Below are 72,089 nucleotides of genomic sequence, written 5' to 3' on the forward strand. Positions count from 1 at the left end.
CGAATGATCGAACGAACGAACGATCGGAATTTCGACAGCATAACGACAGCAAAAAGATTATTTGACGAACGAACGGACGAATGGATGAACGAACCATGAACGATCGGACGAACGAACGAACAAACTAAGAACAGGGGGACGAACGATCGAAGAACGACCGAACGATCCTTGTGCTAGTGGGTGCTTGTGTGGGAGGTGGAGTGGGAGTGGGCGTGGGGGGGAGGGAGTTGCCATGAAATGGCTTGGGGTGGGATGAGAGGAGGCCCTTGCCCCTCTATTTATAGCCATGGTGGGGGGATTAGGGGGAGGGATGAGAGGATTAGTGGGAGGATGAGAGGATTAGTGGGAGATTAGCATGAATTTGTCTTATATGAGTGCAATTAGCTTGTAGAGCTCACCGTATGACACCGGAGGCATACGTATACGTATGAGCATGAGGTAAGTTATGAAGAAAATATTTGTAGGGACTTCAAAAATGATTCTGAAGGTATTTCTGAGGAAGAAAATATTTGGAGATATATCGGTGCAATATTTGGACAGTATTTCTGGAAAGAACTTGAAGGAGATCACTGGTGAAATATTTGTAGGATATTTGAGGAGGATTTTGGAGAGAATATAGACCACTATATTTTATTTGCTGATATCAACTCGCAAACAAACATTTTGAAATGAAATTTGAAATTCATTTTGAATTTAGAGCGAGTTTGAGAAAATTTCAGGATTCGAATTTTTGGGATGCTACAAATCTACCCCACTTAAAAGGAATCTCATCCTCGAGATTCAGCTTAGAAGGGTTATGGGTATAGCTTTACTTCAGCTACATATCTTCACTTTGCAGACTCTTCGAGGAGATAGAGCTTCAGCAAAATCTGGCCTTTGAGGGGCATCTGGTTGCTGATTGCAAACGCTGATTCTGGCTACTCAAAGATCATCTTCAGGCTTCTAGGTTTCGCTTAGCTTATTGAGGAAGCATCGATGCCAACACGCAAACCTTTCTCTTGCGAACTCCCACATGGATTCCTTTCTTGATTGGTCTTCTGGTGCTTCATCAACGGAACTTGGGTGACCAGTTCTCATCCAAAAACTTATAAGTTTCGATGATCTGGTCCTCCACAAGCTTTCTACAGGCCTTCTTCTTTTTCTCCATAGCAGGAACCTTACTGGAACACTACCCCACTTAAAAAGAATGAGGGTAGAACTCTTGAATCTTGGGGATTTGAACTCCTTGAAGTACCTCATAACAAGGGTGTTACGGGGCCTTCTTCTGATGTTGCTGCTTGAGCAGCCTGCGGAGAAATGACTGACACAGGGTTGATTCTGGGAGAACCTTCTTCTTATCTTCTCTTCACTATCATCTTTTCACTGACCCTTTATTTCTCTTTGCTCTTCCCACTGGAGGATTCTATCAAAGAGTATTACCATCATACAGACGAGGAAACCGAAGACTATGAACCATGTACAACAGTCTTCAACCCAAGAATCACGAAGCATTGTGATCTTAGGAGCAAGGGAGTGGAAAATGGAGTTGCTTGCTATTTGGCAGGGGGATTTTATCTGGTGTGTTTTTGCTATGGATGGGAACTGAGGGAGCTGGTGGGGGGAATTTATAGGCGAGTGGGGGTTGCTTGGGTGCGGAGTGGCAGTGATGGAACAGGTGACACGAGGCAGCAAACACGACAAGGGGAAGGGGGGCCTGTTGCTGGCGACGATGGTGATGAGTGCGCTGCAAAAGGGGGCGTGGGTGGTGGTAGTGCGCTGCAAAGGGGGCGTGGGGGCGGTGGTAGTGCGCATGGAGGCGGGCACGCATGCGAGGGGCATAGGTGAGTGGTGGGGTCAATGACCCTGATGTTTGTGGTCTCTGTTCCAAGAATCTTTGCCTCTCTGTATGGTAATAACTCCTTCTGTCCTCTTTTCCTGTTTACTTTGACTCAGGGCAGTGCTTTGATTCTCACGGTCGGTCCTTTTGACTGAGCGGCTGGACTGGTTTCTTCTGTAGCTTATTCCAGGCTTCAAGGGTAAGCTTCCCGGTATCTTCTTGGGTAAGGTGCTTTTCTCTTGAGATGGGTTAAGATGAGAATGGAAGCATAAGGTGAGGATTAGCTCTAATTTTTTTATCTATGTTTTTAGAGAAAACCTTTCTTAGAAAGAAAGAAAACACACAAGCTCAGCAATGTTAATCACAAACAAATCAAATGTTTTGAATAAGGGAAGAATAGAGTTTTTCCAAAGCACGGACTACTCAGATTCGGGGGCTAAGCATAACTACTATTGCTTGGCTCCTGAATTGAGAACTATGCTAAATGCAACTTATGAGCACTAACGTTAAAGCATCACATATGCACTCAAAAGGGGAGAAAACATCAAGCGAAATTCATTTTGAAATGCCCTAGGGGGCCACACAATTAAAGTTTTGCAAAACACGAGTCTACATGATTACCTCTCATACATGCAGGGCTCTAGCCAAAGTGAAGAAAAACTTCAGTACCCAATGCATGTAGAGGACTGGGCATAACTAACTCAGACCAGGCAGCTTCTCTTCTGGCAAGGCTGGCACACAACTTCAATATGAGACATCTCCTGGATGGGTCAAGAGGGAGCTGATGTTGATGACTTCTTCTGGCATCGACTGATATGGCAGAACGGGATTGAACTCTTCTTCAAGCGGGACTGGTTCTTGTAGCTCCTCAAAGGGCGGCGGTGCTGGTGGGGTGCTTGCAGCTTCTTCCTTGACCTCACAGGACGATGCTGGAATCTTCTTCATGGTGAGGGACTCAAACAACTCTGACAGGGGATCTTGGGAGGACTTGGGGGTGCTCTTGCTTATTCATAGCCTGAGGGAAGACTGGAATTCCTTCCAAGACTATGGCTCTTTCTGGTAGTTCCCAAGCCTTCTTTTCTCCTCTGGTAGAGACCAGGTGACCTTCAAGAATCTGGGGATCTTCAGCTCTCATGGGTTGAACTTGGTTGGATGAAGCGGGTTCTTGGATCCACAGGGCTCTATGTTGGTTGTGGGTGACCAAGTAATCCTCCATCAACTTCTGTACATGCTCATCCTTGGCTTGCTTCAGGGCTTCAACAACAAGGGCTTCACGACTTTCCAAGGCAGCTACACGGGCTTGAGCTGAGGTGAGATCCACATGGAGCTGATGGTTGCGCTTCTCTGCATCTTCTGCTCGGGCAATCATCTGACGGTGGTGCCGAGCCAAGAAATCATACTGTGCATCCAGGGTGAGCAGGTATGCAGTGAGGTACACGGCTGTGGGGTCATCCTCAAGCAGCTGCTTCCCTTCCAATACACGCATCCTGGCCATCCAAACTGGACGGTCTCTCTGAAAGGGCGGAAAGAATCTGAGCGGTGTGTCGGCCACTTCTTCTTCATAGATCTGACACAGGGCCCTTAATGCCTTGTGAGCGATGACTTGGCAGGTGTCTTTGAATCTGTGCCCAGTAGCAGTGACACTCCATTCCACATGGTGCAGACTGGATCCAATGTATACAATCACGACACACTTCTCTGTGCCATGCTCGACGAATTCACGACCATCATACTTTGGTTGGCTCCTGATTTCGAGGCAAACTGTGCATGCTCTCAGCAACTTGGGGAAATCATCTTCATTCTTGCAAAAGCTGGTTTAGCAGCGGACCTCCATCTGACTTCTGAGAGAAGGAAAGGGGGAAAGCATTTTTGAAATGAAGGGATGAGAGCAATATTTTTTTTAAGAAAATAGTTTTGACTCAAAAACTTTTGGATCAGGCTAAGGGTTACGTCCTGCGGCCAACCTAATAGCTCTGATACCACCTGAAGCGCCCCAATCCTCTAGGACTCAAATGTGATACAATTACTAGTCCTAGGAGGCTAGTAAACACATTTATACATCAGATGATTACTGATCTGCTTAAACGATACAAACCTATAAAGGTGGCGAACAACTTTAAGAGTTGGTCCACAACTCGGGACATATCATCAGAGTGTGGCTGAAGCAGCCCGATATACACAGCGAAGCAATTCAGCGGTCCAACAGACACAGACAAAGTTGGGAACAGTTGTAACTCTTACCCGATCTCCTTTTTTTCTAAAAAAACAACAAATAAGCAAGGGTGAGTACAAACGTACTCAACAGCCCACCTTCACCCGCGGAATGGGGAAATCAGATATAATGCATGTAATATCTAGAGCTCAGGATATTTTGCAGAAACAACAATATTTTATGCAGGGTTGTTTTGTAAAAACATTTTGTATTTTGCAAAGCGCATCCTCTCCCAAAGGAGCAGGAAGTTTTTCAATATAGAACAAAATCCCCTGGACTAAACCATCCAGGTATCTCAGCAGTTTCCTACTGGTTTTCATTTTCAAAAACAGCTACTGGACTTCCCGTCCACCATAACTCACGGCTCAACCGCCGGACCTTTTAAAAACTACTTTTCTCAAACGCACCCCTTTTTTGAAAACAAAACATTAATTGTCATACCATACCAGACTCGTCCATTCCTGTGGACACGGACTATTCGAATAGGTTTTCAAACTCTGCGCAGAGGTGTACACTTTACCCACTAGCCCGGTTTCTGCGATCTCACCGTCGTGAGACCCGAATGCCGAATCTCTTTCTTTCCTCGCACGTCCTAACCTTAACGGTTATACCGGAAGGAGTCAGGCCACCGCAATGCCCAAACCAGACAAAACATTCCCCCTCCTTATCCTCCCGGTGCTCCCCAGCCTTCATAACCCTGGGGTTGGACCGTACGAGTTCAGATTGAGTGATTGTCCACACAGTCTCGAGTGGTTGTACTTATCGTGAGTACAGATAGTGAAAGATGACAAACCGGTCCTTATATGAGGGGACAATCCTTCTGCTCATGCCTAAACCAGCTGAGCCTTCACCTTAGGCCCTCCCCTAAACCAGGGAGTCCCTGATCATCCCTACTCAAAGGTGATAAGGGTGAAAACCCTTCATCATACACATTTTGAAAAGCATTTTCTATTGAAAACTCACACCTTTTCTCAAATCATTTGTAACAAATATATCAAGGATTGATTGCGGCAAGCGGCTGGGTGGCCATAATAACTTGTCTCAAAATCATATCATGCATAAAATAACAGGCTGAGAGTTGTGGTTGAAAAAGCATAGGTAATTTATGCATCAAAGGGATCCAGTGAGCTTGTCGTGCTTATCCGGCGAAGGGGGAAGGAGAGCTCGCGGAACTGGCTTCTAGCTCCACCGCCTGGCGTAGACTTGTAGACCTGGCCTCCACGAGACAACACGAACGCTCCGATAACTATGCAACATGAACAAGCAAACATACAAACCAGCAAGTATACCAACAAATATTTAGTATAGTGGTCAAAATAGCGATACATGGATGGGTAGAGTCTTGAGTAGAATCTGTGTCATGTGGTGTTGTGATATTACTGGTGGTGGAGCGGAGGTGCTTACCTAGAGGGTGGACTGGAGGCGAAGCGACACTATACGTGTGGCCGGCAGAGCGGAGTAACTGAGTGGGTGGGGGTGTTTGCCTTGGCTGAGGGTGTTGAGTGTGTGTGGAGAGGGAGAGGGTAGCTAGGTGTATTTATAGCTGGGTGTATGTGGTGTAGCACAGTGAAGTTCACTGTTGGTGAGAATAGTGATGAATGATTCGTCTGACTTAATATGAACATGAGAGTTATAGGCAGAATATGGGACAAGAGTATTTTGGGAGTTTTCTGGAATATGGACCATGCTTAAGGGATAACATGGTTGGATAGGGAATAGTTTGATAAGAATTTAGAAACAAGAATGACTGAAATCTGAGTTTGGATGGAGGAGTTTTGGATTTTATAATCATAAGGATAAAAAGAAAAGGAAAGGAATATTCTTGGAATATTCTAGAATTTGAATATTTAGAGATATTTGGAAAATCAAAAATACAAATGTATTTTTGAGCAGGGTGCGAGGAATTATTTTTGAGCTTTTCTTGGGCAGAGGTTTATGTTGGTGGAAACTGTTCCTACCTACTGTGTCACATCAGACAGCAGTGAGGCGAGACCCAAATAGCTAGAATGTTGTGGTATTCTGGTCCGAGTGGGCTGTGGTATCTTGGGCCAAGTTTTATAGGATTGAAGACATATCCATACAAACATGGTTTGCCTTTCTTTTTGGAAGTCTGGCTTGAAAGAATCCCAAAGTTAAGCGTGCTCAACTTGGAGAAATTTAGGATGGGTGACCAGATGGGAAGTTCCTTACTGGAATGAAAATCACAGTCACCGGAGTTCGTATGACTGAAATTTGGGTCTGGCTGGTCTTAGGTGGACTGGACAACATGATGGATGAGTAGTTGAAATTTGGGGTGATCGGATGATCGATGAATAGTAACGATGAACAATTGCGTGGGGGGAGGGAGTTGCCATGAAATGGCTTGGGTGGGATGAGAGGAGGCCCTTGCCCCTCTATTTATAGCCATGATGGGGGGATTAGGGGGAGGGATGAGAGGATTAGTGGGAGGATGAGAGGATTAGTGGGAGATTAGCATGTATTTGTCTTATATGAGTGTAATTAGCTTGTAGAGCTCACCGTATGACACCGGAGGCATACGTATACTTATGAGCATGAGGTAAGTTATGAAGAAAATATTTGTAGGGACTTCAAAAATGATTCTGAAGGTATTTCTCAGGAAGAAAATATTTAGAGATATATCGGTGCAATATTTGGACAATATTTCTGGAAAGAACTTGAAGGGGATCACTGGTGAAATATTTGTAGGATTTTTGAGGAGGATTTTGGAGAGAATATAGACCACTATATTTTATTTGCTGATATCAACTCGCAAACAAACATTTTGAAATGAAATTTGAAATTCATTTTGAATTTAGAGCGAGTTTGAGAAAATTTCAGGATTCGAATTTTTGGGATGCTACAATACACCAGGCAAGCGTCATCGACTTGTTACTCTTGGAGGTTGTCGCCTCCTAGATCGCTTGGGTGTTGTCCTCGTCGAGCTCTCCGTGAAGAATGTGGAGGAGCCGCGAAGTTGTTGTGAGAGGTTTGTGCCTACCTCGCCTGAGCGACAAAGGTGACACTAGTGAAATCGAGGTATTGAGTGAGTTCTTATCCACTTGGCTCAAAGATCAAGCCATGTCTTGGTAGAGGAGCAAGTGAGAGCTTGAATTCCACCTCAACGTGGATTAGGGGTGAATGGCAAATCACCGATACCACAGGATAAATCTTGGTGTCCTTCTCGTAACTATTTTACATTGTTTACAAGTAGTTGATAACTTATATATTGTTTATCTTTGTGACATTAGATTAGATTGCTCATTACATTTTGTTGTCTCATCAAGGCTAGAAATATTTGCATCTATTGTTGTTTTTAATTAAATTTGTCCAGTATATTTCATTTTAGTCAAAACTGTCTATTCACCCCCTCTAGCCGGTGTCCTAGATCCTACACATGTGCCACCTCCGATTCTCGCCGAAACCACACCACGTCACTCAGTAGCTAGGCAAGATTTGGTCGGTCCATCCGCCTCGCACGAGTTGCTCGGCGGGAGTTGTTCAGTCCTTCCGAACTGCACCGCTGTGTTTTATGGTCCAAACTCAGCGAAACCAACAGCTAGGTGGTTTTGAGGCTAACCGACCAAAACTGTCGTGAGTAGAGTACCACATGCACGTCTCCCATGTCCTGGACACGTGTCCCACTAGTCCTCGACAGCACCGGCAACACGATCCACTCTACCATGTCCTCGTGCCGGTGCATGTCAAAGGTATCAAGCACCACTACTAGTCACTTGGTTTCTTTGGTCCCTTGGCCAAGTCCTAGTGCTCGTCCTTTGTCGCTCCTGGTCTATTGGCACGAACCCGCATGGCCTTCATCTTCGTCATCGACCATCTTACTGTGCTTCACACCTACACACCACAAACCAAGAGTTGCACATCACATAATCTCATACTCTGATTAGTCCACCGACTACACCAAAGAACTACCCATGTTGACAATCATTCATTGTTAACCTAAACCACAAGGGATAAGTCAACCTTGTGTTCGCAAGAGCAATTGACATTCTCATGCTTAGTAGTAAGGCTTCATACTCGGCAATGTTGTTGGAGGCAGGATACTGTAGTTGTAGTATGTATGTAAACTTTTTCACCTCTAGTGGAAGTGACAATAACTCTTGCCCAGCCCCATAATGAAGTCGATTAGAGCTTGAGCTTTGATAGCAACACATTAAATGTGATGTCATAAATTCTAAGTTTGATAGCCCATTTAGCAATTTAGTCAATAGCATCTTTATTATGCAAGACTTCTGCCAATGTGGATGATGCGTGTACTTCAATTTGATGCTCTTGAAAGTAGTGAACCAGCTTATGGAAGGTGATGAGTAATGCATATGCTAATTTGATAATATGAAAGTACTAGAGTTTGACTCATTTAATACCTCATTGAAGAAGTATACCACTAACTATGTTGGTTGAACATTACCTTGAATTTGCCTTTCCACCACCAATGCAATACTCACAATATGTGTTGTGACCCAGATGTGTAACTATAGAGTTTCTCCTAGCTTAGGAGAGACTAGGATGGGTGGACTCATCATATATTCTTTGAGTTTTTCTAGAGCTTGTTGCGCCTCATGAATCAAGATGAATTGATCCTGCTTCTTGAGCAGCTTAAAGAAAGGTAACCCCTGGATGCTGAGTTAGGATATAAAATCTACTCAGACATGCCATGCACCCTATCAACTTTTGGACATTCCTGAGACAACGCGATGGACCCATCCTGAGGATTCAACAAATTTCTCTGTATTCGCTTCAATGCCCTTCTAAGAGACCAAACCTAATAATTTAGTGAATGGTACACAAAAAGTGCACTTCTTTATATTTAGCTTGTTGATGCTAAATTTCTTAAACTTTTGAATGTCTCTGCTAGGTCAGAGATAAGATCCTTCTTAAGCCTAGGACTTGATGACCACATCATCTACCATATTTTTTGTGCAATTATGGTGACAGACATTTTTGGATTCCTCTCTAGTATGTATCCCCCCATGTTCTTCAACCCAAATGGCATGGTTGTACAGCAATAAGCTGAATGGGGTTATGAATGAAGTCTTGATTTGATCTTCCTCGTTTAATGGGATTTGATGATAGCTAGAGTAACAATCCAAAAGAGAGAGTAGATTACATTCAGAGGTAGAGTCTACAATCTGATCAATGGGTGACAGAGATAAAAGATCTTTTGGACACGCCTTATTGAGATCAGTGTACTCAACGCAATTCTCCATTGCTTATTTTTGTTTTGAATGGGCATAATATTAGCCACCCATTCAGGGCGAAGAACTTCTCTAATAAATCATGCATCTACCAGCCAAGTTATTTCTTTTTTATTACATCTCTTTTGTTTGATAGGTTTTGCAATAGGGCTCACATTGAGTGGATGCCCCGCCAACTTCCTTGGGACTCCCGACATGTTACATGGCTTCCAAGAGAAGATACTTTGGTTGTCCTAGAGAAAACTGTTGAGCATGAGTTCCTATTTTGGATCCATACTGTAGCACCCCGAAAATTCAAATCCTAAAAATTTCTCACTCGCTATAAATTCAAAATGGATTTTAAATTTTGTTTCAATATGTTTGTTGGTGAGTTGATGTCAACAAATAAAATATAGTGGTCTATATTCTCTCCAAAATCCTCCTCAAAATATCCAACAAATATATCCCCAATGATCCCCCTCAAATTCTTTCTAGAAATACTGCCCAAATATTCCACTGATATTTCTCCAAATATTTTCCTCCTCAGAAATACCTTCAGAATCATTTTTAAAATCCCTACAAATATTTTCTTCATAATTTTCCTCATGCTCATATGTATACATACGCCTCTAGTGTCATACAGTGAGCTCTACAAGCTAATTTCACTTATACATGAATAATACATACTTATCTCCCACTAATCCTTGTCTCCTCCCACTAATCCTCGCCTCATCCCCCTAATCCCCCACCTTGCCTATAAATAGAGGGGCAAGGGCCTCCCCTCAAGCCACCCAAGCCATTTCATGGCAACTCACTTCCCCCACTCCCACTCCCACACAAGCACAACACAAGCACAAGAATCGTTCGGTCGTTCGTTCGATCGTTCATCCACCAGTTCATAGTTTGTTTGTTCGTTCGTCCGATCATTCATGGTTCGTTCGTTCGTTCGTCCAAGTAATCTTTGTTTAGCCGTTATGCTGCCGAAATTCTGATCGTTCATTCATCCGATCATTCGATTGTTCGTCCATTCGTTCATAATCCCTATTCATCGTTCATCGTTCGTTCATAGTCACTATTCATCGTTCGTTCATACGGACTATTTATCATTCATTGGATCGTTCATAGTCACTATTCATCGTTCATCGAATCGTTCATCCTACTATTCATCGTTACTATTCATCAATCATCCGATCACCCAAATATTCAAATGCTCATCCATCATGTTGTCCAGCTCACCTAAGACCTACCAGACCAATATTCCAGTCATACGAACTCCGATGACTGTAATTTTCCTTCTAGTAAGAACTTCCCATCTGGTCACCCATCCCAGATTTCTCCAAATTGAGCACGCTTAACTTTGAGATTCTTTCGAACCAGGCTTCCGAAAAGAAAGGCGAACCATGTTTTTATGGATACGTCTTCAATCCTATAAAACCTGGCCCAAGATACCACAACCCACCCGGACCAGAATACCATAGTATTTCAGCTATTTGGGTCCTGCCTTACTGTTTTCTCACGTGACACGGTAGGTAGGAATAGTTTCCACCAACATAAACCTCTGCCCAAGAATAGCCCATAAATAATTCCTAGCACTCCGCTCAAAAATACATTTCTAAATATTCAAATTCTGGAATATTCCAGGAATCTTCCTTTTCCCTTCTCTTTTTATTCCTATGATTATAAAATCCATAACTCCTCCATCCAAACTTAGATTCCAATAATTCTTGTTTCTAAATTCTTATCAAATTATTCCCCATCCAACCATGTCATCCCTTAAGCATGGTTCATATTCTAGAAAACTCCAAAAAAATACTCTTGTCCCATATTCTACGTATAATTTCCCTGTCCAGACTAAGTCAGACGATTCATTCGCAACTATTCTCACCAACAGTGAACTCTACAATACTAAACCACATGTACCCAACTATAAATATACCCAGCTACCCTCTCCCACTCCACACACTCAACACCCTCAGCCAAGGCAAACCCCCACCCACTCAGTTACCCCGCTCTGCTGGCTACACGCCTAGTGTCGCTTCGCCTTCAATCCACCCTCTGGGTAAGCACCTCCACTCCACCACCAGTAATATCACAACACCACATGACACAGATTCTGCTCAAGACTCCCATACATATATCACCATTCTGACCACTATACTAAATATTTGTTGATATATTTGCTGGTTTGTATGTTTGCTTATTCATGTTACATAGTTATCAAAGCGTTCGTGTCGTCTCGTGAAGGCTAGTTCTGCAAGTCTACGCCAGACGGTGGAGCCAGAAGCCAGTTCCACGAGCTCTCACCCTTTCACCGGTTAAAGCACGACAAGCTCACTAGATCCCTTTGATGCATAAATTACCTATGATTTTCAACCACAACCCTTATCCTGTTATTTTATGCATGATATAATTTTGTTGCTAAGAGACATGTTAATATGGCCACCCAGCCTTAGAACTTTTTTGCAATTCATCTTTATACTCCTCGACATTTTTGTTACAATATGATTTAGTAAAAGGTGTGATTTTTCAAAATAAAATGTTTTTCAAAATGGGTATGATGAAGGGTTGTCACCCTTATCACCTTTGAGCGGGATGATCAGGGACTCCCTGGTTTGGGAGGGCCTTATGGTGATGGCTCAGCCGGGGGTGTGAGAATGAAGGATTGTCCCTCTCGCATAAGGACTGGTTTGTCATCACTCCTTACCTATACTCTTATCAAGTACAACCACTCGAGACTGTATGGACAGTCGCTTGATCCGAACTTGCACGGTCTATGCCATAGGGTTATGATGGCTGGGGAGCACCGAGAGGATAAGGAGGGGGAATGCTTTGTCCTGGTTTGGGCATGGAGGTGGCCTTGTTCCTTTCGGTATAACCGCCAAGGTAAAGTCGTGCAAGGGAAGAGAGAGTTTCAGATTCGGGTCTCATTGGCCATGAGATCACAGAGCCGGACTAGTGGGTAAAGTGTACACCTCTGCGTAGAGTTAAAAACCTATTCGAATAGTCCGTGTCCACGGATATGGATGAGTAATGGCATGAATTTTACAATTAGTATTTTGTTTTCCAAAAATGCTTTTGAAAAGTGGTTTTAAAAGGTCCGGCGGTCGAGCCGTGAGCTAATGAAAACCGGTGGGAAACTGCTGAGATACCTGGATGGTTTAGTCCAGGGGATTTTGTTCTATATTGAAAAACTTCCTGCTCCTTTGGAGAGGATGTGCTTTGAAAAATATAAAATGTTTTACAAAATAACCCTGCATCAAATATTGCTCTTTCTACAAAATATCATGAGCTCCACATACTCCATGCATTATATCTGATTTCGCCATTCCGTGGTTGAAGGTGAGCTGCTGGGTACGTAAGTACTCACTCTTGCTTATTTGTTGTTTTTCAGAGAAGGAGATCCTTGATCGGCTAAGAGTTACGCCAGTTCCCAACCATGCCTGTGCCTGTTAAACCGCTGATTTGCTTCGCTGCGTATATCGGGATGCTTTAGCCCCACTCTAATGATATGTCCCGAGTTGTGTACCAACTCTTAAAGTTGATCGCCACCTTTATAGGTTTGTCTCGTTTAAGCATATCTGGAACTATCTGATGTATAAATGTCTTTACTAGTCTCCTGGGACTACCGGACTAGTAATTGTATCACATTTGAGTCCCAGAGGATTAGGATGCTTCACATACTGAACCCAATGTGTGTGATCTTGGAAGAGTCATTGGGATCCAATTGGATTTGCTTAGTAAGCTTGGACTTGACCTATAGTGAGGTCTCCTTGTGTGGAGGTTCTAGATCCTCCGCTCATTCTACCTCTAGATGATTTAGCTAGAGAGCCTCCTTTAGGCTGTCACACCCTGTCTACATTACATGGGACTCATCTAGGATACACCCTTCTATGTCATAGGTGTAAGATTGCTTTAGGTTGCCTCTGACCATGATCGCCCCATTAGGACCTAGCATTTATGGATTGAGCATGTATAATGGGGCATTGCCATGAACTTGGTGATCTCTTGATGATTGAATGATGTGATGGACTAATATTTGTCAACTCAAAGTGTGGAAACTCTATGTGAAAGTTGTTCTCAGAGCCAAACATAATAGAAAACAGAGTTGTAGACTTGCCTAGGATAATGTCGTAGAAAGGCTCAAGAGTCAGATCTAATTATTTCTCCAATAGCCCCATCATACTAAAGGTTTTAGTGAAGAGAGTATTTAGATTGCTCCTATCATCAACAAGGACACGATGAATCATGTGTCGCCCACTATTGGATTCAAGATCAGAGAATACCTACATGGCCAAGGAACATGATTAGGGTGATCAAATCTATCAAAAGTAATTGGTACCTTAGACTAGCGGAGGAACCCTAGCGTGTTTGGCTCCACAACATAAATGTACATCGTGCTCTGGCTTCTGTTTTATTTTGGACTCATACGAGTCGAGGCCACCAATGATATACATGATATCTTGCATTGGCTCTAGAAACTTGCTCCTAGTGTCGTCGTTTTGAGTTGTTGTTCCTAGTGGTATTGGAGCTTTCTGACTTTGGGTCTTTGGGTTTACACCCTTTCAGGAGTTTCTACACAAAATCCCTGACATGTCAGCACTCTTGTGTTGTATGTTGGCTATATGGATGGTATATGCATCTCCCCTCCTTGATGCTTTGGAACTTGTTGAAGCCCACCTCCTTGATGGTTGCATTACCTCGGCGTTGTCGAGTTCCCCACTTGACCATGTTGACTTGACGATCGGATCTACGCTTCTGGGCTTTCTTCTAATTGACCTTATGGTTGGCTTTGACTTTATCCTTTTGTGATGAGGTCATACTATGCATCACTTCTTTGCCTAGAGCATATTTATGAGCCACTTGGAAGAGAGAAATCAGGGTTATTGAAGCCTTTCGAATGATCTTTTGCGGTAGCTCTCTATTCCCGAGGCCCTTATAGAAGACGTAGATTGTTGCTTCCTCCAACATACTTGAAACATCAGCCTTGATGTCTTGCCAACACTTGATATAACTGCACATGCTTACATATTCCTTCTGCATGATCTATTTGAGGCCATACTATATCTTATCTTATTCACAAGTCAAGTCGAAGTTGTTGATGATTAGGCGCTTGAGTTCCTCCCATGAGTTGACGATGTTGGCTAGGAGGTCGAACAACCATTTCTTGACGTTGTTTCCTAGGCACATGGACATGTAGTTTGCCATGATAGAGGAGTCTCCTCCAGCCATGGTGATGGAGAGTTGGTACACCCCTAGCCAAAACGACGGATTAGTGCGTTCATTGTATGACTTGACCAGAGGAGGTTTGAAGAGTCATATGTCTCCATTTCATAGTAGTTGTTGTCGTGATCTGGACACATGTGAATGTCCTTGGATCGGTGTGGATAAGGTTGATCTGACTTGGCGCAATGGTCCCTCCTATGAGGAGTTTGAGTCCTATTGGATAGAGATGGTTGTCGGGCTCCTTCTCGATAGGGACGAGGAGAGTTATCTCTGGATCTATCTAGCTGATGACTTTAGCTGTTGTAGGTGCATCATGCCTCCTTCTAGGTCAAATCGTCATATGACTCAGCATTATCCTGAATTGGTGCCTGAGCCATAGGATCATCCACACACCACCACCACCACATATGCCATCATGTTTTGAGTATTCTATAGGTCAGCATGATCCTGCGTGTTATCAAGAGGGATAAATGGAGTAATTCTATCTAATAGGAGCTTCGCGGTCATGATGTTCTATGTTGGCATGTCATAGACCTGTTGGCCTTGAAAATCGACCATCTAGATCTGCTCATGAGATTCTCAAGCATGTCGAGACAACTCGTATTTATTCTTTTGTCATTTCAATGCCTAGTCATCGTTGTCGCTATTGTGGTTAGAAGACTAACCTTCCTAATGTCTAGAGTCTGCCATGAAGATGAACCAATCTCCCAATTAATAGAAGTTTGAGTCCAAGTCAAGGTCGGAATCCAAGTTGGAGCCTGATACAAAAATGGATTGGTATCGAGGTTGAACCTAGGCCAAAGTGTATATTGGATTTGTAAAAGCTTGGTCGAAGGATGCCGCAGATGCCAAGGTTTCTCGGACAAGCCCAAGATATCCTAGCTCGTTGTAAACGAATCTAAGGGTGCCAAAGAAAACCTCTTCTCCTTGTGTAAAGCTCATGGCAGACATCACATCTACTATGATTAGCACAATATCTCCTACTTGGCGGGCCAACTGTCAAGAATTATTCGGTAATGAATTTATGTGGTAGATTGTGAGATCAATAACTGAAGATAAATGCATAGAAAGAATGAAGATTTAGATAGGTTTGGACTCTCGGTGCGAGATAATACCCTACGTCTTGTATGTTGGTGGCTACTGCTTATGATATGATGATCTGGCCTCTTGGGGCGCCTCGTCACTCCTTTTGTAGTATAAGGAGAGGGGCGGTTACATGAAAGTTATCTGGTGTCGTACCAGATAAGGTTACATATTAAAGAAGCACTACCGGAATCCGAGTCTTTGCCGAGTGTTGGATTCTTTGCCGAGTGCCTTTTGTTGGACACTCAGCAAAGAAGGCTTTGCCGAGAGCCGCACTCGGTAAAGTTAGGCTCTCGGCAAAGAGCCTCTTTACCGAGTGCTGGACACTCGGCACAGGACCCCACTCGGCAAAGACAAGTTTGCCGAGTGTCAAACACTCGGCAAAGAGGGCTCTCGGCAAAGGGCCGTCAGCGGCCGTCCCAAAGCTGACGGCCGTCAGTCTTTGCCGAGAGCCAACGTTTGGCACTTGGCAAAGAGTCTTCTTTGCCGAGTGTCCCATAGTAGGCACTCGGCAAAGGAGGCTTTGCCGAGTGTCATCTCTAGACACTCGACAAAGTATATTTTTATTTTTTTTATTTTGTCTTCCAAACTTTTTGTGGTATGTTCCTACACTATGTAGACCTACATGTATCATTTGTGGACAATTATAACAGAGTTTTCAATCGTTAGTAGATTTAGTTTGTTTATTTGAATTTCTTCGGAAAATTCAAATTTGAACTGCAGGTCACTCGAAACTTGGAAAACCGTGCATGAAAAAATGATATTCATGTTACTTAGCATAATTTACGACCTATTTCAGAAGCGTACCGGAAACTTCGAGCAACATGCTCACTAAACATGGCCATGAACTTGGCATCCACATGTTTAAAAATTGTATAAAACACAAACAAAGTCAGAAAATCATGAAACTTGTCCACGTGTCATGATATCATATGTACAGGCTGTGATAAAAATTTTAGAATGTTTGGAGAAAGTTGTGAGACACTATGTGTAGAAACCTAAGAGATCCACATTGAAACTCTATGATTTCATGTGTAGTCCTCTAGGTTTCTACACAGCTTTGTCGAGTGTCTAGAGATGACACTCGGCAAAGACAGCTTTGCCGAGTGCCAGCTGTGTGGCACTCAGCAAAGAATAGGGAAAGAGTCTTTGCCGAGTGTCCCCTGGGCGACACTCGGCAAAGACGGCTTTGCCGAGTGCCAGCGATCTAGCACTCGGCAAAGTGTATTTTAAAATTAAAAAAACTTTGCCGAGTGCCAGATCACGGGCACTCGGCAAAGCGCCCTACATACCAACGGCCGAACGCTTCTTCCTCACTCTCTCTCTCACTCACTCACTCAAACGCCGCCGCCGCCGCGCCCTCCCTCGCGCCCGCGCCGCCGTGCCCTCACGCTCGCCGTGCCGTGCCCACCGTGCCCGCGCTCGCCGTGCCGTGCCCCTCGTTTGTCGCGCCCTCGCCCTCGCCCATCGTGCCCCTCGCGTAGCCCCTCGCCCTCGCCCGTGCCCCCGCCGCGCTCCTCGCCGTGCCCCCGCCCACCGCCCCCGCCGCGCTCCTCGCCGTGCCCCCGCCGTTTCCCCGCCGTGCCCTCGCCCGCCCGGCGCCTCGCCCGCGACCCGTCGTCTCGCCCTCGCCCCATCGCCTCGCCCGCGACGAAACCTCCAAGGTGATTGCTTGATTTATGTTATACGTGTATGATTTATATGAAATGATTAGTTTTAATATTGAGTTAATTATATACGTGTATGATTAGGTTAATATGTAGTATTGTTGATTGTCGGCCATCGTGTCGTTGAATTATGCGTGGATGTCAGCCATCGTGCTATCCAATCGAGAGATGTCTAAAGACTATTCGAAAGAAATGTAGAAATAAATGCAAAATCGAGGCTTCCATTGCAGAGGCATACATTCTAGAGGAGGTCTCAAACTTCACAACAACTTATTATGGTGACAAACTGCCGAGCGTGCATAATCCACCCCTCGTTACAATGATGGCGACAATGAATCGAACCTTAGCATATTTCGAGGCCAACTCGGAAGCGCAAGTGGCTCGACCACCAAGACCCTGACACATGAAGAGTGGCGGCATATCATGCTATACGTATTGACCAACCTTGAAGAGGTGACGCCATACATGGAACAATTTCTTCATGAATTCTGGCGTCGATCAAGGGACCCCACTCCACAGGAATATGACGCTCTTCTTAGAAAGGGTGCGAGAAATGGGTTGCCCGATTTCATTTCCTGGTTCAAACGTAAGGTACATGCTTAGTTTGTAAAAGAGATACGTCTTTGAACTCAATTTAGCGTCTTTTAACTTGCGAATACTTGCAGGGCCAAAGAGATCCGTCTATGAGTGCCGAGTTGAGACAAGTAGCCAACGACTTTGCTTATAGGGTCAAGAAGTATTCTGGGTATGACGTCAATGGATACCGTTTTCGCACAACACACTACGACAAAAGTCGGCCCAATCGGAAAACAACGTGTTCTGGAGTCTTTACGCCGGGCCTTGACAATGTCGATTATTTTGGACGAATCGAAGAAATATATGAGCTCAATTTTTATGGTTCCAAACCTCTTACTCCAGTGATATTCAAATGTCATTGGTTTGACCCTCAAGTGATGAGACGGACACATTCTAATCTTGGGATAGTCGAAATTCGACAAGATTCCACCTAAGCAGGAGACGATGTCTATATTGTGGCCCAACAGGCCACACAAGTGTATTATCTCCCATATGCGTGTCAAACGAAAGAACATCTTAAAGGTTGGGATGTTGTGTATAAGGTATCGCCGCACGGTAGGTTACCTGTTCCTAATGATGAATATTACAACTTAGACCCGGACACATATGATGGAGAGTTCTTCCAAGAAGATGGGCTAGAAGGGCGATTTGAGATAGACTTAACTGAAGCTATCGGAATGGACGTATATATTGAAATGGTTGTTGATGAGGAGGATGATGAGGTGCAAAATGATAATGACTTAGTAATCCTTGAAGGCAATGACATTAATGATGAGGTTGCGTCTTCCGATGGTGTTGAGATTGAAATGCTTGATAGTGATGATGAGAGTTATGATCCGGCTAACCCCGACACATATGAAGATTATTTTTAATCGATATAATGCTATATGACTTTTTATTTCGCACCTGTTTTTAAATACATCTTTTTATATGTGCTTATTTGTTTACTCTTAATTGCAGGTTGTTGGACAAATATGGTGGGCGGTTTCCTGAGGAGGAGGAGGGGGAGGAGGAGTAGGACGGCGGACGATGCAGAGCAGGCAGCGCAGCAGGACGAGGCAGAGCAGGCAGCGCAGCAGCAGGCGGCGCCTCAGGACGACGACGACCAGCAGCAGGACGACGACGACCGGCAGCAGGACGCCTCAGGTTCAGGCGGCTCTAGTTCGAGGAGCATCTACCTGCGAGGCCCCGCGAGTCTCCCGCCGCGTCCCATACTTCGGGACAGACGACCGCTGATTCGGCCGGAAGGGGAGAGGTATGTAACTTTATGTTCTTCATTCTTGTTCATATTATGTGTTCAAAATCATAATATAAACTAATACTTTTTATTTATCACTTGGACAGGTCTTGGACGGTTTTGGATTATGCTGGGGGTCATCGTCACCCCCCCAAATAACATCCTCGGCCTGTTGTGCAGGGAACACTTCCCTGGACTTGTGGAGTACGCCGGAGTGACGGGCCCAGCCTTCACCTTCGACCACTACGCCGTCGCCCCCGATGCAGTAGACCGGGACGGCAGGGAATTCAATAACAAGGCGGAGTGGGTGAAGCAAGAGCTGTGGGTAAGTCTTAGTATAATGTAAAATATGTCACATTCGTTGCAAATTCTTGAAATAATGTATGGATACATCGTTTTTGTATGCAGAATTTCTTTAGATGCGATGCTGGATACGAGGCTAGGGCGGATGTGGTGGCCACCACGAGCTGTAAGAAGCTCGTCGTGGACATGCACTATGAGGCATGCATCCAGGCCATCATCACCTACCACGGCTCCGTCCTTGGGGAGAAGGTGACCAAACCTCAAGCCCGAACTATGTCGTTGACCAGGGAGCAGTACCTGCAGGTAAAGTCATGCATGTTTGGTACCAGTACTCCATGCATGAATTTTATTTTATCTTCTGATATGCACTTTATGTGTTTACTTTGTAGATGATTCCACATTGGTGCGCCGCACATCCTCTGTGCTGGGAGCAGATGGTGGATAGGTGGTGTTCGGCTGAGTGGGACGAGGCGCACACAGCTAGCCGGGAATGGCGTTTGATGATGCAAGGCCCCTCCCACCACCAAGGCAGCCGGAGCCTGGGCCAATATGCCGAAGCATGGGTACGCCACCTTTTTTTATTTAGATATATAGCACTAAGTTAGATATTATTTCTAACTATCTCGTTGGTTTTCGTTGCAGTCGGCGTCACATGGTGGCAGGCCTTGCTCCACCTTCTCGGCCTATGCTATGGCCCATAAGGGTAAGACGACGTCCGACGTCACCTACAACCCGGATGACGGGCCCGAGGCCTACACCAACCCCGCCGTCTACAGCCGTCTCCATGACTACACCGCCATGGCGCAGGAGGTCCATGGCCCAGACTATGATCCGAGCACCGAGCCGATCGACCCCGATGTGCTCATGAGGGTCGGAGGAGGCAAGAGACATGGGCGGTACTGGATTGCCGACGGGGCAATCGACTCGTCCTCCACTCCCACTCTGTCTCAGGTGAGAGCAAGGAGCACGGGCTCGAGTTCAGCCATACGACCTCGGCACGACAGCTCACAACATCGCATACAGCAACTCGAGGTTAGTGCTTCTGTAACTCGTCCTTTCTTAAGTTATATACCTTCTCTTTGAGTTACTATAACGTTGGCTTGTAATATTACATACCCAACTAGAAGAAGAGAGGAGGGAACGTCAAGAGATGGAGGCGAGGATAATGGCGGAGCGGGCGACGGCTGATCAGAGGATGGCGGAGATGTTCCAGTACATGCAGAGCCTTGGCGCCGCACAGGGCATCGCTCCGCCACCTCCATTGTTCCCCCAGTTGACCCTACTCTCTTCCACACTCCTGTGAGTATCAAAACTGTAGTTAGATGTTTGTAATGCATCTGGTATAACACATGCAATCTCTTCTCTGTGCAGGGCCAATCTGGGGCGGCATCCAACAACCCTCCGGAAGGGTTCAGCCCAACGCAGCCCCGGTCAAACCGCCCACCTCCATGAGTGTTGTGTTTTCATTGTTTTAGACTTCAGAACTTATGTATAATACTTATGTCTGTGTTTGATACTTATGTGAGAGCTTGCGATGTTTGAGACTTATGTTTGTGTTTAATACTTGTGTTGAACACTTATGTTTGTGATGGATATTTATGTTTGTGGTGACAGTTTTATGTTTGTGTTGGCTATTTATGTCTGTGATGATATCTGTGATGTATATATGTGATATCTTCTGTTTGTGTGGATGGAATACAAAAAACAAATAAAAAAGGTATATACTGGTCACTTTGCCGAGTGTAACACTCGACAAAGAGGCGCTTTGCCGAGTGTCTGGGTCATAACACTCGGCAAAGAGCACAGACCTGGGCACCGGCTTAGGTTCTTTGCCGAGTGTTATGTCTCTGGCACTCGGCAAAGAGGTCGGCTTTGCCGAGTGCCACTTGGGACACTCGGCAAAGAACCTGACATGGGGACCCTCCCTGGCGGGTTCTTTGCCGAGTGTCCCAAGTGGCACTCGGCAAAGATGGATTCTTTGCCGAGTGCTGCCTGGAAGACACTCGGCAAAGATAACTTCTTTGCTGAGTGTCACAAGGGACACTCGGCAAAGCCGCTGTCTCCGTCACCCGACGCCGTAACGACCGCTTTTCTTTGCCGAGTGCTCTCTGGCACTCGGCAAAGAGGTTTGCCGAGTGCCCGAGAAAAAGCACTCGACAAAGAAGGCTTTGTCGATGCACTGTTTGCCGAGCCTTCTTTGCCGAGTGTAACACTTGGCAAAGCCTTTGCCGAATGTTTTTAAGGCTTCGCCGAGTGCTTCAGGCACTCGGCAAAGCGATTGATTCCGGTAGTGAAGGATATACATTGTAGGATACACATCACCCTAACCGAGCCTTGGCAGCTATCTTTACATGCATTTTCCCTTATCAATCAGACTCTACCATATTACATGGAGATCGACCTTGTCTACTAATATGATAAGATCCCACGCTTCAATCTTTCTCGGTTGAGTCTATCAAGTCTAGTATCTCACTGACATGTGGACCGGGTCCTTGGATAACATCGTTGAGTGCTTAAGCCCACCTGTTAGAGTCTTATTCGTTGAAGTGCCCTCAGGTACCTTGGTATATATCCTTAATAGACGGTACTGCGAATATCTACCTATATCGGTTGTGATTCACGACTTCAAGTGACACATGATATCAACTCGTGTGAACGATTTTACCGATGCTTTGAGCATGAGCCTCTTTGCTAGGTATATTCTTATCTTTGAATGTGTTAAATTCAGTTCATTTCCTATTTTGATCGGTATGATTTTTATGTATATGTCATCTACTATTGTGAATAGTAACATTACACACATACATATACATGCCATCACATATCCGATATGATTTTTTGAATTAAATTAAATAAAAAACTGAGTGAATTCCTAACACATTTAACTATATGTTTTATAAGTTAAGATTGCATAGATTATATTGGTCTCATAAACATAGTTATAAAAATTAGTGATCAAAGATGTGCTCCAATTGTGTGAAAAATACTGTATGTTTTAGAGAGTATCATTCCCGAAGACTTGAAATTTCATCTAGATGCAGTGGACTCTTTCTATGGCAAAGTAGGGTTGACTGACTCCTATATTGGCTGCCCCGACCAACACTCGATACTTGCAACCAGGAGCGAATATGATCATGCAAGATTGCAACAGGCAACAACAAAAGGTTCGATACTTACATGCAAAGACAGGGAAAGAAAATTAGAAGTAACGAAAAAGAAAGGCACGAGAGAAGGAACGGTGACCTCTCCTTTCTTAAGATTCCCTGACGCTCCACTTTTCCGCGTCTTCTATATTTCTGGCTTCGGTGATGCCACGATTGATGGAAGGCGACACTGCGTTCACGAAATAACTCAATTATTAATACCTGTCTCTATCTCAAATTAACAAATGGACATCGGCTTATAAGCTGTTTTTTTTTGTAGGAACTCAGGTGTCTACAGCGCCAGATAATCGAAATAGTAACTCCTGAACTGCCAAAGGGTGGCCAAATATTTGTGCCGCGACACTATGCCGTGTTTGTTTCAGTTTTTTTACTGATTGTGACTGACAGAAGCTGCCACAGACGGCCAAACATCCAGCTTTTCAGTCCGCTTTTGCAAGAATCGTTTTTGTGAATATCGTTCCAAATCCGAATTAGGGCCCGCTCAGTTCACAGGGAACCGTTCCTTGGAACAATTCCTAGACCAAATTGCATGCCTAATTTATAGAATCTGATCAGCTGGAACGATGCCTTAAAGAGGACTTGACCCAAATAAGTTGTCTCGACGATATTCTTGCCCCTGCACTGAACGTGACACTTCCCATGTCACTAATTCATAACAGAAAAGGGGTTTCAAATCCGACTGGTACCGACTGCAGTCTGCTGCAGGAAACAAAAAAAATGCTGAGAGCTGGTTTGGTAACTAGAGAAACGGAAGTGATCTGTGAGGAGTAATCTCCTCGCTATTCAAAAGAAGTCGCAGCACTAGCTGCTGGGGGTCAGCTATGAGCCTATATATTACGATGCCAGAGAACTGTCAAAGTTAACAGTTTGGTTTCTCGGAAGTTTAAGCTTCAAAAGACGGTTAGCTGTATCAGCTGATGCCCTGGAGAATATCACACGAAGCAGTGGAATTATTTCCCGCCAGATGTGTAGAGTGACAACTTGCAAAGTGAGACTTCTATTCCATTTCGCATCCAAACTGTGCTCTTGCGTCGCATGTGTTCATAGAGTATATGCGTCAAGAGCAGCATATACTCTTTTTCTATACTTTTATTTTTAGCACCAGAACTTGAAAACATGATATCTTACCGATCTTGACACAGTTTTGAGTTATGGAGCAAATTGGACCTAATTTAAACTAATGCTTCCCACCAAGATATGCATAACCCAGAACCAAATAAAAAGAAATATATGTAGAACATGAGAACAAAGCTAGGAGATAGTGTCCAGGCCTCCAGGGTGGTAGCTAACAATGCTATTTCCTCCCCCTAGCCACAAAAACTACTTTATAAGCCTTGAAGTTACAATATCTTACAGTTACAAGTGTAAACCATACTCCATCTGACCCAGGGAAAAAATGCAATTCTCATTTCGTAAGGAGTTAAACAATTTCAAGTTTGACCAAATCTATTATTAAAAACGGTACTACTGTTTATACTGCCGAATAGTACCATTAGATTAATTATGATATTTATTTTCATAATAAACTTATTTGGAGAGAGAAATGTTGGTACTAATTTCTATAAATTCGGTCAGAGACTTCAGGAATGAGGGAGTATCATTTATCTCTTCATTCAGAACCACAGTAGGAATGCCTAAAACTGCCCCCCTTGGGGAAAGCGTGCTAAAGAATGTAGTAGAATATATGAGCAACTTACTAAATCACAATGTCCAGATATGAAAAAACAGTTGCTAATACGTAGAAGTAGATGTTGACACACATGATAACAGGGCTGTTTTCAAGGAAACAAGAAAAAAGATCACCAATGACAGTGGCCAACCTGATTTTGGGTTAGTGGCTGTTGCTCCCAGTTGCTATTACGTTGGGCCTTTTTCAAACCAGCTCCTAATATTTCTTGGCAGTGTTTCATGGCACGTGACATTCTACATAACAAGAAAATGTCAAAAGTAGATGGACAACAGTTAACTGCAACCAGTTTATATTTTATGACGATTGTATATTTATATACCTTTGACAATCCAGAGAGGCCACCAGTAACCCCTTTGAACAGCTTCTGCAAATCAAGTGGCATTTAATAGGACTGAAAACATTCCAATTCTCCATACGATTGCTTTGTTGATGAGATCACATTGAATATCATAGCCTTCGCTGTCCAATGTACAAATAGTAAGTTATCATCCAATAAAATCCAAAAGATATTTTTTAAAGAGGACCATATTAGATGACAGAAATGCATAACATTACCCAGCTTTAGTATCTTAGATGGACACATAATATGCCTCAAGCAGCTATCCAATGCTTTTGGGTCATCTTCATACAGTTTTTTTTAAATGAAGGCTAGCTATCTTATCTGATGCAATCTGTATGACTGAGACCTGACCAAATAGCTAAAATCAACCACGAGGGTAACTACTATGCAAAGAGATAAGGGGAAAAGAGCACTAATATATACAGTGGTTCAAATGGGAATAAAGGTTGCAGAAAATTAGCAACAAAAGAATAGAAATGGGTAGGTGTTGATAACTACTAAACTTCATGTCTACTCTCTTAGTCTCTTGGATGTGTTGGTGCGTGTTGTAAGGGTTCTTACCTCTTTTTCTTATTAATACAAATATGTGTAGCTCTTCTGCATGTTCGATAAAAAAAACATCAAAGATCAAGGAAACAGTGGACTACAAAGCAGGATTTGAATAACAGAAGATGGGTGGAAGACATCAAGGGAACTCTGACTGTCCAGGTTATAGTTGAGTATCTACATATCTGCGTCTTTCAAGATTGAAATCAAATTTGGAGGAACTCTGACTCCCCACCCACCCACACACACACCAAAAAAAGCCAAAGGAAACATAGTGTTTCGTGCTCCGTCTCTGGTCCTACAGCAACAAATACCTGACCAGCACAAATGGAAATTTACACGGTCTGGCTCCTACACCAGCAAGTCATCATATAACACTTAATTTGATCCATCAGGTTTGCGCCATGGAAGCAATTTTGAAATGTTGTGCTCCTCTGCTAGAAATTCTTCATATGTCTAGCTGTTAATTTGATGTTGGACTTTTGACCAACTTGTCAGGTACAGGTTACCAAACCCAACAACCTGTTCCTCTATGATCAAGCCGAGGAACCAATTCAACACATATTTGTCTCCTGCATATTTGCTCGACAAGTCTGTACATTAACCTTTTAAGAAGCTACATTCCATTGCAGCTGCACCATAAGGTTCACGGATTCATTTCTCAGGTTGGTGGTGGCCACCAGAGGTGGTTTCACTCTAGGTTGGGGTCGTGGTCCTGTGGATTTCTTGTCAGGCGCGCGTGTTTGTAGCTCATTAGGCTGGTGGTTAAGTGTTCGTCTCTAAGGAATTTACCTCTTTTTCTTCTTGATATAATGATACGTAGCTCTGTTGCGTGTTTGAGAAAAAAAATCATTGTGATTATTAGAACTTTACTGTCCCCTCCAATTACAGATTCCATAGGAACTGATAAGGAAAAACAGTAGTTAACAATATACAAATAGGGTGATTGTCTCCTCTCAAAAACTCTTTTAGAAGATTTGGTGTGAGGATTAGACTTCACAGTGAAACAGGATCAGCAGCAGAGTAGATTTCAACGGGTGAAGGAATATAGATAATGAAACATGCAATCCGTTTTGAGGTATACCATATCCATAGCAGTGATTTAAGAGATAAATAAAAGTGGCCACAGGGACGTGTGATAGATCAGAAAATGCAAGTAAACGCATGGACCGCTGTTCATCGTGCTGATTAGTTTCAGGGCCTTCTAGAGTAGCTTGTTCAAAACAACCCATGCTTCAAAGCACATCTAGCTTGTAGAACACCACATATCTGGAAACAATCATCAAGAATGCAATTTTGTTTCCATGAAAGATATACTTCTTGTTTGGCCTTTGCCTCTAATGGACATTAAAAATTTGAAGTAATGTGTATTTCATCTTCATCTACTTCAAAGCAACTCTCTACTGTACTCTAGCACATTAACAAACTCTGTTTCAGTAATATACTGGACCGAGTCTGAATTCTACTGTTGTCGATCAACACTAGCACATGAACAAAATTCAACCAAATTCCATTTTACTGATGTTAACCTATTCTGTATTGTACAGTTGTGCATCAATATTTCTATTTCACAGTTTCAGCACATGAACAAAAACACAATCAATGAATCACTGTCTGCAGAACGAGGTTGGAGATTGTAGGCAGCAGAGCAGGAGGGAGGACAGAAGAGGCTCACTGCGGCGGCTCGGCTGGTGGCCGGCGGTCGGCTGGATGGCTGCAGCTCCAGCGGCACCGTTCCGTGGCCGAGGCAGATCTAGAAGGAGCCTTGGAGGCGTTGCGATGGCGTGTGCAGGATACGGGACGTTGGCGATCTCGTACGGTTTATCTCATCATCATATCAGCCTTTTGTTTTACAGACTCATAATTAATGTAAAACATTACAGACTCATAATTAACATGAAATAGATAGTGCAACGACTAATATGCCAGCAGTCTTTCTGTACCAACGTGCAAGCAAACTATTTGATCCATTAGATTACGATCCAACCGCAGACACAACCCTATTTTGTTATGGTTTTTTTATAAAAATTATTAAGTTGGTGGTGAAAGGGTTTAAGTGTTAAATATGACCAATGGTTAGATTACGATCTAATGGATCAGATGGTTTACTTGTACGCTTGCACTTAAAAACTACTTGCATAGTCGTCCCGTGTCTTACTATTCACAATATTTATCATATTTAGACTTAGGAATAGCTCAAGTGGTCAGAAGCTAAGCATTAGGCTAACTATTTCTATCCCATGTCCAAACTATGTCAAGCAAACAGTATAATTTATAGATACAAAACAATATTTTAGATGACTATAAGTAAACTGTTAAAGACAATCTTATATTCCTTGGGAAGGAGAGATTACTAGTTCAAACCTCAAGTAGGAAGTAGCGTTGGTTTATTTTTTGGTTTTTCTCGCAAGGAATCGCTCTGCGCGTTAGATTTTCTCGCGTAGGGAGACGGACGCGTACTATTTTAGAGATTAAAATTCAAATACATCATGAAACGAATAAAAACATAATTCATAGCAACACTTAAAAGTTACGTAACTTAAAAATAAAATACAAAATTTATAAATAAAAGTATATACAATAAAATAAATTTTTTAAAAAAAATTATAAATAAGTATAAATTATTTATATTGGTTCCTCTTCGGCTCAAAAACAATCTCTCTAGTAAACTGTTCAGTTGACCCACCGAAGCGGTTCGATGCACCTCTACTTAGCCCAACTTTACTAAACTTAGGCATTTCTTCTTCAATCGAGTTGGCTGCACATAAGGGTGTTACTATGATTAGACAACCATACCTAGAGACTATCCAACTAGTCCAAATCATGAAACATGGTTTTTTATTTCCTTCAACTCATATTCCTTCTCTAGCTCAAACGGCTCCAAATGAGTGGTATTTTGAAACTAAGTTTTCCAACTTTTCTAGATGTACCAGATAAGTTCTTAGGGGTGAACTTAGCCAAAGTGTTGAACTACCGCTAATTCCTCTTTTTCATGCGTTACCCTAACATGCAGGATTTAAGCTGTTTTCTGACTTAGAAGCATATTGGTTTATTGGTTGATCTTATGAACATGTAAATATACACTTGGCAAACTAGTTAGTCCAAATAATTATAAAGATCATCAAGCACCAAACAAGTGTAGAAATGGATCAGGCCCCATTTCCCTTTCACAAATTGAATGACTTCAATTTGGTATCAATTCAAACTGGTATTAGCTTGTTATCTCTCAATTGGTACCTATTATTATGCTTTCTCCATGCATCATATAAATTAAACTCCCTTTTGTGCACTATTTTGCCGATTATGTATATGATTTTCCATCCACTATATGTATGCATATAATTAGGGGGAACTTAGTGTAAGTAATGTGAGAGCCATTTTTTGTGATCAATTCCCTTCCACATACAAAATATTACAAAACTTGACCATCCCTTGTTCTATTAATGAATCTTTTTTAGGTGTTTGATTCCAAAGGCACATAATTTGGACGACCAAAAGCAACCCCTACCTATAGTAAATACTAATATTACAAATTCAAAACAAATTCAAGCCTATAAGTGGTATCTATTGTGGGAGATTGCAAGAAAGTCGAGAAATTCCATCTTTTGGGAATCGATCCAAGAAAGGGAACAAGTGGATTATGGAGTTAGGAGGAGACGTAAGTCCACAATACCACATCAGTGGACATTAATAAGGGAAAGATAAGTATCACTTATTTTCTTAAAGTGGTTTTCTTTAGCATGATATGCATTGTATCCTAGCAAGTAGATTGCATTTTTATTTTTATATTTACTATTTACTTGCTTTGGTTGTGTCATCATCAAGCACCAAAAAGGGGATATTGTAATGAAAATGGATCCTATGGACTATTTAAGTTTGATTTTAGTGTTTGATGATCATCATGATCATTTGTATTAATGTTATTTTATTAGTGTTTTTGAATATAATTCAAAGGTCACAAAGTTAATTGGACTTAGGCAAAGTGGTGATCTAGATGATGAACACCCCAGAAAATATAGAAGATGTGTTGAAGATCTTCAAGAACACGCAAGGGTCCAAAACACAAAAATGGAAGAAGCTCGGATGAAGACATGCAAAGAAATAGAGTTAGTTTGTGCTACACAATAGCATTAGACCTATCCAGTATACTTAATAGGAGCATCTAATGCCATTATATGCAATGTGCGAGAGCTATAACATCCTACCATGTATGTTATAACACCGGACACCTCAATGGATGGGGATTCTAGAGAGGATGCAAAACAAGGTGGAGATGGCTGTAATGCATTGAACATGTCTGGTATTACACAAGATGTCACACCAAACATCTAGATCTCTAATGATCAACAATGGCTAGCACCCATTGGCTAGTTGACATGGCCTCACTAGACATGCCTAGTGGGTGCACAATGTTATTGTGTAGCCTCCAATAGCTACTTTGCAATGAGGGCTACATACACCAGCCAACATAATCCATCCTGTCGGTACCCTGGAACAGGGGTACCCCTTACTACAGTATGAAGACGCGGTGCCCGCGCGGCTATCTCTAGTCGCGTGGTAAACAGCACCCGACCCCGCCACGTGGACGGCTCTAGGGCCGCCACATGGCCAGAGAAGACAATATCCTCCAAGGTATCAACGGTGGGTCCGGACCCCCATGGGAAGGTGTAGGACCCCTGCATACACGGATCGGACCTCAGGGCATGGTCCAGGACCTCCGCAGGTACAAACCGGACCCCGGGACAGGTCCCGGACCTCTCTGCGTGGGGTCCGGGCCACTCACAGCGGGGTCTCGAGATTCCGAGACAAGAAATACCTAGGCCTTAATCAAGGACAGGCGGGGGTCCGGTGCTGACACATGTCCGGACCATACCGTGTGCGCTCCCGCTCCCCGCTCAGGCGGAGACCCGATGCTGCCACGTGGCCTACTGCCCGTGACGTAAGCCAGCGGGCGGAGCCTGACGTAAGGCCTCTGAGCCGCATGGCCTCTGCATTTAATGCGGATAAGGCGCGCCGTCTGTCCATTCCACTGGCAGGCGATGTACCGCCTCAACATTTATGAGCCCTGTCCACTCCACTGGCAGACGATGTGCCGCCTCGGCATTTAATGTGCTCTATCCACTCCGCTAACGGGTGGCGACCAGGCCACTCTACGGGCGGCGTGCCTGTCCATTCCGTTGGCAGGCAGTACGCCCGTGTTGTGGCATACGCTGTGCTCATCATGGCTCGTGCGTTACTGAGGAAGCAGCCGTGAGATATTAATACTATATGGACTACGGACATTATGGCGCTCGGAGATCTTCTGGGCGACACTGGCATTGGATACTTCTATATGTATTCCCTCCGTTTTGCCCCTAGGCCCACATGTCGGGGCCCAGCACCCTTGTACGTGCCCCCCTTGAGCTATAAAAGGGAGGGCACATGGCGCTACAAGAAAGGACCCAACTTAGGCTCAAGCTCACTAAAAGGGAAATAGGGTCAAACCTTTTCCTAAATAATTTTGGTGGTTGAATTGCCCAACACAAATAATTGGACTAACTAGTTTGTTCTAGATTATACATTCTACAGGTGCCAAAGGTTTAACACAAACCAGCAAAAAGAACAAGATAGGCTTCAAAAGAAAGGAGCAAAAAGGAAACTGAAGTGTGCCCTGGTCTGGCGCACCGGACTGTCCGGTGCACCACCGGACAGTGTCCGGTGCACCAGGGTGAATCAACTCAAACTCCTCAGCTTCGGGTTTCCTAGGCACAGCTCCGCTATAATTCACCGGACTGTCCGGTGTGCCACCGGACTGTCTGGTGCACCAGCGGAGCAACGACTATCTGTGTGCAACGGTCGACTGTGACGGATGAATAGTGCAGCACAGTACTGCGACAGAAGTCAGAGCAGCAGATCAGAGAGGCACCGGACTGTCCGGTGCCACATGAGGACAAAGCCTCCAACGGTCGACCAGCTCCAAGCCCTAACGACAGAGTGGCGTGGCGGCGCACCGGACGCGCACCGGACAGTGTCATATCTCTTGAGCTTACTTATGAAAATCTACAAGAGAGTAAGTGCTTGTGTTACTAATGTCATATCTCTTGAGCTTACTTATGAAAATCTACAAGAGAGTAAGTGCAAGCCACAAGCCTCAAGGGTTTCTCTTCACCCAAAGGAAGAAAGGTAAAAGCAAAGGTATGGGAACTCATCTTCTTAAACAAATATAGTTCCCATCAATGGTTATTTACTCTAACTTATTCTACCTATGTGAAGAATAGATTCTTTATTGGACCAAAGTCAGCTAGATGTGCATTCAATCTCATTCTCATAAATGCACTTGTCCATTAGAATCGAATTCATGCCTTTGCTATATTTGTTCTCATATTGATATGCTTTTAAGTTATGATAATAAATTCAATATGAAGAAGTAACTTTCCTATGATTGATCAAAATGTTTAAAAATTGCATATTCCTCTTTTCTAATGGTGTGCATTAATGTTAAGGATTTTACTTCATGACTGTGTAACTTATGAATGATGAATTGTTTATATTTCTAAAAGAAATCATTCTTCATCATATACTCCCTTGTGCTTTTAACATCCCTCTTGAGTATTTTCAATAAGTTTGGAAGGAAAAAGAGACAAATGCAAAGGGAGGACACTCAAATGAAAAAGGAAGACATCAAGAACAACAACACCTACTTGGACAATAAGATCCTCAAAACAATCAATGGTGTGGTTGTAAGCATTCTAAATCTTTTTCATTGAGAGAATACTAGGCATAAGTTGTTCATTGCAAATTTTACATGCCTTGATCAAGATGTTCACAGAATTGCCCTTTTTCGTTAAAAGAGAAGTGCATTCAAATTCTTGATGCATACCTTTAGGGGGAGCTTCATTTCTATATCTTGATCATATTGAGACTAACATTTTCTCTTAGTAATCTCATAAAGTCTCAAGTATGAGAATAAGTTTCTCATGAAGTATGCTGCTACATTTCAATCCAACTTGGTAAAATAATGTCACCTTTATCAAGGATTGTAACTCTCACTGTTAAAGTAGCATATTTACTGGATTCTCCTAGTTTAAGCTTGTTTGATAATCTAATGCATATGTTGTTCTTTTGATCGCATCTGTTATTTGTTTGATTATTGAATAACTTCAATTAACACTTATGTTTCTTAGTGCCTCATATAATTTCAATCGATATCTCTCTTGATATGCACTAAGTTAAAAGGAGAATTCATGATACATTTATGCAATTTGTGATCTACTTGATATATTATAACAATGACTTAGAAAAGGATCACTAGTTGTAGAACCCTCTCTTGTGCAAAATATTTCCATACACTGTCTTGAATATAGGTCCTAAGCAACTAAGACTAAGGACAAAGCACAATGAAGAGAGCGTCTCTATGTGAAGGTACAAAAGGGTAAAACTACTTCCTCTTCTATACATTCCTTGCACATCTTATATAAAAGGAAGAGAAAGCATGTCTATGCATATCCCTGCTTCATACCTAGTTTAACCTCTCAAAAATTTCATTCCGGCATCTATGCATTTTTGTTAAAACTAGGTGAAGTGATTTTATTGTCAAAGAGCTTAAAGCTTAACCTTGTAACGAGGACAAGCTACCTTTGTTTCAAAGGTGGAGGGTCCTTACGTCTCTTTGAAATCCTTAAGGGTAATTACTTAAAATGTTTTCAACATGCTTTCATAAGTGCATAGTCTGTCATGAGCATCATACTTTTATTATGACACATTGCACTTCACAGTTTCTATGATATAGATATGTTCTTGTTAACCTAATTATGTGCACTTGGCATTTAAGGCCAAAACCTGTATTCCTCTCCAGGCACATATTTAGGGGGAGCGATCTATATTGTATAGAAATATTTACGCTTAATTGACATATCCTTCTAACCATGTCTCTTTCCTTTGGTACATTTGCATCTTTCCTATCTATCTTGTGCCAAGGCTAAGACTAATATGTTTCCATGAGTATCTTGTGTATTAAGTCTTAGATTGAAAGGGAAATGGAGTATTCGGCAAAGACATCGCTTCCACTCTACACCATCGGTATTATCTATCCTTTGTCGGTATTCCGCCATCTCTCAAAATTGGTATAATCTTCACTCATATTCATTTGTACCACTAGGGGAGAAAGTAATAAGGGCTCTAAAGACTCTGTTTTTGGCGATTAATGCCAAAAGGGGAGAGAGTATTAGCCCAAAGCAAAAGGATCGCACCACCATGCCAATTTCAAAAAAATTCGAACCAAGTTTAAGTTTTTGGGATGTTCTTCAATTGGTATCTTTGATGTTAGTACTTCTCTAAGAAATTCTATCTCATTTTGGTATCTATATTTTAAAGGAGGAGTTTTTCAAAATAGGTATCTAAAATATTTGATCTTCTTTCAAATAGAAAAACCCTCTTGAACACTAAGAAGAGAATTTAATCTAGGGGGAGTTTTGTTTAGTCAAAGGAAAAGCATTTGAAACAGGGGGAGAAAATTTCAAATCTTGAAAATGCTTCTCGAAATCTTATTCATATACCTTTGACTATTTGCAAAACGACATTGAAAAGAATTTCCAAAAGAATTTGCAAAAACAAAACATGCGGTGCAAGCGTGGTCCAAAATGTTAAATAAGAAGAAAGCAATCCATACATATCTTATAAAAGTTTAAATTGGTTTAAATTCCAAGCAACCTTTGCGCTTACCTTATGCAAACTAGTTCAATTCTGCATTTATATATTTGGTTTGGTTTGTATTGGCATCAATCACCAAAAAGGGGGAGATTGAAAGGGAAATAGGGTCAAACCTTTTCCTAAATAATTTTGGTGGTTAAATTGCCCAACACAATAAAATTGGACTAACTAGTTTGCTCTAGATTATACATTCTACAGGTGCCAAAGGTTCAACACAAACCAGCAAAAAGAACAAGATAGGCTTCAAAAGAAAGGAGCAAAAAGGAAACCGAAGTGTGCCCTGGTCTAGCGCATCGGACTGTCCGGTGCACCAGGGTGAATCAACTCAAACTCCTCAGCTTCGGGTTTCCCAGGCGCAGCTCCGCTATAATTCACCGGACTGTCCGGTGTGCCACCGGACTGTCCGGTGCACCAGCAGAGCAACGGCTATCTGCGTGCAACGGTCGACTCTGACGGATGAACAGTGTAGCATAGTACCGCGGCAGAAGTCAGAGCAGCAGGTCAGAGGGGCACCAGACTGTCCGGTGTGACACCGGACTGTCCGGTGCCACATCAGGACAAAGCCTCCAACGGTCGACCAGCTCCAAAACCCTAACAACAGGGTGACATGGCGGCGCACCAGACACTGTCCGGTGGCGCACTGGACTGTCCGGTGCGTCCATCGCCAGCAGCCTTCTCTAACGGCTACAATTTGGTTGGTGGCTATAAATACCACCCCAACCGGCCACTTCAAGGTGTGGGGGCCCAAGCAACATTCCAAGTCATATAGTTGACATATCCAAGCCCTCCCAACCACCTCTATTCATTGATCCATCCTATACACAAGATTTAGACCACTACAACCCACACAAGTGCCACAAAAGAGAGAGCAAGCAAAAGAAAGCTTCTCGTGTGAGTTTAGCACTAGTGCCTTGTGAGATTCATTGAGAGAGTATGTGTGCTACATCTTGCGTTCATTGGTGCGTGGAGTTTTGACTCCCATTGAACTTCCTCTAAAGTTTTGGAGGCTTGTAAAGCTAGCAAGAGACACCTAAGTGTGTGGTGATCCTTGCGGGGTCTTAAGTGATCCTTGAGAAGAAGAAGAGCTCTCCGGTCTTGGGGATAGATAGAGAGAGGGAAAGGGTTGAAAGAGACCCGTCCTTAGTGGACTCCTCAACGGGGACTAGGCTTTGAGGGCCGAACCTCGGTAAAACAAATCACCCGTGTCTCTTGTGTTTATTGCTTGTGATTTGTTTGTTTTCCCTCATTCTAAGTTCTCTTGCACTATTCTTTGCTAATATTATTTGGTATTGCTTCAAGTTAAATTCTCATCTAGTGAAGCAACGCCTTGCAAGAAAGAACTTGTGTTATTGCTCTTCTTATCTAAGCCCTCTTGCTTTATTCTCCATTGACCTATTAGTTGTATTGATTTATCAATTCCGCATTATTTGAAAGCAATACTCTTTATAAGCAAATGACTTAGTTTTTATACTCCGATAATTGTGTATCTTGTTCTAACCACTAATCAAGGGATCTAGTTGGGGTGTAAAGTTATAATTTTCAGGTTTCGCCTATCCACCCCCCTCTAGGCGACTTTCACTCACTTAGACTCTCAAGCTCTCAAGCTCAATACATCACACAGTGGAGTAGGGTATTACGCTCCGGCGTCCCGAACCACTCTAAATCCTTGTGTGTTCTTGTGTTCTTCTCGTTTCCACCTAACAGGCAAAACGCTTAGGCCCCTCCTCATTTTAGGATTTAGGGCGGGTGCGTTCTGCCACCTGGCTGAAGAATTCCCTCTCTAACATTTGGCGCGCCAGGTAGGGGCTTAGGCTTTAGGTTTTTGCTTGGTCTTCTGCTCGACATCATGGTCCACATCGTCGAGCACCAAGATTTCGTGCCCGAGGACTTCATGCTGGAGGAGGAGGCTGCCTTTTCCACATTGCGGGACACCAACCTCCCTGCGCCTGGTGCAGCCGCTGTGGTGCACTCCGCGCGGCAACACACTCCCGCGCAAACGTCTAGAGCGACTAGGGCAGCGACTAGGGCGCTGTCCGCGGCTAGAGAGTTGTTGTGTCACCCTCCTAGCTCCACGGCCTCGCCAGGAGCCATGAAGTAGTGGCGTGACGACGTCGACCGTCTGCTCGGCATGGCACACTCTGGCTCAACCAGGCCCAGGCCTCGGTCATCTCGGTGTCAACATGAGGCGTCGACATCAGTGCGCTCCCCCTCGGTGAGGGCTGCGCCGACTGAAAACCTGCGGGCGCAGCTCAACCGCCGGCGTACGGGAGAGGACGCTCTAGTCTCTCTGGAGAGGTCTAATGACCTGCAGACAGAACTCAACCGCAGACGTGCGGGTGAGGATGCCCGTGTATCTCTAGAGAGGGCGTGTGAGCGCCGACAAAACGTCGAGGGTCGCAACCTCAATTACGACTTCGTTGCGGTAGCACCGCAGACCCCAACGGGCACCTGGATCCAAGCGGGTGTTCCATTGGCCGGCGTGGGCTGCGCCGCACTAGCGGATCATCTCCGCGCGACGACCTGGCCATCCAAGTTCTGACCACACCTGCTAGAGAAGTACGACGGTACGTCAAACCCGTCGGAATTCTTGCAGGTTTACGTCACCGCCATTACGGCAGTAGGTGGAGACACCGTCGTAATGGCAACATACTTCTATGTTGCCTTGTCTGGGCCGACCCGAACTTGGCTCATGAACCTTGCCCCAGGATCGATCTACTCCTGGGAAGAGCTCTGCGTGAGGTTCGTAGCGAACTTCACCAGCGCTTATCAGCAGCATGGCGTGGAGGCCCATCTCCACGCAGTGAGGCAGGAGCCTGGAGAAACTCTCCGGGCGTTTATCTCCCGCTTCACCAAGGTACGAGGCACTATTCCTCGTATTTCAGATGCTTCCATCATCACCGCTTTCTGCCAGGGAGTGCGTGATGAAAAGATGTTGGAGAAGTTAGCCACGCACGACGTGGAAACTATCACCACACTCTTCGCTCTGGTCGACAAGTGTGCCAGGGCTGCCGAGGGCCATGCATGGCACTCGGCACCACGGACCGGGGTCACCCAGACGGGTGGCTCGGGTGCCATCTCCCAAGACGGCAAAAAGAAGAAGAAGAAGAACCGCGGCCACGAGAAGCCGCAGATTGCCGCTCTGATCGTCGCAGCGACGGCTGGGGACTGGAGCGAGCGCAACAAGCGCCCAAGGTCGCAGGGTGGAAATAGCGGCACATGCCCTGTGCACCCCAACAGTCACCACAGCGCCTCGGAGTGCCGCGAGATAATCAAGCTCGTGAAGCGCACCAGCGAGCGGCGTGAGCAGTCCTCCAAGGATGGCTCCCCACCCCGTCGCTGGCCTGGCAAGGAGAGGGTCGACGACGGCGAGGTAGCCGCGGGGGAACGAGAGCTCAGGTATCAATCACCCGAGGGGGACCTCAAGGACGTCTTCACTGGAGACTCCGACTCCGGTGATGACGACGACCGCCGCAAGAAACTGTACGTGATGTACGGCGGGAGCTGGGAGCTCTCCTCCCGCGGGAACGTCAAGTCTCTGTGTCGAGAGGTCCTTTCGGCGGTCTCGGGGGTCTCGAAGGCTGCTCCGCATCAGCGGTGGAGGAGCACCACTATCTGCTTCATGGCATCCGACTGCCCCGAAAACATAGCAGAGGCCGGTGTACTACCGCTCCTGTCATCGCCAACATGCGGATGCACCATGTTCTGATTGACGGAGGGGCCGACCTCAACGTCATCATTCATGCTGCATTCAAGCAGCTGCAGATCCCAGGGTCCTGGCTAGGACACTCTCGCCCATTCTCCAGAGTGGGCCCACAACCGGTGTATCCCCTTGGGAGCAACGCACTCCCGGTTACATTCGGGACCGAGGAGAACTTCCGCACGGAGAACGTCGTGTTCGACGTCGCGGAGGTTAACCTCCCCTTCAACGCCATCATCGGCAGGCCGACCCTGTACCGGTTCATGGCCATTGCCCATGACGGGTATTTGGTCCTCAAGATGTTGTCTCCGGCCGGGGTCCTCACCGTGCAGGGCGACCGCGCTGCTACGCTTGCGGCTGTGGAAAAGTTGCACGCCCTAGCGGCAGAAGCTGCTCGCCCAGACGACGGAGGGAGGAACCCCTCGACCTCTGGTACCAAGGCGCCTACCAAGTGCCGAAGGTGCGACCATCCGGAGCAGACGATGTCCCCGTCAAGGCCGTCCAACTCAGTGCGGGTTCCTCCCAGACCACTCGCATTACGGGTGATCTGGAGGAAAAATAGGAACTCGCGCTCGTCGCCTTCCTCCAGGCAAATGCCAACGTATTCGCATGGGAGCCGTCGCAGATGCCTGGGATCCCCAGGGAGGTGATTGAGCACCATCTGAAGATCAACCCTGACGCCAGGCCGGCAAGTCAGAAGCCTCGCAGACAGTCCGTCGAGCGGCAGGACTTCATCCGAAAGGAGGTCCGGAAGCTGCTAGACGCCGGCTTTATCAAAGAGGTCCATCACCCAATGTGGCTGGCCAATCAGTCATTGTCCCCAAGGCGAATGGGAAGCTTCGGATGTGCATCGACTACACCAGCCTTAACAAGGCTTGTCCCAAAGACCCGTATCCACTTCCGCGAATAGATCAAATCATGGATTCCACCTCCGGGTGCGACCTTTTGTCTTTCTTAGATGCTTACTCTGGTTTCCATCAAATCAAGATGTCTAGGGAAGATAGGAAGCATACCGCTTTTGTAATAGTGGATGGGCTTTACTGCTATGTCGTGATGCCCTACGGTCTGAAAAACGCCTTGCCAACATTTGTGCGGGCGATGAGTAAGACTTTCGGGGACCTGATCAGGGACAAGGTGGAAGTATACGTCGATGACATCATAGTCAAGACCAAGAGAGGGTCGACCCTAGTGGAATACTTGACCCTGGTTTTCGACAGGCTACGGGCAACCCGCACAAAGCTGAACCCGGACAAGTGCGTCTTTGGTGTCTCCGCAGGGAAGTTGCTGGGATTCCTAGTTTCGTACCGGGGCATTGAGGCAAACCTAGAGAAAATCAAGGCAATTGAAGCAATGCGGCCCCCAGCCCGTATCAAGGATGTCCAGAAGCTTGCAGGGTCATTAGCCACCCTTAGTCGCTTCATTTCGAGGCTGGCTGAGAGGGCGCTGCCTTTCTTCAAGCTGTTGCGGAAGTCCAGTCCATTCTCTTGGACCGAAGAGGCGGAACAAGCCTTCCAAGAGTTGAAGCAGCAACAGGTGTCCCTACCAATACTGGTAGCCCCAGAGCCTGGGGAGCCGCTACATTTATACATCGCGGTGGCTGAAGAAGTATTGAGCATGGTGCTAGTCGTCGAGAGGACGGCACAAGAAAACCAGGAACCTGAGGGCTCCGGACTGGCTACAGGGGTCCGGACCATTCAGAAGTCGGTCTACTACGTCAGCGAGGTCCTCCATGAGGCAAAGACCAGGTACCTTAAGACGCATAAGCTTCTCTATGTTGTGCTTGTTGCGTCCAGGAAGCTGCGCCACTATTTCCAGGCACACAGGGTCATGGTGGTGACCTCCTTTCCATTAAGGGCCACCCTCCACAACTCTAACGCCACAGGCAACATCGCCAAGTGAGCAGCGGAGCTCGCTGAGTTCCAACTGGACTTCCAGCCTCGCCACGCCATCAAGAGCCAGGTCCTGGCTGACTTCATCATGGAGTGGACGCCTCCCCCAAGTGCTCCTGGGGGTCTGAATCCTGACTCGGGCCCCACACGTGCGGAGCCAGGGGTCCGGTCTTCACCGAGCCCCACTGGACACTCTTCTTCGATGGATTCGCCCGTCAGCAAGTTGGCGGGGCTGGAGTGGTCCTCATTGATCCAAGCGGAGATCAAGTGAAGTACATGGTGCACCTTGAGTTCAAGGCCACCAACAACATGGCGGAGTACGAAGCATTGATCTTTGGCTTGTCGGTGGCCCTATCCCTAGGGATCCGCCAGCTTCTGGTGAAGGGGGACTCCCAGCTGATCATCAAACAAGTCCGCGGGGAGTGTAGCTGCAACGAGCCAAGGCTCGCAGTGTACCTACTTCACGTGAGGAAGCTGGAAAAGGACTTCACTGCCCTGGAACTGCAACACGTTCCTCGGGCTGACAACTCGGCGACAGATGACCTCTCCGTGAAAGCATCAACTTGGGCACCCGTGCCTGAGGGCGTCTTCGAAATACGGCTGCTAAGACCCACCGCCCAGCCGGCCGAGCTGAGCGAAGGGGGCGAGACTAGCACCTCGAAGCTAGCGGTCCTGGTGGCGTCCCATCTACCGAACCCACCGAAGACCGTTTGTGCTATAGGAAATCCTGCCAGACCCTTAGCGCCACAGTCAATATCTCGGAGTGGTCTCGATGCATGGATCTCTGAGATCCGGGACTACCTGAAGGAAAATATCCTTCATGAAGACCATGTGTCCGCAGAGCGCATAGTGCGGTTGGCTAAACGCTACACGGTGGTGGAAGGGGATCTCTACCGCCGTGGCACCAACGACATTCTCATGCGGTGCATTACCCAGGAGGAGGGTCATGAGTTGCTCACGAAGATCCATGGAGGAGAGTGCGGAAGTCATTCATCATCCCGCACACTGGTCGGTAAGGCCTTCCGGCATGGCTTTTATTGGCCAACCGCTCTCCAGGATGCAGCTGAGATGGTAAAGTCCTGCAAGGCGTGCCAATTCCACGCAAAGCAGATACACACACCAGCTCAGGCTCTGCAGATGATTCCACCCTCCTGGCCATTCGCTGTATGGGGGTGGATATCTTGGGACAATTCCCCAGGGCCGTCGGCGGGTACCGGTTCCTCTTCGTCGCCATCGACAAGTTCATAAAGTGGCAGACGCCAGCCATGTGGTCAATATCACCCAGGGTGCTGTTGTCGCTTTCCTCAAATCGATCGTCTGTAGATTTGGGGTCCCAAGCTGTATCATTACGGACAACGGGACCCAGTTTACAAGTCAGATCTTCCAGGAGTATTGTGAGGACATCGACACCCAGCTCTGCTTTGCGTCCGTGGCTCACCCAAGGAGCAACAACCAAGTGGAGAGGGCAAACACAGAGATCCTCAGGGGACTCAAGACACGCACCTACGACTGCCTGAAAAAGCATGGTGCAAATTGGGTCAACGAGCTTCCGTCCGTACTGTGGGGAAACCGGACCACACCCAGCCGAGCTACCGGTGAGACCCCGTTCTTCCTGGTCTACGGGGCCGAAGCCTGCCTTCCCCCGGAAATCATTATGGACTCCCCATGGGTCTAGGCGTTCGATGAGTCTATGCAGGAACAACTACGGCATGAGGACATGGACTTCATCGACGAGCGCAGATGGCAAGCGGCGATCCGAAATGCACGGTACAACCAAGCGCTCAGGCGCTACCACCAACGGTTCGTGCATAGTAGGAAGCTCGGGGTCGGGGACCTAGTCCTAAGGCGAGTACTGAACCGAGAGGGGCTCCACAAACTCTCCCCCAGCTGGGAAGGACCCTTCAAGGTGATGGAAATATGCCGACCCGGGTGTGTTCGCCTTGCTACAACTGAAGGAGAGCCTCTTCTCAATCCCTGGAACATAGAGCATCTCCGTAAGTTTTTCCCATAGAAACAAGCCTGGGGATTCAGCTTTCTTACTTTGTAACTGATAGTCGCCTAGAGGGGGGGTGAATAGGGCGAAACTGAAATTTACAAATATAAACACAACTACAAGCCGGGTTAGCGTTAGAAATAAAAACGAGTCCGCGAGAGAGGGTGAAAACAAATCGCAAGCGAATAATGAAGTGAGACACGTGGATTTGTTTTACCGAGGTTCGGTTCTCTCAAACCTACTCCCCGTTGAGGAGGCCACAAAGGCGGGTCTCTTTCAACCCTTCCCTCTCTCAAACGGTCCCTCGGACCGAGTGAGCTTCTCTTCTCAAATCGAAACCGGGAACAAAACTTCCCCGCAAGGGCCACCACACAATTGGTGCCTCTTGCCTTGATTACAATGGAGTTTTGATCATAAGAACAAGTGAGAAAGAAAAGAAGCAACCCAAGCGCAAGAGCTCAAAAGAACACGGCAAATCTCTCTCGCTAATCACTAAAGCCTTGTGTGGAATTGGAGAGGATTTGATCTCTTTAATGTGTCTAGAATTGAATGTCTAGCTCTTGTAAGTGGTTGAGAAGTGGAAAACTTGGATGCCTTGAATGTGAGGGTGGTTGGGGTATTTATAGCTCCAACCACCAAACTTGACCGTTGGTGGAGGCTGTCTGTTCGATGGCGCACCGGACAGTCCGGTGCACACCGGACATGTCCGGTGCCCTAGCCACGTCACCAGTGTCGTTGGAATCTGACCGTTGGAGTTCTGACTTCTGGGCCCGCCTCGATGTCCGGTGGCGCACCGGACATGAACTGTTCAGTGTCCGGTGCGCCGGTATGGGCGCGCCTGCCTTCTGCGCGCGCTGCGCGCGCATTTAATGCGTTGCAGGTAGCCGTTGGCGCGAAGTAGCCGTTGCTCCGTGGATGCACCAGACAGTCCGGTGCACACCGGACATGTCCGGTGAATTATAGCGGAGCAGCCTTCGTGAATTCCCGAGGCTAGCGAGTTTCTGAGCCGCGTCCCGTTGGAGCACCGGACACTGTCCGGTGTACACCGGACAATCCGGTGAATTTTAGCGCGCCGGCTTCTGGAAATTCCCGAGGCTGAGGAGTTCTGCGCGAGGTCCCCTGGTGCACCGGACACTGTCCGGTGCGCCACTGGACAGTCCGGTGCGCCAGACCAGGGACCCTTTCGGGATGCCTTTAGCTCTCAAATTGGAACCCAACTTTGGTCCTTTTAATTGGCTTGTTGTGAACCTTTGACACCTGTATAACTTATACACTAGAGCAAACTAGTTAGTCCAATTATTTGTGTTGGGCAGTTCAACCACCAAAATTATTTAGGAACTAGGTGTAAGCCTAATTCCCTTTCAATCTCCCCCTTTTTGGTGATTGATGCCAACACAAACCAAAGCAAGTATAGAAGTGCATAATTGAACTAGTTTGCATAATGTAAGTGCAAGGTTGCTTGGAATTGAGCCAATATTAATACTTACAAGATATGCATGGATTGCTTCTTAACATTTTGGACCACGCTTGCACCACATGTTTTGTTTTTGCAAATTCTTTTTGTAAATCCTTTTCAAAGTTCTTTTGCAAATAGTCAAAGGCAAATGAATAAGATTTTGCAAAGCATTTACAAGATTCGAAATTTTCTCCCTGTTTCAAATGCTTTTCCTTTGACTAAACAAAACTCCCCCTAAATGAGATCCTCCTCTTAGTGTTCAAGAGGGTTTTGATATATTTGAAATACTACTTTCTCCCCCTTTTGAACATAATAGGATACCAATTGAAAATACTCTTTGAAAAACTAAGTTTTTGAAATTGGTGGTGGTGCGGTCCTTTTGCTTTGGGCTCATACTCTCTCCCCCTTTGGCATGAATCGCCAAAAACGGATTCAAAAGAGCCCTCTCAATCTCCCCCTTTGGTCATAAATAGATGAGTTAAGATTATACCAAAGACGAAGTCCTTTTGCTTGGTGCTCATGCTTTCTCTCCCAAGAATGGAGAGTGACTTGGAGTGACGGCGAAGGATGAGTTACGGAGTGGAAGTCTTTGTCTCCGCCGAAGACTCCAATTGCCTTTCAATACACCTATGACTTGGTTTGAAATAGACTTGAGAACACATTAGTCATAGAATATGAAAGAGATATGATCAAAGGTATGTAAAATGAGTTATGTGTGCAAGTTAACAAAAGAAGTTCCTAGAATCAAGAATATTTAGCTCATGCCTAAGTTTGTTAAAAGGTTGTTCATCAAGTGGCTTGGTAAAGATATCGGCTAATTGATCTTTAGTGTTAATATATGAAATCTCGATATCTCCCTTTTGTTGGTGATCCCTTAAAAAGTGATACCGAATGGCTATGTGTTTAGTGCGGCTATGCTCGACGGGATTATCCGCCATCTTGATTGTACTCTCATTATCACATAGCAAAGGGACTTTGGTCAATTTGTAACCGTAGTCCCGCAGGGTTTGCCTCATCCAAAGTAATTGCGCGCAACAATGGCCTGTGGCAATGTACTCGGCTTCGGCGGTGGAAAGAGCGACCGAATTTTGCTTCTTTGAAGCCCAAGACACCAAGGATCTTCCCAAGAACTGGCAAGTCCCCGATGTGCTCTTCCTATTGATTTTGCACCCCGCCCAATCGGCATCCGAATAACCAATCAAATCAAAAGTGGATCCCCTAGGATACCAAAGCCCAAACTTAGGAGTATAAGCCAAATATCTCAAGATTCGTTTTACGACCGTAAGGTGAGCTTCCTTAGGGTCGGCTTGGAATCTCGCACACATACATACGGAAAGCATAATATCCGGTCGAGATGCACATAAATAGAGTAAAGAACCTATCATCGACCGGTATACCTTTTGATCCACGGACTTACCTCCCGTGTCAAGGTCGAGATGCCCATTAGTTCCCATGGGTGTCTTGATGGGCTTGGCATCCTTCATCCCAAACTTGTTGAGAATGTCTTGAGTGTACTTCGTTTGGCTAAGGAAGGTGCCTTCTTGGAGTTGTTTCACTTGAAATCCTAAGAAATACTTCAACTCCCCCATCATAGACATCTCGAATTTCTGTGTCATGATCCTACTAAATTATTCACATGTAGACTCGTTGGTAGACCCAAATATAATATCATCAACATAAATTTGGCATACAAACAAGTCATTTTCAAGAGTTTTAGTGAACAAAGTAGGATCGGCCTTTCCGACTTTGAAGCCATTAGCGATAAGGAAATCTCTTAGGCATTCATACCATGCTCTTGGGGCTTGCTTGAGCCCATAAAGCGCCTTAGAGAGCTTATAAACATGGTTAGGGTACTCACTATCTTCAAAGCCAGGAGGTTGCTCAACATAGACCTCTTCCTTGATTGGTCCATTGAGGAAGGCACTTTTCACGTCCATTTGATAAAGCTTAAAGTCATGGTAAGTAGCATAGGCTAATAATATGCGAATTGACTCAAGCCTAGCTACGGGTGCATAGGTTTCACCGAAATCCAAACCTTCGACTTGAGAGTATCCCTTGGCCACAAGTCGAGCTTTGTTCCTTGTCACCACACCATGCTCATCTTGCTTGTTGCGGAAGACCCATTTGGTTCCTACAACATTTTGATTAGGACGTGGAACTAAATGTCATACCTCATTCCTGGTGAAGTTGTTGAGCTCCTCTTGCATCGCCACCACCCAATCCGAATCTTGGAGTGCTTCCTCTACCCTGTGTGGCTCAATAGAGGAAACAAAAGAGTAATGTTCACAAAAATGTGCAACACGAGATCTAGTGGTTACCCCCTTATGAATGTCGCCGAGGATGGTGTCGATGGGGTGATCTCGTTGGATTGCTTGGTGGACTCTTGGGTGTGGCGGCCTTTGCTCTTCATCCTCCTTGACTTGATCATTTGCATCTCCCCCTTGACCATTGTCGTCATCTTGAGGTGGCTCATTTGCTTGATCTTCTACTTCATCAACTTGATCTTCATCCTCATTTTGAGTCGGTGGAGATGCTTGCATGGAGGAGGATGGTTGATCTTGTGCATTTGGAGGCTCTTCGGATTCCTTAGGACACACATCCCCAATGGACATGTTCCTTAGCGCGATGCACGGAGCCTCTTCATCACCTATCTCATCAAGATCAACTTGCTCTACTTGAGAGCCGTTAGTCTCATCAAACACAACGTCACAAGAAACTTCAACTTGTCCAGTGGACTTGTTAAAGACTCTATATGCCCTTGTGTTTGAATCATATCCTAGTAAAAAGCCTTCTACAGTCTTAGGAGCAAATTTAGATTTTCTACCTCTTTTAACAAGAATAAAGCATTTGCTACCAAAGACTCTAAAATATGAGATGTTGGGCTTTTTACTGGTTAGGAGTTCATAAGATGTCTTCTTGAGGATTCGGTGTAGATATAACCGGTTGATGGCATAGCATGCGGTGTTGACTGCTTCCGCCCAAAACCGATCCGAAGTCTTGTATTCATCAAGCATGGTTCTTGCCATGTCCATTAGAGTTCTATTCTTCCTCTCCACTACACCATTTGTTAGTCCTAAAATGTGTTCTCCCTTAAGAAGCTTATGAAGATTCTTCATCCCAACATGGGCTAGTCGGCGGTGCCAGAGCCAACCCATGTTAGTCTTAGCAATTAAACATGTGTCGAGTTCAGCTCTATCAAAATCTACCAAGTATAGCTGACCCTCTAACACACCCTTAAATGCTATTGAATCATCACTTCTTCTAAAGACAGTGACACCTATATCAGTGAAAAGACAGTTGTAGCCCATTTTGCATAATTGAGATACAGAAAGCAAATTGTAATCTAATGAATCTACAAGAAAAACATTGGAAATAGAATGATCAGGAGATATAGCTATTTTACCAAGACCTTTGACCAAACCTTGATTTCCATCCCCGAATGTGATAGCTCGTTGGGGATCTTGGTTTTTCTCGTAGGAGGAGAACATCTTTTTCTCCCCTGTCATATGGTTTGTGCACCCGCTGTCGAGTATCCGACTTGAGCCCCCGGATGCATAAACCTACAAAACAATTTTAGTTCTTGACTTTAGGTACCCAAACGGTTTTGGGTCCTTTGGCATTAGAAACAAGAACTTTGGGAACCCAAACACAAGTTTTGGAGTTCTTGTGTTTGCCCCCAACATACTTGGCAACAACCTTGCCGGATTTGTTAGTCAAAACATATGATGCATCAAAGGTTTCAAATGAAAAGCTATGTTTATTTGATGTAATAGAAGTTTTCTTAGGCAACTTAGCACGGGTTGGTTGCCTAGAACTAGATGTCTCACCCTTATACATAAATGCATGATTAGGACCAGAGTGAGACTTCCTAGAATGAATTTTCCTAATTTTGCTCTCAGGATAACCGGCAGGGTATAAAATGTAACCCTCGTTATCCTGAGGCATGGGAGCCTTGCCCTTAACAAAATTGGACAATCTTTTAGGAGGGGCACTAAGTTTGACATTGTTTCCCCTTTGGTAGCCAATGTCATCCTTAATGCCAGGGTGTCTCCCATTATAGAGCATACTTCTAGCAAATTTAAACTTTTTATTTTCTAAGTTATGCTCGGCAATTTTGCATCTAATATTGCTATATGATCATTTTGTTGTTTAATTAAAGTCATGTGATCATGAATAGCATTAATATCAACATCTCTACATCTAGTACAAATGGAAACATGCTCAACACTAGATGTAGAGGGTTTGCATGAATTAAGTTCAACGATCTTAGCACGCAAGATATCATTATTATCTCTAAGATCGGAAATTGTAACATTGTAAACATCTAGTTCTTTAGCCTTAGCAATTAAATTTTCATTTTCTACTCTAAGGCTAGCAAGAGAGATGTTCAATTCTACAATCTTAGCAAGCAAATCATCATTATCATTTCCAAGATTGGGAATTGAAACATTACAAACATGTGAATCAATCTTAGCATTTAAACTAGCATTTTCATTTCTAAGGTTGGTAATAGTGTCATGGCAAGTACTTAGCTCACTAGATAATTTCTCACATTTTTCTACCTCTAGAGCATAAGCATTTTTAACCCTAACATGCTTCTTATTTTCTTTAATAAGGAAGTCCTCTTGGGTATCCAAGAGATCATCCTTTTCATGAATGGCACTAATCAATTCATTAAGTTTTTCTTTTTGTTGCATGTTGAGGTTGGCAAAAAGAGTGCGCAAATTATCTTCCTCATCACTAGCATTATCATCACTAGAGGATTCATATCTAGTGGAGGATTTAGATTTAACCTTCTTTTTGCCGTCCTTTGCCATGAGGCACTTGTGGCCGACGTTGGGGAAGAGAAGTCCCTTGGTGACGACGATGTTGGCGGCGTCCTCGTCGTCGGAGGAGTCGCTAGAGCTTTCGTCGGAGTCCCACTCCCAACAAACATGGGCATCGCCGCCCTTCTTCTTGTAGTACCTCTTCTTCTCCTTTCTTCTCCCCTTCTTGTTGTCGCCCCTGTCACTATCACTTGATAATGGACATTTAACTATAAAGTGACCGGGCTTACCACACTTGTAGCAAACCTTCTTGGAGCGGGACTTGTATTCTTTCCCTCTCCTTTGTTTGAGGATTTGGCGGAAGCTCTTGATGACGAGCGCCATTTCCTCATTGTCGAGCTTGGAGGCGTCGATTGGTTGTCTACTTGGTGTAGACTCCTCCTTCTTTTCCTCCGTCGCCTTGAATGCGACGGGTTGAGATTCGGATGTGGAGGGATCATCAAGCTCGTTGATCTTCCTCGAGCCTTCGATCATGCACTCAAAACTTACAAAATTTCCGATTACTTCCTCGGGGGTCATTAGTGTATACCTTGGGTTGCCACGGATTAATTGAACTTGAGTAGGGTTAAGGAAAATAAGAGATCTTAGAATAACCTTAACCACCTCGTGGTCATCCCACTTTTTGCTCCCGAGGTTGCGCACTTGATTCACCAAGGTCTTGAGCCGGTTGTACATGTTTTGTGGCTCCTCACCTTTGCGAAGCCGGAACCGACCGAGCTCCCCCTCGATCGTCTCCCGCTTGGTGATCTTTGTGAGCTCATCTCCTTCGTGAGCGGTTTTGAGCACATCCCAAACCTCCTTGGCGCTCTTCAACCCTTGCACTTTGTTATACTCCTCTCTACTTAGAGAGGCGAGGAGTATTGTTGTCGCTTGAGAGTTGAAGTGCTCGATTTGGGCCACCTCATCCTCATCATAGTCTTCATCCCCTACGGATGGTACCTGTGCACCAAACTCAACAACATCCCATATACTTTTGTGGAGTGAGGTTAGATGAAATCGCATTAAATCACTCCACCTAGCATAATCTTCACCATCAAAAGTTGGTGGTTTGCCTAATGGGACGGAAAGTAAAGGTGTATGTTTAGAAATGCGAGGGTAGCGTAGGGGGATCTTACTATACTTCTTGCGCTCTTGGCGCTTAGAAGTGACGGATGTCGCGTCGGAGTCGGAGGTGGATGGCGATGAAGAATCGGTCTCGTAGTAGACCACTTTCCTCATCCTCTTTTTCTTGTCCCCACTCCGACGCGTCTTGTGAGAAGAGGATTTCTCCTTCTTCTCCTTGTGGTGTGAAGAAGACTTCTTCTCCTTCCCTTTGGAGGAGTTCTTCTTCTCCTTTCTCTTGGTGCGGGACTCTTCCGATGAAGTGCTCCCGTGGCTTGTAGTGGGCTTTTCGCCGGTCTCCATCTCCTTCTTGGCGTGATCTCCCGACATCACTTCGAGCGGTTAGGCTCTAATGAAGCACCGGGCTCTGATACCAATTGATAGTCGCCTAGAGGGGGGGTGAATAGGGCGAAACTGAAATTTACAAATATAAACACAACTACAAGCCGGGTTAGCGTTAGAAATAAAAACGAATCCGCGAGAGAGGGTGAAAACAAATCGCAAGCGAATAATGAAGTGAGACACGTGGATTTGTTTTACCGAGGTTCGGTTCTCTCAAACCTACTCCCCGTTGAGGAGGCCACAAAGGCCGGGTCTCTTTCAACCCTTCCCTCTCTCAAACGGTCCCTCGGACCGAGTGAGCTTCTCTTCTCAAATCGAAACCGGGAACAAAACTTCCCCGCAAGGGCCACCACACAATTGGTGCCTCTTGCCTTGATTACAATGGAGTTTTGATCATAAGAACAAGTGAGAAAGAAAAGAAGCAACCCAAGCGCAAGAGCTCGAAAGAACACAGCAAATCTCTCTCGCTAATCACTAAAGCCTTGTGTGGAATTGTAGAGGATTTGATCTCTTTAATGTGTCTAGAATTGAATGCCTAGCTCTTGTAAGTGGTTGAGAAGTGGAAAACTTGGATGCCTTGAATGTGGGGGTGGTTGGGGTATTTATAGCTCCAACCACCAAACCTGACCGTTGGTGAAGGCTGTCTGTTCGATGGCGCACCGGACAGTCCGGTGCACACCGGACATGTCTGGTGCCCCAGCCACGTCACCAGTGCCGTTGGAATCTGACCGTTGGAGTTCTGACTTCTGGGCCCGCCTCGATGTCCGGTGGCGCACCAGACATGAACTGTTCAGTGTCCGGTGCGCCGGTATGGGCGCGCCTGCCTTCTGCGCGCGCTGCGCGCGCATTTAATGCGTTGCAGGTAGCCGTTGGCGCGAAGTAGCAGTTGCTCCGTGGATGCACCGGACAGTCCGGTGCACACCGGACATGTCCGGTGAATTATAGCGGAGCAACCTTCGTGAATTCCCGAGGCTGGCGAGTTTCTGAGCCGCGTCCCATTGGAGCACCGGACACTGTCCAGTGTACACCGGATAGTCCGGTGAATTTTAGCGCGCCGGCTTCTGGAAATTCCCGAGGCTGAGCAGTTCTGCGCGAGGTCCCCTGGTGCACCGGACACTGTCCGGTGCGCCACCGGACAGTCCGGTGCGCCAAACCAGGGACCCTTTCGGGATGCCTTTAGCTCTCAAATTGGAACCCAACTTTGGTCCTTTTAATTGGCTTGTTGTGAACCTTTGACACCTGTATAACTTATACACTAGAGCAAACTAGTTAGTCCAATTATTTGTGTTGGGCAATTCAACCACCAAAATTATTTAGGAACTAGGTGTAAGCCTAATTCCCTTTCAGTAACTAAGTTGCATATATGTACGCCAGCCCGGTGAGGTCCGCCCTCATAAACCCGGTCTGTTAGCCTACACTCATGAATACAAAGTTATAAAGAAAAGATTCGCCCCCAGATTTGTTTTTGTGGTGGTCTTATTTTGCTTCAACTTACGAGCATCATTTTTTATCTAACCCACCCATTCAGTTCCCACCCTTGCTGGTATATGGACATCCGAATTTAGTAGCTAGGCCTGCAGTTTTGGACCCCTCTACGAAAGCAGGGGGCCCGGCAGGCTGGGGGCCAGTTCTAGAGAATGGGTACTCGTCTCCTGGGGTGGTCCGGAGCTGTGTAGCCGCTTAGCTTGGTTCCGCACCCAAAGCCTACACGCTCCACCACTCTGCGACCAGTATCCTAGTATTTTGAACTATTGCCCTGTGGGTCCGGGAACCTGGGGTCCGGTTCTAGAGAATGGACGCACGTCCCCTAGGGTGGTCCGGAGCCGTGTTGCCGCTTAGCCTAGTCCCGTACCGTAAGCCTACACGCTCCACCACTCTGCAATGGGTGTCCTAGTATCTGGAACTGTGATTCAGGGGGTCCGGGCACACGGCTTGGCTTCCCAGGCCAAATCATGCAGGTCCTATTGCATGAATCAAAGGATGGCTGATACCAGGCGATGGGTCCTAATGGGTGTACTACTAACACTTCGTAGCCGAAGCTGTGTGCAGGTCCAGGTCCCAGTCGAGGCTACCTCCTGGGGGCCGGGACACCAACTCTTTCTTAGGTATGCTGGTATCTAGCCTCGACACATCGAGCCTACATCCCAGGGGGGCCGAGTACCAGGAGAGGAGTTGATAAAACCACACACAGCAAGAACAAGCACCATACAAGTAAGAGCTGTTTAATTGATAGTTCCCAAAAGTATATTGCAAAAACAAAAAAGTTATTACATCCGCCTTCAAGCGGAGCCCTAGCCTCATTTCTACAGGTATGAGCTACTCGACATTAGTAGGGTCGCGCTGGAAGCGCGCGACCGCCGTCTCCATGGCATCTTGTACGACCTCCCGGGCGGCGTCTTCAGTATAGGCAACCGTACCAACGGTCACCATTGGAGGCGACGTCGAGGCCATTAAAGCCAAAGAGATGGAGCCGCAGCTCAGCTCGCTTCCCACCTCATGGAGTTGGAGCTAGACCAGTTCATGGAGGTGTACCATGGGATGCTGGTGAAGCTCACATGAAAGATGGAGCCGCAGCTCAGCTTGCTTTCCACCCCCGGAAGGTCGCTGCACAACACCCTTTCGTCTGAATGCTGGCGGAAGAAGCGTCGCCCCCACGGACATCTCCCAGAGGTAGGCGAAGATGGCTGCCTGCAGGATGAAGCGGGGCATGAAGTGCTGAGGTTGGAGGCCGAGCTCCTCCAGCAGCAGCATGAAGAAAGATGAGATCGGCAGCGCCAACCCGCAGAGGAGGTTGGAGACGAAGAGCACGAACTCCCCGGCGGCGAGATCGCCGAGGGGAGAGGCGCCGACACGGATCCTTCCGGCGGACGCCGGCGCACCCCATCCGAACAGGTTGCGCACCAAGTTGAGTGCCACCTCGGACTGGAAGCACTCAGGAGGGTCTAACAAGGCCATGGCAACTACGGCGGCAGAAGAGCGCAAATCCAAAGGGGGCACAGAGAGCTCGAAGGCGAAAGGGCACAACATTTGGGAGAAAGTGCGGAAGCGTAACCGCTGCACATGGGGTGAACCCCTTTTAAAGGAAGATTCCCTTGCTCGCGCCCCGAGACATCGCAGAAAAGCTCGCCCGACGCGCACCGAGGCAACCCAGCCTATGACACGGGGGCCCGGGCCCACAAGTCATTCAGCTGGAGTGCGGGTCTCCGGGTGCGAAGAAGGCGAACCACCACGCGAGGAGCAAACCACCGCGCCTCTTCATCTCCACCGAAAGCAGCGGTCCGGGCCCATGAGTCATACTCCTTAGGCGTTGGTCTCCGAGTGCGAAGAAGGCGAACCCCTATGCGAGGAGCGAATCGTCGTGCCTCTTCATCTCCGCCAAAAGCAGCGGACCTGCCTCTGACGTGGGGGCCCGGGCCCACGAGTCCTACTCCTTGGGCGTCGGTCTCCGAGTGCGAAGAAGGCGAACCACCACGGGAGGAGCGAACCGTCGCGCCCCTTCATCTCCCCCGAAATCAGCGGTCCAGCCTCTAACACGGGGGGCCCGGGCCCACAAGTCATCCTCCTTGGGCACCGATTCCTGGGTGCAGAAAAGTCGAACCGCGCCTCCTCAGGGCCGCCGCAGAGGACAAAGAAGGTGAATTTTCAAAGCCAATGCAGCGGTATTGAGGCACCCCGCGTGTGGCCCAGAGAAACCATCAAGTGCGGAGGACACGGGTCAGTCAGCCGCGGGGACAAACATGGCAGTTGGCGTGACCGAAGGTGAACTGGCAGTAATTACGTCAGCAAGCGCATGGAAGCGGTGCGACAATCGTCAATCAAGCTTTGGCCCCACCTGCAGGCTCGTATCCTCCCCTAAGGTGGGCCCGGGGGCCACTGTCGGTACTCTGGAACAGGGGTACCCCTTACTATAGTATGAAGACGCGGTGCCTGCACGACTATCTCTAGTCGCGTGGTAAACAACACCCGACCCCGCCACGTGGATGGCTCTAGGGCTACCACATGGCAAGAGAAGACAATATCCTCCAAGGTATCAACGGTGGGTCTGGACCCCCATAGGAAGGTGCCGGACCCCTGCATACACGGACCGGACCTCAGGGCAGGGTCCAGGACCTCCGTAGGTACAAACCAGACCCCCGGGACGGGTCCCGGACCTCTCTGCGTGGGGTCCGAGCCACTCACAGCGGGGTCCCGGGATTCCGATACAAGAAATACCCAGGCCTTAATCAAGGCCAGGCGGGGGTCCAGTGCTGACACATGTCCGGACCATGCTGTGTACGCTCCCGCTCCCCGCTCAGGCGGAGACCCGATGCTGCCACGTGGCCTACTGCCCGTGACGTAAGCCAGCGGGCGGAGCCTGACGTAAGGCCTCTGGGCCGCGTGGCCTCTGCATTTAATGCGGATAAGGCGTGCCGCCTGTCCATTCCACTGGCAGGCGATGTACCGCCTCAGCATTTAATGAGCCCTGTCCACTCCACTGGCAGGCGATGCGCCTCCTCGGCATTTAATGTGCCTTATCCACTCCGCTGACGGACGGTGACCAGGCCACTCTGTGGGCGGCGTGCCTGTCCATTCCGTTGGCAGGCAGTACGCCCGTGCTGCGGCATACGCTGTGCCCATCATGGCTCGCGCGTTACCGAGGAAGCAGTCGTGAGATATTAATACTATATGGACTACAAACATTATGGCGCTCGGAGATCTTCTGGCGACACTAGCATTGGATACTTCTATATGTATTCCCTCCGTTTTGCCCCTGGTCCCACATGTCGGGCCCAGCACCCTTGTGCGTTCCCCCTTTGAGCTATAAAAGGGAGGGCACATGGCGCTACAAGAAAGGACCCAACTTAGGCTCAAGCTCACTTAGACTCTCAAGCTCTCAAGCTCAATACATCACACAGTGGAGTAGGGTATTACGCTCCAGCGGCCCGAACCACTCTAAATCCTTGTGTGTTCTTGTGTTCTTCCCATTTCCACCTAACAGGCAAAACGCTTAGGCCCCTCCTCATCTTAGGATTTAGGGTGGGTGCGTTCCGCCACCCGGCTGGAGAATTCCCTCTCCGACACATCCCTGGAAGAAATACATAAATTCTAAAGATCTTGGGAAAATCCAAGCTAGTTTGTAGTGGAGGCTATATATATACACACTAACCAGCCATTTGAAGAGTGTGGGAGCCAAGGTTCGTATCAAGGGATTAAGGCTCTTCTCTATTGATTCTAGACATTGAAGTCCTTGAAAAATCACTTGGTGATTAGCATATGTGCTTTTGTAAAGTGCTTATGTTAGTTAGAGCATTGTTTTAGATCTTTCTCAAGATTTAGGTCCAGTGTTTAGTGAGATTTGCATGCCTCTTACCACTTAGTGCTTGTGTGCACCATTGATGCACACTGGAGGGACTTATAGTCTTATGAGACCACACCAACCATGGTTGTGGTATGGCTAGCACCATGTACTGAATGGAATGAGGCTCATGACGGTTTGACTAAAAGCTTAATTGTGAAGACAACAGGGAGTAGTATGGGACAGACCGTCTCGGAGACCCACTTGTACATGGGGAAGGCCCAAGGATATCCATGGAGTTACTCAACTAGGAGCTTGGCCCTTGTGAGGGCATCCAAGTGAGGGCTCCATCAAGGAACAGGAAAAACTTGCACACTTCTCGATACAACAGTAAAAATAATAAAGCCATCAATGTGAGTTTGAATCTCTATATAAATTGAGCTTTCGTATTTACATCGTGTGCTTATGTTGTGTGCCTTACCTTCCTAGATTAGTTGATAGGTAGTTGACATGATTAGAACCTAGGTTGCATAACTCTTTTGCGGTAGAGATGGCATCACACCTAGCTAAATCTTAGTTGCACATTTATATAGCTTTTTTATTCTATAGATTTTGAGTAGGTTGGAAATTAGAGGCTTTAGTTAGAGTAGTTTTTAAGTCACCTAACTCAACCCTCTATTAGGCATCATTATCCCTTCATCAGCAAACCTAGTTAGCCAAGGTTGGAACCCAACCTAGCTAGGTTTCAAACCAACTAGCCACTGGCATAGAGACTCGGCTTGGCCGACATCCCAACCCAACCTAGCTAACTTTGGCTAGTTTGTTGGGTTTGATTGCTCTCTTTTCACTATTGGTTCTTACCCTTAAGGATTCTCACACGGGTTAACTTGATCACCATTTCCTTCTCTCAAATTCAGTGATGTATCCCACTTGAAAGTATGGCAACCTATACTCAAGAATTAGATGTAAAAATATATAGTTCTAGTTGAGCTTACCTATCATTTAGTTGCTTGCCACATTAATCATGTATAGTTAAGGGTCTCCATCATTTGACACATTTGTTGAGCATTTCTAGCTTGAGCATGTGACTTATGTTAAAGCTTTCAAGTCACAAATCTCATTTGATTTTATCTTCCACATCAAGTAAACTTTACATAGCTGGATTAGTGCCTTGACTAAGTACATGTAAATTCCTTCTTCATAATAACTAGGTTCCTCTGTTGCCAAGCCATTGCTTGCCCTTCATCCTTGCTAGTACATCAAAGTCATTTTCTTGCTCTCTTCATAGTCTCAAGCTGTCAAACCATATCAATGCTTAGGATCAAAGTTGAATATCATTTTATTTGTATTGGTGTCTTCTACTTGAACTATATCATTTAGCTCATATAAGCTTTGACACTATATTTTGTATTTCTTGCAAGATTTAGTTGATACCAAACCATGTGTGAACCCTTATGCCTCAATTATTTGATAACACACTTACTTTTGCAAATTCTTGCTTCATAATAGTTAGACTTGAACTTCAATGATATATTAATCACAAAACAAGACATGAATCCAATATTATAATGAATACATGTGACTAAACACCTACAGATCTCATAAATATTGTTTGCCTCTTAATTGAGTTGTCATCCAATTTACCAAAACCACTTAATAACAAGACACACTTTTAGAGGTGTCCCACCTGTCATAGAGGGGCCACCAACCCCCTAGGTAGTCAGTGACTAGCCTTGCGTCCATTGTCTTCCACCCCATATCCATGCGAAGAAGCACACATTTTCTCTACCATCCATTTAGGGTCAGTTTGATCTAGTGGGATATGACAGAGAGAACATGGATTTGTGGGACCACCACCAGAAGTGCTATAAATACCCTACCCCCTCACTCTCAAGTCATGACCATAAACAATGAGCTACATATTCTATATATAGTCAAAAGTATGCTCCAGTAGTAGTATAAAAATAGGAATAGAGTGAGGGAAGTGTGGAGAAAGGCTCGGATCTATCAAAGTCTTTTTTAAGTGTACCTCGATGTTGTGATCTTCTATGTAAGTAAACATATGAGATTCTTTATGGTAATTGATCTTTGATTTTGGTAAGTTGACATAACTTGTCTCATTGCTAACACCATTTTACTTTGGCAATGTGCTCTAACTTTGCTCAGGAATTTAGTTGGCCAAAACTAGAGTAGTGAGTTATAATGTAGACGTGGTGTCTAGACTGCACCTTACCAATGAATGTTGCTTGTCACATTCATTGTTTACCATAGCGAGTTAGGTGGTGATAGTCCTATCTATTCTATAGTCCACCACATGTTCTTAGGCAAGTTCTTAAAGAGTAGGAGCCTTGACAAGTGTGATAAATGTATTATATCTATCTTACCTTACCAATTATCATAACCATAGGAATAATCTCTACCCAATCTATCTTTCGAGCCATTGGCCCTCCTTAGGGACATGAATAGGGGTACTTGATGCCTCTTAGACTATATTCAGTAGTAGGCATCACCTAAATTAGGGTTTGTGTTTTGCTTTATATCAATCTATCTTCAAACACTTGTTGTTGGGTACCCAGGAACGGGGTACCCAAGGTGAGGCCCATAAACCTCTCTCTAGCCCATTTGTCGAGAAAGTCAACACGACAAGGCGAACGACCAAGTCCCTGCGGAGAAAACCTATGAGGCTGGACGAACGACCAATTCCCCACCAAACAAACCTGCGAGGCGGGGCGTACGACCAAGTCCCCACCAACGAAATCCACGAAGTGGGACGAACGACCAAGCCCTCGCCGAGCAAGTCTGCGAGGCGAGGCGTACGACCAAGTCCCTGCCGAGCAAGTCCACATCGAGCAAGTCCGCGAGGTGGGCGAACGATCAAGCCTTCGTCGAGCAATCCTGCGAGAAGAGACATACGACCAAGTCCCCGCCGAGTAAGTCTGCGAGGTGGGACGAACGACCAAGTTCACGCCAAACAGACCCACAAGGAAGGAACCCAGGCCAACGTTGTTGGCCCACGACAACCGTGGCAAGGCACATCATCACCAAACCATGTCCGGACCATGTATGCAGTACGAAGGGGGACCACAACAACAAAGTCTCCACGATAATGACTCACGTACTAGAAAGAACAGGACAATGTGCATACTCACGCACGCTAGAGAGTGACGCAAGGGCATTACGGAAGATGAAGTCGTACTAAACACGAACCTCGACCTTACCATGAGCACGTTCTGTGGGACCCATCAGGTACGACTATGTTGGAACCGAACAAGCTATAAGGACTCACACGCTGGCCGGGCAAGATAGGACACCATACTAAGAGTACAATAGCGCACAACCTGTCAGAAGGAATCATGTTGTATGCAAGCACGCCCCGAGGCTGACCCAAGGGGCTGTCGTGTTAGCTGCAAAACTCTCTCTCTCTCTCTTGTAAGGACCGTCCCTTGAAGTTGAGAGCACCTAGAGGGGGGTGAATAGGTGATCCTGTGAAACTTGAAAACTTAAGCCACAAAACTTGGTTAATCGTTAGCACAATAGTTGCCAAGTGGCTAGAGAGGAGTCAAAACACAATAACCACAATAAATCAATCACAGAGATGGCACGGTGGTTATCCCGTGGTTCGGTCAAGACCAACGCTTGCCTACTCCACGTTGTGGCGTCCCAACGGACGAGGGTTGCAATCAACCCCTCTCAAGCGGTCCAAAGACCCACTTGAATACCACGGTGTTTTGCTTTGCTTATCTTTATCCCACTTGCGAGGAATCTCCACAAATTGGAGTCTCTCGCCCTTACACTTGAAGTTCACAAAGAAGCACGGAGTAAGGGAGGCAAGCAACACACACAAATCCACAGCAAAATGCACACACACACGGCCAAGAATCGAGCTCAAAAGACTATCTCAAAGTTCTCACTAGAACGGAGCTCGAATCACAGAGAATGTCAAACGAATGCGCAAAGACTGAGTGTGGATCATCAAGAATGCTCTAAGGTTGCTTAGTATTCTCCTCCATGCGCCTAGGGGTCCCTTTTATAGCCCCAAGGCAGCTAGGAGCCGTTGAGAACAAATCTGGAAGGCCATCCTTGCCTTCTGTCGTCTGGCGCACCGGACAGTCCGGTGCACACCGGACAGTGTCCGGTGCCCGATTTCCTTCCTTAAATGGCGAAGCCGACCGTTGGCGGCCAGAGAGCCGTTGGCGCACCGGACATGTCCGGTGCACACCGGACAGTCCGGTGCCTCCTTTCCGACCGTTGGCTCGGCCACGTGTCCCGCGCAGATCGCGCGGCCGACCGTTGGCCCGGCCGACCGTTGGCTCACCGGACAGTCCGGTGCACACCGGACAGTCCGGTGAATTTTAGCCGTACGCTGTCGGCGAATTTCCGAGAGCGGCCACTTCACGCCGAGTCAGCCTGGCGCACCGGACACTGTCCGGTGCACCACCGAACAGTCCGGTGTGCCAGACTGAGCTGAGTCTTGGCTGTACACAGCCAAGCCTTTTTCACCTCTTCTTTTTTTCTTCTTCTTTCTGTTTCTAACACTTAGACAAGTATATTAGTACACAAAACCAATGTACTAAGGCTTAGAAACATACCTTTACTCTTGATTTGCACTTTGTTCATCCATGAGCATAAATTCACATTTAAGCACTTGTGTTGGCACTCAATCACCAAAATACTTAGAAATGACCCAAGAGCACATTTCCCTTTCAATCTCCCCCTTTTTGGTGATTTATGCCAACACAACATAAAGCAACTAGAACAAGTGCAAAATCACTTCAAATATAACTCAAAATTATTTTGATTCAATTTTGGCATATATGGATCATCCTTTGCCACCACTTGGTTTGTTTTTGCAAATCAAACTCAAATCTCTATCTCTAAGTCAAACACACATGTTGAAGCATAAAGAGAGTCATTCCAAAAGAGATTGATCAAAGATTTCAAAAACTCCCCCTATTTCCCATAATCAACACTTCTCCCCACATAATCAACACTTCTCCCCACATAATCAACACTTCTCCCCACATAATCAACACTTCTCCCCACAAGAGGCCAACTTTTGACACAAGAGACAATGCAAGAGTTTTGACAAACCAAAAGCTCTATTCTACTATTTTCAAAGTTTCTCAAGTGGTAGCTGATCCATCTATTGCTTTGGCCTTTATTTTCTCCCCCTTTTTGGCATCAAGCACCAAAACGGGATCAATCTTGGCCCTATAACCCCATTGCCTCACCAAATTCTTCAATTAAGAGCAAATAGACAATAAGAGTTTAAAGATGAACTTGGAATAGTTACTCTTTTCATCGGAGTGCAGTGGAAGTCTTGTATGGTCCAAGTCCACCTTTTCCTTTCAATCCTCCTTTGAGGCTAAAACAACCAAACTCAAGCATATGGTTAGTCTCAAAGGGTCAAGTTGTAGCAGAACTCCCCCTAAATATGTGCATCACTTACACAAGGACTTGTGAGGTCCGGGGAATGTTTGTACAACTTGAGCACCACAATAAGCAACAAAATGCAGAATGAACATGATCAAAGGCATAAACACATGTATGCTACAATTCAATCCAAGTTCCGCGAATCTAAGACATTTAGCTCACTACGCAACCTGCAAAAGGTCTTCTCATCTAGAGGCTTGGTAAAGATATCGGCTAGCTGGTTCTCGGTGCTAACATGAAACACTTCGATATCTCCCTTTTGCTGGTGGTCTCTCAAAAAGTGATGCCGGATGTCAATGTGCTTTGTGCGGCTGTGTTCAACAGGATTTTCCGCCATGCGGATAGCACTCTCATTATCACATAGGAGTGGGACTTTGCTCAGATTGTAGCCAAAGTCCCGGAGGGTTTGCCTCATCCAAAGTAGTTGCGCGCAACACTGTCCTGCGGCAACATACTCGGCCTCAGCGGTGGATAGGGCAACGGAAGTTTGTTTCTTAGAGTTCCACGACACCAGGGACCTTCCTAAGAATTGGCACGTCCCCGATGTACTCTTCCTATCGACCTTACATCCAGCATAGTCGGAATCTGAGTATCCAACCAAGTCAAAGGTAGACCCCTTTGGATACCAGAGCCCGAAGCAAGGCGTAGCAACCAAATATCTAAGAATTCGCTTCACCGCCACTAAGTGACACTCCTTAGGATCAGATTGAAATCTAGCACACATGCATACGCTAAGCATAATATCCGGTCTACTAGCACATAAATAAAGTAAAGACCCTATCATTGACCGGTATGCTTTTTGATCAACGGACTTACCTCCTTTGTTGAGGTCGGTGTGTCCGTCGGTCCCCATCGGAGTCTTTGCAGGCTTGGCGTCCTTCATCCCAAACCGCTTTAGCAGATCTTGTGTGTACTTCGTTTGGGAGATGAAGGTGTCGTCCTTGAGTTGCTTCACTTGGAACCCAAGGAAGTAGTTCAACTCGCCCATCATCGACATCTCGAATTTCTGCGTCATCACCCTGCTAAACTCTTCACAAGACTTTTGGTTAGTAGAACCAAATATTATGTCATCGACATAAATTTGGCATACAAACAAATCACCATCACATGTCTTTGTAAAAAGAGTTGGATCGGCTTTCCCAACCTTGAAAGCATTAACAATTAGAAAGTCTCTAAGGCATTCATACCATGCTCTTGGGGCTTGCTTAAGTCCATAGAGCGCCTTAGAGAGCTTACACACGTGGTCGGGGTACCGTTCATCCTCGAAACCAGGGGGTTGCTCCATGTACACCTCCTCCTTGATCGGCCCATTGAGAAAAGCGCTCTTCACATCCATTTGGTACAACCTGAAAGAATGGTGAGCGGCATATGCTAGCAAGATATGAATTGATTCTAGCCTAGCCACAGGAGCAAAAGTCTCCTCAAAGTCCAAACCTGCGACTTGGGCATAACCTTTTGCCACAAGCCGAGCCTTGTTCCTTGTCACCACCCCGTGCTCGTCCTGTTTGTTGCGGAACACCCACTTGGTTCCCACAACATTTTGCTTGGGGCGAGGCACCAGTGTCCAAACTTCATTGTGCTTGAAATTGTTGAGTTCCTCTTGCATGGCCAACACCCAGTCCGGATCTAGCAAGGCTTCCTCTACCCTGAAAGGCTCAATAGAAGAGACAAAGGAGTAATGCTCACAAAAATTAACTAATCGAGATCGAGTAGTTACTCCCTTGCTAATGTCACCCAGAATTTGGTCGATGGGATGATCCCTTTGAATCATCGCACGAACTTGGGTTGGAGGTGCCGGTTGCGATTCTTCCTCCATTTCATGATCATCTTGTGCTCCCCCTTGATCACACGCCTCCTTTTGATGAACCTGTTCATCGTCTTGAGTTGGGGGATGCACCATGGTTGAGGAAGAAGGTTGATCTTGCTCCAATTGTTCCTGTGGTCGCACATCACCAATCGCCATGGTGCGCATAGCGGCCGTTGGAACGTCTTCTTCATCTACATCATCAAGATCAACAACTTGCTCTCTTGGAGAGCCATTAGTCTCATCAAATACAACGTCGCTAGAGACTTCAACCAAACCCGATGATTTGTTGAAGACTCTATACGCCTTTGTATTTGAGCCATATCCTAATAAAAACCCTTCTACAGCTTTGGGAGCAAACTTAGAATTTCTACCCTTCTTTACTAGAATGTAGCACTTGCTCCCAAATACACGAAAGTAAGATACATTGGGTTTGTTACCGGTTAGTAGCTCATACGAAGTCTTCTTGAGGAGGCGATGAAGGTAGACCCTGTTGATGGCATGGAAGCCGTGTTCACGGCTTCCGACCAAAAGCACTCGGGGGTCTTGAATTCTCCAAGCATCGTCCTCGCCATATCGATGAGCGTCCTGTTCTTCCTCTCTACCACACCATTTTGCTGTGGTGTGTAGGGAGCGGAGAACTCGTGCTTGATCCCCTCCTCCTCAAGAAACTCCTCCACTTGAAGATTCTTGAATTCGGACCCGTTGTCGCTCCTTATCTTCTTCACCTTGAGCTCAAACTCATTTTGAGCTCTCCTGAGGAAGCGCTTGAGGGTCCCTTGGGTTTCAGACTTATCCTGCAAAAAGAACACCCAAGTGAAGTGGGAAAAGTCATCAACAATAACTAGACCATACTTACTTCCTCCGATGCTCAGATAGGCGACGGGTCCGAAGAGGTCCATATGTAGCAGCTCCAGGGGTCTTGAGGTGGTCATCACATTCTTGCTGTGATGCGCTCCTCCCACTTGTTTACCTGCTTGACAAGCTGCACAAGGTCTATCTTTTTCGAACTGCACGTTAGTCAAACCTATCACGTGTTCTCCCTTTAGAAGCTTGTGAAGGTTCTTCATCCCCACATGTGCTAAGCGGCGATGCCACAACCAGCCCATGCTAGTCTTAGCAATTAAGCATGCATCTAGACCGGCCTCCTCTTTTGCAAAATCAACTAAATAAAGTTTGCCGTCTAATACACCCTTAAAAGCTAGTGAACCATCACTTCTTCTAAAGACAGACACATCTACATTTGTAAATAGACAATTATATCCCATTTTGCATAATTGACTAACAGATAACAAATTATATCCAAGCGACTCAACTAAAAACACATTAGAAATAGAGTGCTCAGATGAAATAGCAATTTTACCTAACCCTTTTACCTTGCCTTGGTTCCCATCACCGAATATTATTGAATCTTGGGAATCCTTGTTCTTGATGTAGGAAGAGAACATCCTCTTTTCCCCCGTCATGTGGTTTGTGCATCCGCTGTCGATAATCCAGCTTGAACCCCCGGATGCATAAACCTGCAAGGCAAATTTAGGCTTGGGTCTTAGGTACCCAACTCTTGTTGGGTCCTACAAGGTTAGTGCAAATATCCTTAGGGACCCAAATGTAAGTTTTGTCTCCCTTGCATTTTGCCCCTAACTTCCTAGCAACTATCTTCCTATCCTTTCTACAAATAGCAAAGGAAGCATTTAAAGCATGATATATTGTAGAAGGTTCATTAACTTTCCTAGGAACATTAACAACATTTCTCCTAGGCATATTATGAACAACATTTCTCCTACTAACATTTCTATCATGCATATAAGAAGAACTAGAAGCACACATGGCATGAGAATCAAAAACATCATATGCATTATAACTCCTATAAGCATTTCTAGATTGTCTCCTATCATGATACAAAAAGGCATAGTTCTTTTTAGCACTACTAGCCATAGGGGCCTTCCCTTTCTCCTTGGCGGGGATGGGAGCCTTATGGCTTGTTAAGTTCTTGGCTTCCCTCTTGAAGCCAAGCCCATCCTTAATTGAGGGATGTCTTCCAATTGTGTAGGCATCCCTTGCAAATTTTAACTTATCAAATTCACTTTTGCTAGTCTTAAGTTGGGCATTAAGACTAGCCAATTCATCATTAAGTTTGGAAATTGAAACTAGGTGTTCACTACAAGCATCAATGTCAAAATCTTTACACCTAGTGCAAATCACAACATGTTCTACACAAGATGTTAATTTACTAGATCTTTCTAGTTTAGCATTTAAATCATCATTTATGCTCTTTAAACTAGAAATTGAATCATGACATGTAGACAACTCACAAGAAATCATTTCATTTCTCTTAATCTCTAATGCAAGTGATTTTTGTGCTTCTACAAATTTGTCATGTTCTTCATACAACAAATCTTCTTGCTTTTCTAAAAGCCTATTCTTATCATTCAAGGCATCAATCAATTCATTAATTTTATCTACCTTGGTTCTATCTAGGCCCTTAAATAAGTATGAATAGTCTATGTCATCATCATCACTAGACTCATCCTCACTAGAAGAAGCATAAGTAGAGTTTCGAGTACTTACTTTCTTCTCCTTGGCCATGAGGCATGTGTGACGCTCGTTTGGGAAGAGGGATGACTTGTTGAAGGCGGTGGCGGCGAGTCCTTCATTGTCGGAGTCAGAAGAGGTGCAATCCGAATCCCACTCCTTTCCAAGATGTGCCTCCCCCTTGGCCTTCTTGTAATTCTTCTTCTTTTCCCTCTTGTTTCCCTGTTCCTGGTCACTATCGTTATCGTAGCGATAAAATGACCAATCTTACCGCACTTGAAGCATGAGCGCTTCCCCTTTGTCTTGGTTTTGCTTGGCTGCCCCTTGTGACCCTTTAGCACCGTCTTGAATCTTTTGATGATGAGGGCCATCTCTTCATCATTAAGTCCGGCCGCCTCAATTTGCGCCACTTTGCTAGGTAGCGCCTCCTTGCTCCTTGTTGCCTTGAGAGCAATGGGTTGAGGCTCATGGATTGGGCCATTCAACGCGTCGTCCACGTACCTCGCCTCCTTGATCATCATTCGCCCGCTTACAAATTTTCCAAGGACTTCTTCGGGCGACATTTTGGTGTACCTGGGATTCTCACGAATATTATTCACCAAATGAGGATCAAGAACGGTAAAGGACCTTAGCATTAGGCGGACGACGTCGTGGTCCGTCCATCGCGTGCTTCCGTAGCTCCTTATTTTGTTGATAAGGGTCTTGAGCCGGTTGTATGTTTGAGTTGGCTCCTCGCCCCTTATCATCGCGAATCATCCAAGCTCGCCCTCCACCAACTCCATCTTGGTGAGCAAGGTGACATCATTCCCCTCATGAGAGATCTTGAGGGTGTCCCAAATCTGCTTGGCATTGTCCAAGCCGCTCACCTTATGGTACTCGTCCCTGCACAAGGAGGCTAGCAACACAGTAGTAGCTTGTGCATTTTTATGAATCTGTTCATTAATAAACATAGGACTATCCGTATTATCAAAGTGCATTCCACTCTCTACAATCTCCCATATGCTAGGATGGAGAGAGAACAAGTGAGTACGCATTTTGTGGCTCCAAAATCCGTAGTCCTCTCCATCAAAGTGAGGGGGCTTGCCAAGTGGAATGGGGAGCAAATGTGAATTTGAACTTTGTGGAATACGAGAGTAGTCAAAAGAAAAGTTCGAATTAACCGGTTTCCTTCTCTCGTAGTCGTTGTGGTCGTCGTCCTTTTGGGAAGAAGTAGACTCATCGCTGTCGTCGTAGTAGACGATCTCCTTGATGCGCCTCGTCTTCTTCTTCTTCCCTTCCTTCCGTCTATGGCCCGAGCCGGAGTCGGTAGGCTTGTCATCTTTGGGCTCGTTAACGAAGGACTCCTTCTCCTTATCGTTGATCACTATCCTCTTGCCCTTAGGATCCATCTCTTCGGGCGGTTAGTCCCTTTCTTGAAGAGAACGGCTCCGATACCAATTGAGAGCACCTAGAGGGGGGTGAATAGGTGATCCTGTGAAACTTGAAAACTTAAGCCACAAAACTTGGTTAATTGTTAGCACAATAGTTGCCAAGTGGCTAGAGAGGAGTCAAAACACAATAACCACAATAAATCAATCACAGAGATGGCACGGTGGTTATCCCGTGGTTCGGTCAAGACCAACGCTTGCCTACTCCACGTTGTGGCGTCCCAACGGACGAGGGTTGCAATCAACCCCTCTCAAGCGGTCCAAAGACCCACTTGAATACCACGGTGTTTTGCTTTGCTTATCTTTATCCCACTTGCGAGGAATCTCCACAAATTGGAGTCTCTCGCCCTTACACTTGAAGTTCACAAAGAAGCACGGAGTAAGGGAGGCAAGCAACACACACAAATCCACAGCAAAATGCACACACACACGGCCAAGAATCGAGCTCAAAAGACTATCTCAAAGTTCTCACTAGAACGGAGCTCGAATCACAGAGAATGTCAAACGAATGCGCAAAGACTGAGTGTGGATCATCAAGAATGCTCTAAGGTTGCTTAGTATTCTCCTCCATGCGCCTAGGGGTCCCTTTTATAGCCCCAAGGCAGCTAGGAGCCGTTGAGAACAAATCTGGAAGGCCATCCTTGCCTTCTGTCGTCTGGCGCACCGGACAGTCCGGTGCACACCGGACAGTGTCCGGTGCCCGATTTCCTTCCTTAAATGGCGAAGCCGACCGTTGGCGGCCAGAGAGCCGTTGGCGCACCGGACATGTCCGGTGCACACCGGACAGTCCGGTGCCCCCTTTCCGACCGTTGGCTCGGCCACGTGTCCCGCGCAGATCGCGCGGCCGACCGTTGGCCCGGCCGACCGTTGGCTCACCGGACAGTTCGGTGCACACCGGACAGTCCGGTGAATTTTAGCCGTACGCTGTCGGCGAATTTCCGAGAGCGGCCACTTCACGCCGAGTCAGCCTGGCGCACCGGACACTGTCCGGTGCACCACCGGACAGTCCGGTGTGCCAGACTGAGCTGAGTCTTGGCTGTATACAGCCAAGCCTTTTTCACCTCTTCTTTTTTTCTTCTTCTTTCTGTTTCTAACACTTAGACAAGTATATTAGTACACAAAACCAATGTACTAAGGCTTAGAAACATACCTTTACTCTTGATTTGCACTTTGTTCATCCATGAGCATAAATTCACATTTAAGCACTTGTGTTGGCACTCAATCACCAAAATACTTAGAAATGACCCAAGAGCACATTTCCCTTTCAGAAGTATAAAAGGGAGTCTCTCTCCCCTCGTATAGACACAAGCACACCTACTATAACATGCCTCAAAGCAATACTATGATCAGCGCTACACTAGAGTAGGGTGTGAACCCGAACCAGTATAACCTCCGTGTCTCAGATCTGTCACTCGAGTCCTAGTGATTCACCATTCGGAGTGAGTCCACGCTAGCACCCCTATTGAACACAAATATATTGTCCCCGGTTTTCAAAACCACGATGCTCGTCGTCATCGGTTTATGAAACCCCATGTTTAAAAGCTTAATCATACATCTGTAATTGTCACTTTACTTGAGTTGCGTCTTATCTTATTACCGCTTCTGTCACAGTAGGGAGTAGCCTTCTCGGCAAGATCAACCTGATTGTGATTTTGTCAATAAGCAGAAGAGATGTGATGCTAAGGTTGTTGGGTTCGAGTCTTTTGATCTAAAGCTGGATCGATGTGTCACTTTCTAAAGCTGGATCGATGTATCATGTATCGCTCTACAACCAAATCGGTAGTTATCTTCATAGGATAAAAGATCAGGGCCCGATCCCATCATATACCACACTATTGAGGACGCTATAACGACACTACAATCGCTATTTAGTACCATGGACCAAAGATGCCTAGAAAATTCGAAAAACTCACAAATTCGTGCATGACTAGGTGAGTACCCGTGAGTTGCAACAGGAACATATAATACCATGATAACTTATATATAAAATGTGTCTTATATTGTTATAAGAAAATGTTTCATAATCCATTTGTGATCCTAGCCATATATAAATTTTGATATTTTAATTTAGTTGTTTCACTACTACATTGCAACCATCAATATCATGCAGACTTCGATATATATCATGATTTGCATGGTCTCATCATTGGAGAGCACGTGCCACACCTGCTGGTAGAAGTTGCGTCGTACATCGTTAGTCATCAGACACGCACCACCATACACGCTTGCTTAAACAAAAAGGCAAGTGTGTGTTTGCGAAGAGAATTAAAGGCAGACCGGCACAAAAGCTACCCCGACGATGGCGAGTGGTCATTGTTGTCAGTCCTCCTCTGCGTCACCTCCGGCGCCGAGATGACGCCACAATCCTTGATATAGTAGTCGTCGAACACACATGACCTGATGAGTACCGCTGACTCTTGGCTGGGCTGCCAAATGAAGTGCACCCCGGGCTCATCAGCGAGGTAGTACATCTGGTCGTTGCACCACCGAATGTGCTACTCCTCTACATACATCTTGTTCGAGGACATTCACACAACAACAACAATGGCCGTCATCTCAGCGCACAAGAATTCATGGCCGGTCAGTAGCGACTTACGTGGCAGGTTGGGCTTCAGGTGGATGATGAGCTGGACGACGTGATGGCGCCGTCGTCGGTTGCGATGCCCAGAACAACCCGAGAGTCGTCGGCATTGGCGACGATCATGAGGTCCCCCTGTTTGACGATGGACAGCGCGGTGCAGCTGCTCTGAACCGCGTCCAAGCGACGTCTGCACCGGAGCTTGCCGTACACAGCGGCGCATGGGCCACGTAGGATTGCTTTCAGAGGTCGAACTGGCAATCGTCAAGCTTCTTCTCGTCGTCGATGAGCGACGCCAACGCGAGCGCCTCGTGCTAGTGGTGTTTGTTCGGGGTTTCCAAGTAAGAAACATGGATTCATCTTTGGCATTGATTTATGAAAATGACTCATAAGTTAGATCCATGGAAAAATATTACGGAGAATAAATGTCACACATACAAAAAAAAAGAATTTAAGTTGAAAACATTATTCAAACAAAAGAAATTACATGCAAGGCTCTTCTTTAATTACTACTCTCTCAATCCAAAAATATAATTTAATAATCTTGGTGATACTTATCTACTACTACACATTGTGCAAGGGTAGCAGGTGGGCTTCATGAGAGATGTAGTATATGTTTTCACTATAATAGATTTAGACATAAACACACATATGGTGTAGTGGTAGCTATGAGCACATTTGTTTGAGAGGTTGCAAGTTCAAATCCTCTTGGGGCCTGTTTTTTTAATTTATTTTTAGCTAAGCGTGGGATGTACGTGACTGCCTCCAGCACTATTGGCAGCCTACCCCTGCCTCCGGTAAAGGGTCCAGTACCCTTGATTTAGCGGACGAAGACGTACTGAACGCGTCCAACAACACCCGCTAAATGAGCCTCTAAAATTTAGAGGACCCTTGTCGAACGCTATGTCTAGAGTTCACGTCTACATGCGCTATACACTGTGTCCTGCAATCAATGTCACCCGCTAAATGAGCGTCTAAAATTTAGAGGACCCTTGTCGAACGCTATGTCTAGAGTTCACGTCTACATGCGCTATACACTGTGTCCTGCAATCAATGTGGAAGAAAGGACAGCCCAGAGCTTCACACATGTACTGGGCCCACACTTGTACTGCGATAACTGTTTCCCAGTTTTATTTAATCTAAAAAAATGGTTAAAATAAAGGATTTGATATAGAGGACCAAATTTAGGGAACGCTGCTGGAGATGGAGAAGATATAGATGACAGAATCTTTTAAAGAGTGCTGTAAATGACAGAATATTTTTTAGGAGATAAAATTTAAAGGACGTTGCTGGAGACAGCCTTACTGCTTTAATAAGTAGTATAGATTATGTACTAACATAATATCTGTTGTGTCCTAATAGACTTTTGGTCGTGCAGTATAGAGATATTTAGATGGGTCCGATGACCACAGACTAGACTGTTTGTCGACCAACAACGGAACCTAGAAAATATAGTTTGTCGCGCAGTTTTCAAACTATGAACTTCCATACAGTCATACAGATTTATGGTCATGATGCATATGCTAAGTGAAATACTGCACGATTGGGCTGTGACACGAAAATGTCCAAAAATCAGTATCCATAGGCACTTTAGGCCCCATTTTGAAATAAAGAAAATTTTCATCGATTATGTGTTTTCATGTGTTTTTAAACTAATTCCTATGAAATTTCTATACCATTGCTGTAAAAATCCAGAGTTCCAAAATAGCCCTTAATATCTGTTTTTTATATATAAAAACTTTAAAATCCGTGGTGATATTTTTGCATTATCGTTCGGATCAGCTGAATTCGGACCTAATTCTATTCCAGCAAGGGAAAGAAGCCCCAAACCAAAGATCCCTTTCTTCGCCCCGTGCTCTACTTTAATTCCCACCATTGCCTTCTGCCCACTCGCAAAGGCTGGGTCCCACCGTCCACCAACAAAAAAACGAACGACTGTTGCTCGGCCCGAATCTCCCGTGCTTCCCTTTCCCTCCCCCATTCCCCCCCTCCCTCCGGGCTCTGCCTCCGCTCACCGCTCACCGCTCATGGGCGAGTACCACCGTCCCTACCGGGGCGACCTCCGCTCGCCGCCGTCCTCCGTGCCGGACCCGGCCTTCACGCACGCCAACGGCTACTTCTCCTCCTCCGCCTCCCCGAACTCCAACAACGGCTACTTCTCTCCCGTCTTCGCGAAGAATGACGCTTTCCCTGGGACCGGCGCTGGCGCAGGCGGCGACCGGCGGATCGAGATCTACACCACGGCGCCTCCTCCGCACCTCCCGCCGCCACCCGGCCACACGCTGGCGCTGCCCCCGCCGCCGGGGTGGAAGGAGGGGCGACTGGGTGGAGGTGGAGGCGGAGGCGGCGCCGGCGGCGGCAGGAAAGCGGGAGGTGGTGGGGGCGGGGCCAGCATGTGGTGCCTCAGCGATCCGGAGATGAAGCGGCGGCGAAGGGTGGCGAGCTACAAGGCCTACTCGGTGGAGGGCAAGGTGAAGGCGTCGCTGCGGCGCGGCCTCCGGTGGTTCAAGGGCAAGTGCTCCGAGATCTTCCACCATGGATGGTAACCTCCGATGGCTGGCTGGCTGGCTGGCTGGCCGGCTCTCCTTCTTGGACGGTGGCAGGCCCCCCCCAAGAAAGGAACCAAACTTCTGAATATGTTCGCGATTTACTTTTCTTTTCCTTTTTGAAAATAATGATGCTCATGCTCCAGATGTCTATCTATCTATGTATCTGTTCGCCTACTAATTTCGAGATGGATTTGAGACTGTGAGTGTATATTCGTAAAGCTATTTTGCCAAGGGATGCGCGCTCTGAACACTCGAGCGGATTGATCTGTTAGTGCTACTGCAGGGTGGCTGTCGTATTTGTTATTAGTAATCAAATCAAACAGTTAGGAATTCCATATTACCACCATGCTTTGCTTGTCCTACTTGCTATGCATTGATAGGATAGCCAGGAATGTATGGCATGTTTGTTGAGATTGGCTTTGTTCATCATTTCATTTCTATTGCTTGTTCTGTGAGTTTGATTTTGGACACACACACACACACACGTACGAATGAATTATAAATTGGTAACTGTACCGCATTGTTCTCTTTTGGCTTGAATGATGGCCTGATGGGTCAGGTGTGTGGTACTAATACCCGTGCAAGTTGGTGCTGTGTTAGGACAATATCAACCTTGATATATACATTATTTAAGCAAGTAGATATTCGGTACATGGGTGAACTTAACCCTGAAATGGTACTAGATGTGGACATCACAACCAAGACTGGTCAGTTGGTAACCGACTGTATATGTAGGAGTACACATAGACATCTACTAGTATGTGAAATTGTAATGCAGGTCAGAAGCGGTCTTGTTGCTCAGAATTAAAAAAAAAAAGCTATGTAGTGGTTGTGGTGAGTGATGACATCCTGACAACTCTTGCTTTGTGCCATTACTGTGTTTTGATCCGAGAGAGATACTGTTTTTTTTTTTTGCTCACTGAACATCCTTTCATCTGTCCATGCCACATGAACATAACCAAACCAGTAATTGGCCTTACCTTTTGTCCCTATCATATTAACTATGAAGCTGGCGACTGATGGATTTGCTTGGCATCATCATCACCTTCCCATGTGATGATAGCAACCTCTATTTTAATGCTTTTCGTGATGTCTTGCCTCGCATATGCTTTTGATTCTTTTTCTTACTTGCACAGGCACTAATGAATTGTTCAGCCCGGATGTCTGGAAAATTTTATCTTGCTAATAGTCATCCTACGACATCATGATTCATGAATGCATAACATTGTATCATATCAGTACCAAACCCCTATACCTGTCTTGGTCACATTACCAGAGACCAGCATGAAATTTGCATGTTCAGGGTGTTCTATAGAGTGCTTAGCATTGGTCTGTAGGGGTACCCCCAAACATGTCCCTACATAAGTGCTTTTGTTAAACATGATTTGTGCCGATGTAGGTGTTCCTTTCCAATGAATCACATGATGTATTACTTTAGCTGTTATATCAGCAC

The 72,089-nt window shown here is 45.8% G+C and overlaps 1 protein-coding gene and 1 long non-coding RNA gene across 6 annotated transcripts; one reads left to right on the plus strand and one right to left on the minus strand.

Annotated features, from left to right (window-relative positions):
* Positions 1 to 6,894: 6,894 nt before the first annotated feature.
* Positions 6,895 to 26,921, minus strand: LOC103630241 (uncharacterized). Of its 5 annotated transcripts, none has more exons than XR_002266050.3 (5): positions 26,722 to 26,917; positions 24,480 to 24,619; positions 24,291 to 24,393; positions 22,550 to 22,639; positions 6,895 to 7,877 (listed from the first exon to the last, which is right to left on the minus strand). It is a non-coding gene; the product is annotated as an uncharacterized lncRNA (long non-coding RNA). The 5 variants fall into 5 exon arrangements; XR_002266049.3 differs by lacking the exon at positions 6,895 to 7,877 and adding an exon at positions 20,347 to 20,603; XR_002266051.2 differs by lacking the exon at positions 6,895 to 7,877 and adding an exon at positions 24,716 to 24,846 and having other exon boundaries at positions 22,298 to 22,639; positions 26,722 to 26,891.
* A 43,153-nt stretch (positions 26,922 to 70,074) lies between these two features.
* Positions 70,075 to 70,906, plus strand: LOC100274747 (uncharacterized). The gene has a single exon (NM_001149039.2). The coding sequence runs from the start codon at positions 70,115 to 70,117 to the stop codon at positions 70,631 to 70,633; it is 519 nt and encodes a 172-aa protein (NP_001142511.2). The 5' UTR covers positions 70,075 to 70,114; the 3' UTR covers positions 70,634 to 70,906.
* Positions 70,907 to 72,089: the final 1,183 nt, after the last annotated feature.

Source organism: Zea mays, chromosome 6 (assembly GCF_902167145.1).
Source record: "Zea mays cultivar B73 chromosome 6, Zm-B73-REFERENCE-NAM-5.0, whole genome shotgun sequence".
NCBI lineage: Eukaryota > Viridiplantae > Streptophyta > Magnoliopsida > Poales > Poaceae > Zea > Zea mays.

What these genes read in the sequence shown, in the direction of transcription:
- LOC100274747 (NM_001149039.2), top strand. Translation starts at nt 70,115, where the DNA reads ATGGGCGAGTACCACCGTCCCTACCGGGGCGACCTCCGCTCGCCGCCG.